At 49.2% G+C, this 61,697-nt stretch overlaps 1 protein-coding gene across 1 annotated transcript; it reads right to left on the reverse strand.

Annotated features, from left to right (window-relative positions):
• Window positions 1-15,520: 15,520 nt before the first annotated feature.
• Window positions 15,521-57,353, reverse strand: LOC117978141 (ATP-binding cassette sub-family C member 6). Its single transcript, XM_055100261.2, has 17 exons — window positions 57,184-57,353; window positions 55,049-55,110; window positions 51,592-51,723; window positions 46,293-46,496; window positions 44,885-45,062; window positions 40,902-41,063; window positions 35,491-35,583; window positions 32,827-33,030; window positions 31,505-31,648; window positions 29,792-29,879; window positions 27,637-27,712; window positions 25,492-25,618; window positions 25,100-25,276; window positions 21,494-21,661; window positions 20,149-20,323; window positions 18,296-18,371; window positions 15,521-15,802 (listed from the first exon to the last, which is right to left on the reverse strand). Exons 3-17 carry the CDS (start codon window positions 51,615-51,617, stop codon window positions 15,592-15,594), a joined length of 2,109 nt encoding a protein of 702 aa, XP_054956236.2. The 5' UTR covers window positions 51,618-51,723; window positions 55,049-55,110; window positions 57,184-57,353; the 3' UTR covers window positions 15,521-15,591.
• Window positions 57,354-61,697: the final 4,344 nt, after the last annotated feature.

Here is a 61,697-nt window from a genome sequence, read left to right on the forward strand (position 1 = left end):
GATCATCAGGCATTGGTGAGATTCTCATAAGGAACGTACAACCTAGATCCCTTGCAGGTGGAGTTGACAATAGGGTTTGTGCTTCTGTGAAAATCTAATGCTGCTTATCTGACAGGAGGCGGAGCTTAGGCAGTGATGGTCACTCACCCACCCTCCCCTCCTGCTGTGTGGCCTGGTTCCTAACAGGCCATTGACTGATACTGCAGCACAAGGGTTGGGGACCCCTGACATAGGAGACTATACATTTATTTTAAGCTGTGGTATGCCAGAATTGTAAAATATAAAACACAGTGGGGCTTTCAGGGCCAGAAATAATCAGTTCTTGCTCGCTTCCAGAAGCATCCTTCACAGGGGCTACCGTAACTCTTACCAACCGAGTTCTCTTGGTTGGGAGGAAAAAATAGTGTTATGCATTCAGAGAACTTCTTTCTGGAGTTACTTGAAACCATTGGTATTCAGATGATTAGGCAGATGTCACAAGGCAATAAGAATGCGACAGGTTCACCATTCACTTTTCTTCCTGTGAAAGTGAAGTAGGGCTTTCTTGGGAACAAGCCCTTGGGAGGTGGGGGGATGTGAATGGTGAGGGGAGGGTAGAAGTGGTGGAGTAGGGTCAGGGGCAAGAAAGGGACTTTCTGCTAAGGATTAATCGGGTGTCCATTTACTCTTAGCAGAAAACTAGGATTAGATTCTGGATTGTACTCCTGACTCCAAATTTTACAAGTGGGGATCCTGCATTTACCTTCCAGGACCTCGGTCATCTTAGCAGGAAAATAGCAGTAGCAGGTGATGCCACCTTACAGAGCGCTTAGGAGACAGTGAGATGGTCTATATAGGAAGCTGTCTGGCCTGATACCTGATGAATACAAGGGGCCCAATAAATACAGTGGCTGTTATGAATAATAGATCTAAACTGCCTTTTTGGTACTACTGGGGACCTGCCAAGCAGGTGCATTTAGAGTGCCCATTCCCTCTCCCTGCGACACATTTGACGCCTCCCGACACCTGGACCAGGCCTTGAGCGAGGGTTTCCACCACAGAGGTCCTTCCAGCTGGCGAATTGTGTTGCAGATCAGGTTGAGAGAACTTCTGTTTTGCCTGTGTGGCATTCATTCATTCGTTTATTTGAAATAGAGATGGGATCTCACTGTGTTGCCCAGGCTAGTCTAGAGCTCCTAATTCAAGCAATCCTCTTGGCTTGGCCTCCCATAGTGCTTGGATTACAGGTGTGAACCACTGTATCCAGCCCTTTATGACATTTAGAATATGAGCAATTTTCCTTTTTTCTTTGTTTTCTTTTTGAGATGGAGTCTCACTCTGTCACCCAGGCTAGAGTGCAGTGGCATGATCTTGGCTCACTGCAACCTCTACCTCCCAGGCTCAAGCGATCTTCCCACCTCAGCCTCCCGAGTAGCTGGGACTACCGGCATGTGCTGCCATGCCTGGCTAATTTTTGTATTTTCTGTAGAGATGGGGTTTCACCATGTTGTGCAGGCTGGTCTCAAACTCCTAAGCTCAAGCGAACTGCCTGCCTTGGCCTCCCAGTGTTGGGATTACAGGCGTGAGCCACAGTGCTGAACCCTGCATGGTATTTAGAATATAAGCAATACTCTAACATCTGGTCTGGGTCACTCTGTATTACTTACCTGATCTCCAAAAACATTTGGGTTTGTGTCTCTGGTCCAAAATCTTTAGCCAATGGCTTGGCAGTAAAATCCTGAGGGAAGCTGTTGACCAGGTGAGGTGATGTGCAAATCCTATACTCTCTGGGCTCTGGGATATTTAATTTACTATGTATTTATTTATTTTCAAGACAGAGTTTTGCTCTTGTCGCCCAGGCTGGAGTGCAGTGATGGGATCTCAGCTCACTGCACCCTCCACCTCCTGGGTTCAAGCGATTCTCCTTCCTCAGCCTCCTGAGTAGCTGGTATTACAGGTGCCCACCACCACACCTGGCTAATTTTTGTATTTTTAGTAGAGACGGGGTTTCACCATGTTGGCCAGGCTGGTCTTGAACTACTGACCTCAGGTTATCCGCCTGCCTCGGCCTCCCGAAGTACTGGGATTACAGGCATCAGCCACCATGCCCGGCCTAATTTACTTTTTATTAATGCTGAAGCAGAGAGGGCAAGATCTTTTGCCCCTGAGTTCTTCTGGGAAAAATGAAACTGATAGCAAAACAAGCAACTAAAGCAACCTGACATTCTCAGTTGGTCCAGTTTCAGCCCTTTGACTGGGAGTCACAGACGGGTCCCATAAAATGGTAGAGCTGGGCCAGCCTACCATTGATTTATTTTCCCTAAATGAAAAATACAAGGCCCAGAGAGGGCAAGTGACTTGTCCAGAGTCACCCAGCAGGTTTGGGGCAAAGCTGAGACTTGTTACTTGACATCCTAAGGTCTTGCAGAGGCTAATGATTAGCTTGTTTGTGCTCAAAAAATGAAGCAGCCTGGGCGTGGTGGCTCATGCTTGTAATCCTAGCACTTTGGGAGGCTGAGGCAGGCAGATCGCTTGAGCTCAGGAGTTCGAGACCAGCCTGGGCCACAAAGTGAGACCCCTGTCTCTACAAAAAAATGCAAGAATTAAAAAATTAGCTGGGTGTTCTGGTGCGTGCCTGTGATCCCAGCTACTTGGGAGGCTGAGGTGGGAGAATGGCTTGAGCCTGGGAGGCAGAGTTTGCAGAAAGCAGAGATCGTGCCACTTCACTCTAGCCTGGGCAACAGAGCCAGACCCTGTCTCAAAAAAAAAAAGAATGAAGCAGTTGTTGGTCAGGACAGGACTGTAAACAGGGCTGACACACTCAGATGTGTCAAACATCGCTAATGCCAAAGGTGACAGAGTCATTTGTTTTCATCCAAACATTCGAGAAAGTTGGACGAGGTGACTCACGCCTGTCATCCTAGAGCTTTGGGAAGCCAAGGCAGGAGGATCATTTGAGATCAGGAGTTTGAGACCAGCCTAGGCAAAATAGCAAGACCCCCATCTCTACAAAAAATAAGCCGGGCATAGTGGCCCACACCTGAGGTGGGAGGATCCCTTGAGCCCATGAGTTTGAGCCTGCAGTAAGCTGTGATTGCACCACTGCACTCCACCCTGGGCATATAGTGAGACCCTTCCCCCAACCAAAAACATTGAGAGCAGCTCTTGATGAGTGAACTGTACTTCGTGGTCAGCATTTCTGGGTAGTAATTTCAGAGCTGTCCTTTCAGCCCTTGGAGCTGATGCAGGACCTTAAACATGAGCGCTGGTGGAGGAGGGAGGGTTGGGAAGGTGCATCAAGGTAGATGAAGAGTGTCCCTGGGGTTGGGCCAACTGGCGGTCCGTCTCTGGTCCAGTGTGTTCACCTTGCCCCCGTCTGACCTTCTGCAGTTGGTATTCCGAGTTGAGTTTGACTAAGTGAGAGCTGCTCTCAGCTTTAACTGCCTTTCCCAAGACAGCCCTTGTTTTTATTCTAAAGCTGTGGTTCTCAACTGGAAGCAGTTTTGCCACCCCAGGGGACATCTAGCAGTGTCTGGAGACATTTTTGATGGTCATGAGTGGAGGAAGGGGTGCTACTGGCATCAGGTGGGCAGAGACCAGGGATGCTGCGGAACATCCCACGATACACAGAAGAGCTCCCCTCACGACACAGAATGACGCAGCCCAAGAGTCACAGTGCAGAGTTTGTGGCCAGCTGCGGTGGCTCACGCCTGTAATCCCAGCACTTTGGGAGGCCAAGGTGGGAGGATCGCTTGAGGCCTGGAGTCCAAGACCAGCCTGGCCAATATGGTGAAACCTCATCTCTACTAAAAATACAAAAATTAGCCAGGCATGGTAGCGCATGCCTGTAGTCCCAGCTACTTGGGAGGCTGAGGCACGAGAATCACTTGAACCCAGAAGGTGGAGGTTGCAGTGAGCTGAGATTGCGTCGCTGCACTCCAGCCTGGGTAACAGAGTGAGACTCTGTGTCAAAAAAAAAAAAAAAAAAAAAAGACTTAGCAACTATTATTACTAGTATTAGTATTATTAATTTGTCAGGCTCACTGAATTTTCTCAAAAATTTGGCAAATTTTTGAGAAAACATTCTCAAAACATTTGGCAAATCTGTGGCCAAATGTTGTTTTGGGGACCCAAGGCTCATAGGAGCAAAAGAGCTTTCAGTTTTCTGGATCTGCCAGAGACTCAAGTGTCCTGTTGTGTGTTTTGTGTCTCAGTGAGGGAAAGGGGAATATGTAGCACCTTCCAAATGGATTTGACCTTGACTGCCCCACTGTTTGAAGAGCTTCTCAACCTCCGCAGCTCCACCCCAGCCCAGATATTTCAGGGAATTAGGGTTCCAAGGGGCGTGCTATGGAAAACACCATTCTAGCATGAGTCAAAGCTTCTCATCCCCCATCTTGCTGTCTTTTGACCAAAGCAGATTTTGCATGTCGTAACTGTCAGAGACATCAAAGCCAGAGGGAATCCAGCCTGCTCCAAGCTCTCCTTTTTTGGACAGAGACTGAATCTTTGCACTTGATCTTGTTTGTGTTTTTAAGTCTGAGGTTAGACAGGGTCCCAGGCAATGGAGGCGTGCGTGTCCTTTTATTTTTCTGTTGTAGCTTTTGCTATTTTTTCTGACTTTTAAGGCAACTTATCCACATGGCAATTAGAAAGAACCCACTTAGGGCTGGGCGCAGCGGCTCATGCCTGCAATCCCAGCACTTTGGGAGACCGAGGCAGGCAGATCACTTGAGGTCAGGAGTTCAAGACCTCAGCCTGGGCAACATGGTGAAACCCCATCTCTACAAAGAATACAGGAAAATAGCTGGGCATGGTGGCAGGTGCCTGTGGTCCCAACTATTTGGGAGGCTGGGGTGGGAGGATCACTTGAGCCTGGGAGGCGGAGGTTGCCGTGAGCTGAGGTCATGCCACTGCACTCCAGCCTGGGCAACAGAGCAAGACCCTGTCTCAGAAAAAAAAAAAAAAAAAAAAAAAAAAAAGAAGTCCACTTTACTTGTCATAGTGCTTAGAACAAATGAAACACTCTCCTAGTCCTCTTGGGATGTAATTGGCTACCATCTGCACAAACTCTTCATTATTGCACAATAATATCAATATACTTAATGCTACTGAACTGTGTTTAAGTGGCCGAGGTGGTGAATGTTAGCTGTATTTTACCACAGTGAAAGATAAGAGGGAAGGAAAATGAAGTGTACTTTACAACCAAAAAAGGACGCACACCATGAGTGTGCAGCTTGATGAATTTTCGAGAGGATATATTTTTTATAGATGGGGGTCTCACTCTGTCACCCAGGCTGCAGTGCAGTGGCATGATCACGGCTCACTGCATCCCTGACCTCCTGAGCTTAAGTGATCCTCCCACCTCAGCCTCCTGAGTAGCTGGGACTGCAGGTGCACACTATCACAACCGGTTAATTTTTGTATTTTTGCTAGAGACAAGGTTTCACCATGTTGACCAGGCCGGTCTCAGCCTCCTGGGCTCAGGTTATCCTCCTACCTCAGTCTTCCACACAGGTAATTAAAAAACATTTTTTCTTAGAGATGGGTCTTGCTGTGTTGGCCAGGCTGGTCTCGAACTCCTGGGCTCAAGTGGTCCTCCCATCTTGGCTTCTCAAAGTGCTGGGATTACAGGCGTGAGCCATGTCACCTGGCCCAACAGTTTGATGAATTTTCAGAAAGTGAACGCTCATAGGACTGGCATTCAGATGAAGATCTAGAGGTCAACCCTCACAAGCCCCCCTCACGTTCTGTCCTTGCAATCATTGCACACCCGAGGCTCATTCATTCCTTATCTGAGTTCTATCACCGTAGATTAATTCTGCCTGGTTTTGGACCTCAGTTCAATAGTCACAGAACCTGTGCCTTTTGTGACCACCTTCTTTTGCTCAAGGATGTGTTGTGAGATGTCCTTTTTTGTGGTGTGGAGCTGTAGTTTACTTCACCTGATTCGAGTCCTATTTTGGGTGTTCGTAATGTGTCAGGTACTGTGCCAGGTGCCTTACAGGATTGATTCCTTTATGGGCATCTGACAAGCCCACCCACCTTATGTGAAAGGCAGAACCAAATAGACTCCAGAATGAGACCCAGGTTTGGGTCCCGGCTCTGACACTTCTTTTTTTTTGAGATGGAGGCTGACTCTGTCGCCAAGGCTGGAGTGTAGTGGTATGATGTCGGCTCACGGCAACCTCCACCTCCCGAGTTCAAGTGATTCTCCTGACTTAGCCTCCCAAGTAGCTGGGGCTACAGGCACGTACCACCAATCCTGGCTAATTTTTAATTTTTGTATTTTTAGTAGAGACAGGGTTTCACAGTGTTGGCCAAGCTGGTCTCAAACTCCTGACCTCAAGTTATCCTCCCACCTCAGCCTCCCAAAGTTCTGGGATTATAGGCCTGAGCCATCACACTCGGCCTACTTGTGATCAATCTTACTTCATCTTCACACCCTCCCATTTCTCTTACGCATCCTCCAGTTTCTCTCTCTCTCTCTCTCTCTTTCTCTCTCTCTCTCTCTCACACACACACGATCTGCTGTGACACCTTAAGAAACAAGAGATTATCAAGGAATTATTGAATATTTTGCCGCATTTCCTATTTTGCTGCCTGTTTAAACTAACCTCGGTTATACTATTAAAAGAAGACGCATCGTATCAAGCCACTTCTGTGACTATGGCTGTCCAGAAATAAACGTAATTAAAACAACCAACAGTAGTAAATGCTATTGGTTAGGAATGAGCAAAGTGGCTTAGAGTCACCGGAAGTGAGAAAGGGTACAGAAACAGAAGGTACTTGGTGTAGATCAGGAGTGTCCTATCTTTTGGCTTCCCTGGGCCACCCCAGAAAAAGAAGAATTGTCTTGGGCCACACGTAAAATACACTAGCACTAATGATAGCTGATGAGCTAAAAAAAAAAAAAAAAAAAAAAAAAATCGCGAAAAAATATCATACTGTTTTAAGAAAGTTTATGAATTTGTATCGGGCCACATTCAAAGCCGTCCTGGGCCCCATGCAGCCTGTGGGCTGCAGGTTAGACAAGCTTGGTGTAGAGAGTTTCATCTAAACTTCATGGCAGCTCTGTAGGGCACCCATTAGGTCCCCAGTATTAATATACAGTAAATCTGAGTCTCAGATCTACGTAAGTCACCCAGAAGCACGCATTCTGCAGTGGCAGAGTCACGTTTGAATTAGCATCTGATTGCAAAGTCTGGGTGTCTTTTCATGGCTGCAGGTTATCTTACCTCTCAAGAGGAGGCAACCAATCAAATGTTGCCAGCACCAATGAACTTGTACTTTATTTAGGCTCAGAAAGATCTTTTAGGCTAATGAAAATGCCCTCTATTTATGAAATGTTCTTGTTCTCTGTGGCTTTCTCTTTTTTGAGACAGGGTCTCACCCTGACACCCAGGCTGGAGTGCAGTGATGTAATCATAGCTCACTGCAGCCTCAAACTCCTGGGCTCAAGCAACCCTCCTGCCTCAGCCTCCTAGTAGCTGGGACTACAAGCACGCATCATCATGCCTGGCTGATATTTTTTTTAAGGGATGGGGTCTTGCTATAATGCCTAGTCTGGTCTCGAACTCCTGGGCTCAAGCAATCCTCCTGCCTTGGCCTCCCAAAATATGGGATTATACATGTGGGCTACTGCCAGCCTCTTTTCTGTCAATTATTTTTTAATCTATAGGTTCCCCTCCTTTTTGTTTGTATTTTATTTGTTAAAGAAAGAGAGTCCTGACTGAGCGTGGTGGCTCACACCTGTAATCTCAGCACTTTGAGAGGCCAAGGCGGGTAGATCACCTGAGGTCAGGAGTTTGAGACCAGCCTGGACAATATGGTGAAAGCCCGTCTCTACTAAAAATACAAAAATTAGCCACGCATGGTGGCATGCACCTGTAATCCCAGCTCCTCGGGAGGCTGAGGCAGGAGAATCCCTTGAACCTAGGAGGTGGAGGTTGCAGTGAGCCAAGATCCTGCCGTTGCACTCTAGCTGGGCGACAGAGCATAGTCTCTCACCTTTGGGATTTTAATGCATTGGTTAGCATGCTCTCCTGTGCCTTGCATTTTCCATAGACAGGCGTCAGATCTGGAGGCTTCATCACCTTCATCCCCCATCTCCATCCCCTTTTCTTTTGAGCAAGAATATGTCATTAGTGGTAACGGCACTTCCTGTAGTGGCCCATCTGCAGGCATGTAATGTTTATAATGTCTAGTCAGCTCTCTCTTTTTGTGATGTTAGGGTTAATTAGTAGATTTAGGTGATGGCAGGCGGACCCATCCCTTAAAAATTCCACAAGAGCTCTTCATCTGATATAGTCAGTCTTGTGGTGGGGACCCTAGACCAGCATCATCATCATCACCTGGAAGCTGGTTAGGAATGCATATTCTTGGGCCCCATCCCAGTCCTACTGACTCAGAAGCTAATGCACCAGGAAATGTGAGCCCCATTGGCCTAATGGTTTTAGCAATTACTGGTAGAACTTGCCAACTTGCCAAGACCCTTTCTTTCTTCCTTTCTTTTTTTTTTTTTGAGACGGAGTCTCACTCTGTCGCCCAGGCTGGAGTGCAGCGGCGCATCTCCACTCACCCACTCACTGCAAGCTCCGCCTCCCAGGTTCACACCACTCTCCTGCCTCAGCCTCCTGAGTAGCTGGGACTACACGCGCCCGCCACCACGCCAGGCTAATTTTTTTTTCTTTTTTTTTCTTTTTTTTTTTTTAGTAGAGACAGGGTTTTGCCGTGTTAGCCAGGATGGTCTCGATCTCTTGACCTCGTGATCTGCCCGCCTCAGCCTCCCAAAGTGCTGGGATTACAGGCGTGAGCCACCGTGCCCAGCCTCTTCCTTCCTTTCTTCTTTCTTTCCTTCCTTCCTTCCTTGGCAAAGTCTTGCTCTGTTGTCCAGGCTGGAGTACAGTGGCATGATCTTGGCTCATTGCAACCTCCACCTTTGGAGTTCAAGTAATTCTCCTGCCTCAGCCTCCTGAGTAGCTGGAATTACAGGCACATGCCACTATGCCCAGCTAATTTTTGTATTTTTTAGTAGAGACAGGGTTTTCCCATGTTGACCAGGCTGGCCTCAAACTCTTGACCTCAGGTGGTCCGCCCGCCTGGGCTTCTCAAAGTGCTGGGATTACAGGTGTGAACCACCGTGCCCAGCTTGAGACCCACTATTTTATTAGCTTTATAAACAGTTACATCCTAGTTTTATTGTTCTGCATGTATTCGCTGGAATTCTTCCATGTAGAAGGGAGTCTTTTTTAAGACAGGGTAACTGGAGTCAGGGGCAGGACACTGTTGGTCTTACTATGAGCTAAGCCAAATTCAATAACAATTTTAAAATGCAGAAAGGAGGATTGTTAAACTTAGGACAATACATGTTGTCTACCAGATCTTTATTTCTCTTTCCGGATATCTGAAGTGATTATTCAGATTTAGATGGGATTTCCTCATTTCTCTGCCTTTTTTTTTTTTTTGGATGAAGTCTTGCTCTGTTGCCTGGGCCGGAGTGCAGTGGCACCATCTCAGCTCACTGCAACCTCTGCTTCCTGGGTTCAAGCGATTCTCGTGCCTCAGCCTCCCGAGTAGCTAGGATTACAGGTGCCTGCCACCAAGCCCAGCTAATATTTTTGTGTTTTTAGTAGAGATCGGGTTTCGCCATGTTGGCCAGCTGGTCTTGAACTCTGGACCTCAAGCAATCCTCCTACCTCAGCCCCAACAAAGTGCTAGGATTACAGGTGTGAGCCACCGCACCTAGCCACCACTTCTTTTTCATCAGCTACGATATCAGGTCTCCCAGCAGAAAATCTCTCAGCAAATCAACTTCCAGGTTTGTTTTTTGTTTTTTTGAGACCGAGTTTCGCTCTTACTGCCCAGGCTGGAGTGCGGTGAGAGGCACAATCTTGGCTCACTGCAACCTCCACCTCCCGGGTTCAAGTGATTCTCCTGCCTCAGCCTCCCGAGTAGCTGGGATTATAGGCGCATGCTACCACGCCCAGCAACTTTTTGTATTTTTAGTAGAGATTGGGTTTCACATGTTGGCCAGGCTGGTCTCGAACTCCTGACCTCAGGTGTTCCATTGGCCTTGGCCTCCCAAAGTGCTGGGATTATAGGCATGAACCACTGCAACCAGCAGCAGGTTCTTAAAATTCGTTTTTAAATTATTATTTTCAGCCCTGAAAGGAAAAAAATAGGTATTGGAATATCTGCCACTCCCATTCTGTCTTGCAAAATCTGCATCACCCAAAAGGTTGGGTTTCAGGAGTTGGCTGCTCAGCTCTAGGGATCCAGGAGTGGGACATGGGTCTTTATTCTGTCGCTGTGGGATCTGGGGCCCAAGCGTGGGGATTATCAGTGAATTCAAAGGAGCTGTGAATTCCCTGCTGAAGGAGGGATGTCAACCACGCATAGATCCTGGTGGCCATATGTCCTCACTTAGCCAGCAACTCAGTTCTTTGGAGCCCAGCAGCAAGAGGTAGAAGGGGCTGTAAGCCAGTGTTTCCAGGACAGCCCCTGCAGCTATGTTCAGAGAGTCAGGAACAGGGGGCCGGACAGGCCTGTAGAGTATGTTGTCTCTGTCCCTCTCCTCATAAACACATGTGGATAACAGGACAGATAACGTGAATCTACCATCCATGGGCTTCCCATGTAGACAGGACATTTAATGACCTAATCTTCCATCAAGAGAGACTTCCCCTTCTTAATTTAGTTACCCTAAGGAACAATTTGTATAGAAAAGGCAGAATCAAGATTTTCACATTTCCACCCCACTTTCTGTACCCATTTAAAAAATAATGCATTTGGGGCTAGGCACAGTGGCTCATGCCTGTAATCCCATCACTTTGAGAGCCCGAGGCTGGTGGATCACTTGAGGTCAGGAGTTTGAGACCAGCCTGGCCAACTTGGCGAAGCCCCGTCTCTACTAAAAATACAAAAATTAGCTGGGTGTGATGGTGCACGCCTGTAATCCTGGTTACTCGGGAAGCTAAGGCAGGAGAATCGCTTGAACCCAGAGTGCAGTGAGCCAAGATTGCACCACTGCACTCCAGCGTAGACAACAGAGCAAGACTCCATCTCAAACAACAACAACAAAAATCATTTTGAACAAATGCATTTAAATATATTTGTCTTTCAACCCTTTTTGGGGTGTTAGGGTGATGGACATATAATTATTTTTCTTATTGATATTCACACTGTCTCGTATTTGACCAGATAGAACCCTAGTATAATATTTTGGCATGCAGTTTTCTAGACTTTTAGAAATGTACACACAAACATATAAAATGAAGACAAATACTTTATGACAAATATTTTAATCAGCTTTATTGAGGTATAATCTATATAAAGTAAAACTCACCGATTTAAAACAAATTCAAGTTTTTTTAAGTGTACAGCTTGAGTGAGTTTTTTCAACTTAAAAAATTTATTTCTTAATTGACAAATAATCATACATGTTCATGGGATCCATAATGATTTTTTTAGTTGTTCGGTTGGTTGGTTTTGAGACAGGGTCTCGCTCTGTGGCCCAGGCTGGAGTGCAGTGGCATGACTACAACTCACTGCAGCCTTGACCTCCTGGGCTCTAGCTGTCTTCCCGTCTTAGCCTCCTGAGTAGCTGGAACCATAGGCATGCACCACCGTGCCAGGCTAATTTTTAATTTTTTTACAGAGACAGGGGCTTCTTATGTTGCCCAGGTTGGTCTTGAACTCCTGGCCTCAAGGGATCCTCCTGTCTCAGCTTCCCACAGTGCTGGGATTACAGGTGTGAGCCACTGAGTCCAGCTCTTAGTAATGTTTTGATATTAATACATATAATGTGTGGGAAGATAAGATCAGGATAATTAGCATATCCATCATCTCAAGCATTTACCTTTACTTTTATTTTGCTACTTCCTATATAATGACATTTATCATCTCTTTGTGTTGGGAACATTCAATGTCCTTCTTCTAGCTCTTGGAAATGATGTAATATTTTATTGTTCACTTTACTCATCCTATAGTGGATAGAACATTCTTAATGAGTTTTGACAAATGTATACAGTCTTGTAAGCACCACCATGACCACAGGGAATACTTTTATCACCCCGAAAGGTGGTGCCTCTTACCTCTTATGTACCTCTTCTGTGCCTCTTACTAATCCATTCCTTTCCTTGCCACTGGCAACTCTTTTTTTTAATTTTTTTGAGACAGCGTCTCACTCTGTCACTCAGGCTGGAGTGCAATCGTGCAGTCTCGGGCCCACGGCACGCAGGTAGGCCAGGTGCACTGTGGCCTTCACCTGTAGCACACATGAGGGAGAGGGAGGCAGAGAGAGCCCCCAGCGGGAGGGGTGAGTTGAGGCAAGGCCAGGCGAGGCTCCCAGAAAACATGCCCATGGCAGATGGAACCACCACGCAGACCTCACCGGTTCTCCCGCCGTGCCTCCCACCAGGAGCACCATTTCCCTGACAGGCCCCAGCCAGCCTTAGAACCCCCATCTCCTATACAATCCCCAGGGAGCTAGTATTAATATTTTTTCTTTTCTTTTTTTTTTTTTTTGAGGACAGGGTCTTGCTTTGTCGCCCATGTCACCCAGGCTGGAGTACACTGGCATGATCATGGCTCACTGCAGCCTTGAACTCCTAGGCTCAAGTAATCCCCCCGCCTCAGCCTCCCGAGTAGTCAGGACTATAGGTTTGTACCACCATGTTTTGTTAATTTTCATAGTTTTAAAGAGATGGAGTCTCGCTATGTTGTCCAGGCTAGTCTCAGACTCCTGGCCTCAAGCGATCCTCCCTCCTCGGCCTTCCAAAGTGCTTGGATTACAGGTGTGAGCCACCACACCCAGCTAGAAGGGTTTTCTTGAACACCCACCATAGGTCAGGCATGTGTCTCTCCTTATAACAACCTCCATTTCACAGATAAGGAAACTGAGGCACAGAGAGGTTCAGCCACTGGCTTAAGGTCCTGCTCCTACAAATCTGAAGTTCTCTGCACAGCTGCAGCCAGACGGGACTGTTGAAAACATTAATCTAATTATATCTTGTCGTTGGCCTGTCTATGGCTATCTCTTGCTCTTAGAAGAAATCCCAGCCAGGAGAGGTGGCTCATACCTGTAAGCACTTTGGGAAGCCAAGGCGTGTGTGTCACCTGAGCTCAGGAGTTTGAGACCAGCCTGGACCAACGTAGTGAAACCCCATCTCTACTAAAAATACAAAAATTAGCCAGGTGTGGTGGCAGGCACCTGTAGTCCCAGCTACTCGAGAGGCTAAGGCAAGAGAATCGTTTGAAGCCAGGAGGTGGAGGTTGCAGTGAGCTGAGATTGCGCCATTACACTCTTCTCTGAGCGACAAGAGCGAAACTCTGTCTCAAAAAAAAAAAAAAAAAAAAAGAAAGAAAGAACGAAAGAAAGAAATTCCAAAGCTTTTTATCTCGCCCCCACTCACTGCCTGCCAGCCTCATGGGACCCCTTTCTCTGGCACCCTAAGCTACTTCCCACCTCGGAGCCATTGCACCTGCTGCTCTCTCTGCCTGGAGCGCTCTTTCTCCTGCCCTTTGTATGATTGGTTCCTTCACACATTCTTTGGGGAAGCTCAAATGTCACTTCTCAGAGCATCCTGTCCATACCAACCATGGTATGGTTTCTCAGTGGTCTCTATTTCATCATTCTTTCTTTTAAGAGGCAGGGTCTCACTCTGTCACCCAGGCTGGATTGCAGTGACGTGATCATAGCTCACTGCAGCCTCGAACTCCTGGCCTCAAGCAATCCTCCTGCCTCAGCCTCTGAAAGTGTTGGGATTACAGGCATGAGCCACTGCGCCTGATCATTCTTATTTGCTTTATAGCACTTATTGTTATTGGACATAGCTTACTTATTAGCATAATTATTTACTCTCCGTCTATCCTCACTAGTGTCTAATCTCTACCAGACTTAGCCTGGCACATACTGGGTATTGTGTACATGTTTGCTGGATGGTCGAGAGGGTAGGTGGGTGAATAAATGAGCGGGTGGGTAGGTAGGTAGGTGTGTGAATGAGTGGATGAATGGATGGAAAGATCAATGAATGGATGAACAGCTGAACAGACAGATGCATAGGTGAGGGAATGGTTGGATGTATTGTTAGGTGGGATAGATGGATGGGTAAGTGAATGGGATGGATAAATGAGTAGGTGGGTGAGTGGACAGGTTGGACAGATAAATGAGTGGGTGGGATGGATGGATAAATGAGTGGGTGGGATGGATAAATGAGTTGGTGGGAGGGATGGATAAATGAGTAGGTGGGATGGATGGATAAATGAATGGGTGGGTGGGTGGGATGGATAAATGAGTGGGTGGGATGGATAAATGGGTGGGTGGGACGGATAAATGAGTGGTGGGGATGGATAAATGAGTGGTTGGGTGGGTGAGATGGATAAATGAGTGGGTGGGATGGATAAATGAGTGGGTGGGTGGGTGGGATGGATGAGTGGGTGGGATGGATAAATGAGTGGGTGGGATGGATAAATGAGTGGGTGGGATGGATAAATGAGTGGGTGGGATGATGAGTGGGTGGGATGCATAAATGAGTGAGTGGGATGGATAAATGGGTGGGTGGGATGGATAAATCAGTGGGTGGGATGGATAAATGAGTGGGTGGGATGCATAAATGGGTGAGTGGGATGGATAAATGGGTGGGTGGGATGGATAAATGGGTGGGTGGGATGCATAAATGAGTGGGTGGGATGGATAAATGAGTGGGTGGGATGGATAAATGAGTGGGTGGGATGCATAAATGAGTGGGTGGGATGCATAAATGAGTGGATGGGATGGATAAATGAGGGGGTGGGATGGATGGATAAATGAGTGGGTGGGATGGATAAATGAGGGGGTGGGATGGATAAATGAGTGGGTAGGATGGATAAATGGGTGGGTGGGATGGATGGATAAATGGGTGGATGGGATGGATAAATCAGTGGGTAGGTGAATGGATGGGATGGATAAATGAGTGGGTGGGATGGATAGGTGGGTGGGTGGATGAGCATCTAGGTGGATGATGGAACGGGTAAGTAGGTGGGTGGAGATACATAGCAGTATAGAAGATGAGAAACAGTGTAAGCTTCAGACTCAGACTGGCCTAGATTTGAGTCCCAGATTTGAGTCCCAGGTTGTGTCCCAGGCTAGCTATGAAAACGCAAACAGGTCTCTTAACTCTTTAAGACTTCGGTTTCTTGGCTGGGCACAGTGGCTCACACCTGTAACCCCAGCACTTTGGGAGGCAGAGGCCAGAGGATCACTTGAGCCCAGGAGTTCCAGACCAACCTGGGCAACATGGCAAAACCCATCTCTACTGAAAATACAAACATTAGCTGGGCATGGTGGCACACGCCTGTAGTCCCAGCTACTTGAGAGACTGAGGTAGGAGGATTGCTTGAGCCCAGGAGGTCGAGGCTGCAGTGAGCTATGATTACATCACTGCGGTCCAGCCTGGGTGAGTGAGCGAGCCACTTTCTCAAAATCAAAATAAAATAAATTTTAAAAGAATTCAGTTTCTTTATGTCTGAAATAGAGCTATCATATCTATGTTTTAGGGTGGTTGTGAGGATTAAGAAAATGAACGTCTAGAATGCTACTGGCACATAGTAGGTGCTCAAGAAAGGTGAGTATCACTGCCAAGTGCTACATTTGGTGGGAGGACTTGGGCCCCTGGAGGTGGCAGCGGTGGGTGGGGAGGGGTGGGTGAAGCTGGTGGTTACCCTGCCGTATTGGATGCTGTCCTTTCCTGCTGGCCATCCTGCCCTGTCAGGGTCATCCAGAGGAAACTCTGTCTGGGCTTCTGAAGTGGTACGGTCCTTCTCAGGGACTGACTCGATGGACCTGTCATTTAGAGGAAATGAAGACAAAGTCAGTATCTCTCCCAATGGTGGGGCGTATGTGCCTAACCCTCAGGCCCACTGACAGCCACTGAGCTCTGGGTACACTCTGTACTCTTTCATTCATTCATTTATCTAACAGAATACTGACCAGATATCACACTTCCCTTCTTCCCATATGGTACCCAGCTAAATGCCATCTATTACCCCAGGGTCAAGCAAGCCCATTCTTCTGATGCCAATTCACAGGATGAACTTAACTTGCCCACCATTGGAACTCTGTTCTCAGAATTTTCTTTTTTTTTTTTTTGAGATGGGGTCTTGCTACATTGCCCAGGTTGGTCTCAAACTCCTGAGCTCAAGCAATCCACCTGCCTCAGCCTCCCAAAGTGCTGGGATTACAGGCATGAGCCACCACGCCCAGCCTGTTCTCAGAATTTTTATTTTGGCTTAAGCTTTCATGCAATTGTTTTGTTCCTACTGTATACCATCAGATTTGTCAGTCCAACTGGCAGAATATAAATTATGCACAATTCAGATGCTAAAGACTCTTTGAATGTTTTATCTGTGGATGAGTGGGCTGACTTAACCTCTGTGCCTCAGTTTCCTCAGCTGTAAAAATAGGAATATTATCTATCTATCCATCCATCCATTTATCCATTCATCTACATACCTGTATATCTACATATACATGTCTACCTACCTCCTATTAAATTAAGGTTAGCCCAAAGCTGCCTCCTTACATATTTTAAGTTTGGCCTAAAGGTTTTCCCCGTACATAGTGAACTGTAACCTAATTGGACTCAAACAGACTGCAACCTACTCCTGTGTCAATCACTGAGTTTCAGCCAATCAAAGGCAACCAACTGTTCAAACCATGTTCCAATAAAGCAAACGCTGAGCTGTAACCAATCCGGCTGTTTCTGTACCTCACTTCTGTTTTCTGTCCTTCACCTTCCTTTTTCTGTCTATTAATCTTTGACCCCATGGCTGTACCAGAGCCTCTCTGGACGTATTCTGGTTCAGGGACTGCCCGATGTGCGGATCATTCTTTGCTTAGTTAACCTCTATTAGCCAGGTGCAGTGGCTCACGTGTGTAATCCCGGCACTTTGGGAGGCTGAGGCAGGTGGAACACCTGAGGTCAGGAGTTTGAGACCATCCTGGACAACATGGCAAAACCCTGTCTCTACTAAAAATACAAAAATTAGCCGGGCCTGGTCACATGTGCCTGTAGTCCCAGCTACTCAAGAGACTGAGGCATGAGAATCGCTTGAACCTGGGAGACAGGGATTGCAGTGAGCCGAGATTGTGCCATTGCACTCCAGCCTGGGCGACAGAGCAAGATTCTGTCTCAAAAAACCCCCCCCAAAAAACAAAAAACCTCAGACACATTAAATTTGCTAGAGGTTAATTTGGCACAATCTCGGCTCACTGCAACCTCCGCCTCCGAGGTTCAAGCGATTCTCGTGCCTCAGCCTCCCGAGTAGCTGGGACTACAGGCACATGCCACCACGCCGGCTTTTTTTTAAAAACTTACTTATTTTTTATTTTTAGTAGAGACGTGTTCACCATGTTGGCCAGGCTGGTCTCGAACTCCTGACCTCTAGCTAGTGATCCACCCGCTTCAGTTTCCCAAAGTGCTGGGATTACAGGTGTGAGCCACTGTGCCCAGCCTTAATGTGTCTACTGGTTTTCTTTTAACATGACTACCTATCCATCTGATCTTACTTCAGATTCTTGTGCGCTGTGAAGGTGGTGGGATTTCTCAGTGTGTGTGTGATTGAGAAGTGCCCTCAGGTTGGCTAGCTGGGATGGGGGTCAGCCCCAATGGTCCCCGGGGACTGAGGCCCCTCAAGATCGCTGCCGCCCACCACCCCTGTATAGCAGGCACTTAAGCTCAGGCCATCCGGTATCAGTGGCCTGTTGTTCTGCTTCCCAAGACCCCTCTCATTAAGAGGGGAGAGTATCAGGCAGCAGGTCCTTCTGCTGCAGACAGCTCCACAGTGAGCCCAGCTGTGTCCTGGCTGGCTGGAGGGAGCTGAGAAAAGAGGGGACCGGAGGCCTCCTCCTGGCCCCTTGCCCAGCGTCAAGTGATGCTGTGCATACAGACCCAAGCCCTGTGCATAGCCAGCCTGTCAAAGCATAAGTGGCCGGGCCTGGCATGGTGGTTTACAGCTATGGGGAGGAACCAGTCCTGCCCTACTGCAGCATTCAGACAACTCCAGCAAGCTGGCCTCGGCCCACTTGAAGACATCCATCAATTGGAAGGCATATTGTTCATTCCATGAACTGGCCTTATGGGGGCCTAATCATCTTGGCTAACTGGACCAATTTTGGTAAATTATCCCTCAGCAGGGCACCATGGGGGGACTTCAGCAGGTTCTCTATCCATAATGGTTTTGGTTGCCCGCCTAAGTGCCCGAGATGCGGGTGGTCCCTTCAGCCACTTCAGCTTCAGCCTGTGCCCTTCTGAGTGTGGCGCCATGGTGGCCTCACCTCTCGCGTCTAAGCTCGGGCCTCCTGCCTGCAGAGGTGCCTCTGGGGTCCTTGGTGCTGGTCCCAGGTTCTGTTTCTGCAAGGTCAAGAGAGTCCTGTCACACAACACGGCCCAGATACCCACTTTGACACCCACTGACTATGTGGTCTTAACTGCTCTGACCATCCATTTCCCCTGATCTGGCTCCTGCCACGTCTCCAGCAACCTCTCTCAACACCCCACTCTGAGTTCTTCCAGGAACATCCTTCAGGCATTCACTCACTCATTCATTTCTTCAATCAGTGATAACTGAGCACCTACTATGAACTTGAGGTTGGAAAAACAGCATTTAACACTGTACAAAGTCAAGTTACCTCTGTTTCCCCCAACAGCCTTGCTCAAGCAGTTCCTTGTGTCTGGAATGCTCTTTTCTGGCTAACTCTCACCTACCCTCAGGTACCATCTCCCCTAGGAAGGACACCTCCCCACCACTATCCCCCAGGTGTGGCCAGTAACTGAAAGCAGATCTGTAATAGTTTAACCACAGACCTGTAAGCAACAAATAACTGCTACTGTAAGCTGCTAAGATTTGGGGGCTATTTTGTTACACAGCATCATCACAGCAAAAGCTGACCAATACAAACAGGCAAGTTCTATCTTCAAGCTTCAGGACTGTGACATTGTAAATCAACACTTAAGGTTTTAACCAGGGTGGGCCAGTGCTAAGCAGATGTTCTCAGAAGAAGCAAAGCCTGAGATTGAGAGAGACCTGGATGTGAATGCTTGCTTTGTCATGAAGGGATAGTATAGATGGTAGCGATTAAAAAACACATTCTCTGGAATCAAGTTGCTAGGGTTCAAATCTCAGTGCTGCCACTTACAAGCCATGTAACCTGGGACTAGTTCCTTAACTTCTGGGCCTCAGTTTCCTCATCTGTGAAATGGAAATGATTCTAGTACCAGCCTCACAGGGGCATTATGTTGATTAAATGAGCTAACCTCTGTGATGTGCTGTTAGTTGCTACTTTTCAGTCATTGTGGGTGAGCTTGGCTTGGCAACTTTACTTCCAGAATCTTGCCATGTATCCAGCACACTGTTTTTTTGGATTATTAGAAACCCTAGCTAGCATGGTGTAGCTTTCTAGGCATCAAAGTCCTTCTTGGGCTGTCTCCATAGCAACTCCAAGCATAGACTCTGGAGCTGGACATACTCAAGTTCTAATCTTGTGACCTTGGGCAAGTGATTTAACTCTCTTTGCCTCAGTTTGCTCATCTGTAAAATGACAGCAATAACTTCACATGCCGCTGGGGGTACTGTGAGAATCAAATGAAATAGTGTATTTTTTACAGAAGCACTTAGCACAGCCCCTGGCTCATAGATGGTGTTATTGGCTATTCTTGGAGAAAGGTGACCTATTTTTTTTTTTTTTTTTTGAGACAGAGTCTCGCTCTGTCGCCCAGGCTGGAGTGCAGTGGCGCGATCTCGGCTCACTGCAAGCTCCGCCTCCCGGGTTCACGCCATTCTCCTGCCTCAGCCTCCCGAGTAGCTGGGACTACAGGCGCCTGCTACCACGCCTGGCTAATTTTTTTGTATTTTTAGTAGAGACGGGGTTTCACCGTGTTAGCCAGGATGGTCTCGATCTCCTGACCTCGTGATCCGCCCGCCTCGGCCTCCCAAAGTGCTGGGATTACAGGCGTGAGCCACCGCGCCGGCCGAAAGGTGACCTATTAAGAGAGCTGTCTGCTTCCAGGCCTAGGCCTGCAGACAGGGTGTGACCAGAGCACTCCATTCATGCCAGTAGGACCCTTTGAGCCTTTTCCCCCAAGGGTGGCAGGAGCCAGGCATGGAGAATCAGCAAAGCCCACCTAGTACCTCCTTCTCCTGTATCTCCTGGCTGTCTGGCTTGATCCAGAAGACACATGAGGGCCCCCTTCCTCTGCAGAAGCTCCTGGTAGGAACCCATCTCTGTGATGGCCCCATTTGCCAGCACTATGATCCAATCAGCCTGGGGCAGGATGTGGAGTGCATGCGTCACGAGAATCCGTGTCTGGGCAGGGAAGGGGTAGAAGTTACACACATGTGGCCGGGTGCAGTGGCTCATGCCTGTAATCCCAACACTTTGGGAAGCCAAAGCATGTGGATCACTTGAGGCCAGAAGTTCGAGACCAGCCTGGCTGACACGGCTAAGCCCTGTCTCTACTAAAAATACAAAAATTAGCTAGGTAAGATGGCGCACACCTGTAGTCTCAGCTACTTTTGAGGCTAAGGCAAGAGAATCACTTGAACCTGGGAGGTGGAGCTTGCAGTGAGGCGAGATTGGACCACAGCACTCTATCCTGGGTGACAGAGCAAGACTCTGTCAAGAAAGGAAAGAAAGAAAAGAAAAGAAAGAAGAAAAGAAAAGAAACAAAGGAAGGAAGGAAAGAGAGAGAGAGAGAAAGAAAGAAAAAAAAATGTACGGCCGGGCGCAGTGGCTCATGCCTATAATCCCAGCACTTTGGGAGGCCGAGGCGGGTGGATCACCTGAGGTCAGGAGTTCGAGACCAGCCTGGCCAACATGGTGAAACCCTGTCTCTACTAAAAATACAAAAAATTAGCCGGGCGTGGTGGCGGGCACCTGTAGTCCCAGCTACTTGGGAGGCTGAGGCAGGAGAATGGCGTGAACCCGGGAGCCGGAGCTTCCAGTGAGCGGAGATCGCACCACTGCCCTCCAGACTGAAAGACAGAGCGAGACTCCATCTCAAAAAAAAAAAAAAAAAAAAGAAAAAAGTTACACACATGTGCTTGGCCAGCCTCCTGAGCTGGGGGTTGGGGTGGGGGTATTGTCCCTGGACTCAGAGTGGGGACAGCTCCCCTTCTTGTGCTCCTGCCACCTTTCTTGTAAACAGCATATCCAAATAGAGAAACAGAGGGGACTCCCTTAGCCTGTGTCTCAAAACAAGAAGACAAGGAGTACATCTGACCCTGGCCAATCATCCACGGCAAAGCTGTAGTAGTTAAATCACAGATCCATAAGGAAGAAACACCTGCTGTTGTAAGCTGCTGGGATCTGGGGGTTGTTTGTTACATAGCATTGTCACAGCAAAAGCTGACCAATACAAAGAGGAAATTGGACTCAAGTGGAAGGGGGAGGTGAGATAAACTTGGGTTAGGACTGGATGCTAAGTGCTTCCTCTGCCTTTGCCCTGTACTGTCTGACACATGTTCCCAAACTTACTGTTCCCTGGAGTAGCCCACCAGGCCCAATGACCTGGTTGAAGACATGCTGGCCAACGTGGGCATCCAGGGCCGCCAGGGGGTCATCCAGCAGGTACACAGCTGCCTTTCTGTATACAGCCCGGGCCAGGCTCAGCCGCTGCTTCTGGCCTCCGGAGAGATTCATGCCCTGTGGCCACAAAAGGAACAGTGGCCTGAGTCAGCATCTACAGGGTGAAACTGGGGTGCCCAGGCTGCAGCAGGTCAGGGCACACCTGCCCATCAGGGTGAGGTACAGCTCAACATGCCTATTCCCTGGGGACAGGCCCAGCTTCCAAGGCACTCGCTCTCGAGCCAACAATGCCTCCATCCTTACCTGACCTCACTTCTCCACTTCCCAAGCACGCTTCCTGGAGGAGTTACCTACACTTCCCAATCCACTCTGTCTCCTCCTGCTCACTCTCTGTATCTCTTTGAGTCCAACTCCTGTTTCCCTTTCTCCACTGAGACCACCATCCATTTCCCTATTCCCTCATCCAGTGGCAGCTTTTCAGTCCTACTTTTTTATTTTAATTTTAATTGTTTTCTTTTAGTTTTTATTGATATGTAATAGTTGTAACTATTTGAGGGGCACAAGTGGTATTTGGATACCTGTAGGGCAGTGGTCCCCAGCCTTTTTGGCACCAGGGACCAGTTTTGTAGAAGACGATTTTTCCATGGACCTGGGGGCAGGGGGATGGTCCGGGGGATGGTTTCAGGATGATTCAAGCACATTACGTTTATTGTGCACTTCTATTATTAATATTACTGTTGTTGTCATTGTTATTATTGAGATGGAGTTTTGCTCTTGTCACCCAGGCTGGAGTGCAATGGCATGATCTTGACTCACTGCAACCTCTGCCTCCTGGGTTCAAGCAATTCTCCTCCCTCAGCCTCCTGAGTAGCTGGAATTACAGGCACCCACTACCACGCCTGGCTAGTTTCTGTATTTTTAGTAGAGATGGGGTTTCACCATGTTGGCCAGGCTGGTCTTGAACTCCTGCCCTCAGGTGATCCACCCACCTTGGCCTCCCAAAGTGCTGGGATTACAGGCATGAGCCACTGTGCCCGGCCTACTTGTATTATTATTACATTGTAATATATAATGACTCACCATCATGCAGTATCAGTGGGAGCCCTGAGCTTGTTTTCCTGAAACTAGATAGTCCCTTCTGGGGATGATGGGAGGCAGTGACAGATCATCAGGCATTAGATTCTCATAAGATCCCTCACATGTGCAGTTTACAGTAGGGTTTGTGCTCCTATGAGAATCTAATGCTGCCACTGATCTGACAGGAGGTGGAGCTCAGGCGATGATGGGAACAATAAGGAATGGCTGTAAATACAGATGAAACCTCAACTCGCCTGCCCTCTGCCCACCTCCTGCTGTGCTGCCTGCCCAGTTCCTAACAGGCCACAGACTGGTGCTGATCCATGGCCCGGGGGTTGGGGACCCCTGCTGTAGACAATATGTAATGATCAAATCAGGGTAACTGAGATAGTCATCACCTCAAATATTTATCTTTTGTATTGGGAACACAACAATCCTTCTCTTCTAGCTATCTTGAAATATACAAGTAAATGATCATTAACTATAATTTCCCTTGTGCACTATTGATTACTTTAACTTATTCCTTCTATCTAGGCCTTCTTGTCTTTCATTCATTCTTTTAAAACTTATTTTTATTTATTTTTGAGATGGAGTTCCACTCTGTCACCCAGGCTGGAGTGCAATGGCTTGATCTCGGCTCACTGCAACCTCTGCCTACTGGGTTCAAGCGATTCTCCTGCCTCAGCCTCCCAAGTAGCTGGGATTACAGGTACGTCACCATGCCTGGCTAATTTTTGTATTTTTAGTAGAGATGGGGCTTCACCATGTTGGCCAGGCTGGTCTCAAACTCCTGACCTCAAGCAACCCTCCCGCCTTGGCTTCCCAAAGTGCTGGGATTACAGGCATGAGCCACCGTACCCAGCCATTCATTCATTCTTCCATTCAGTCATTCCACTAATAACTACTGCCTCGTTATCATAAACCAGGCATGGTTCTAGGCTCTGGGGAAACAGCAATAAGCAAAACAAAGTTGCTGCTCTCTTAATGGATCCATCATTCTCATGAAGGGGACAGAGACAGGCAATCCATAAACAAGTAACGCAGACAGCACATCAGGTGGAAAGTGCTATGAAGAATAAATAGTAAAGCAGGGGGAGCCAGGTGCAGGGGCTCACGCCTGTAATCCCAGCACTTTGGGAGGCGGAGCTGGGTGGATCACTTGAGGTTAGCAGTTTGAGACCAGCCTGGCCAACATGGTGAAACCCCATCTCTACTAAAAGTACAAAAAAAAATTATCCAGTTGTGGTGGCACATGGCTGTAATTCTAGCTACTCATGAGGCTGAGGTGGGAGGATTGCTTGAACTACTCATGAGGCTGAGGTGGGAGGAATGCTTGAACTCAGGAGGTGGAGGTTACAGTGAGCCAAGATTGTGCCACTGCACTCTGGCCTGGGCAACAGAGCGAGACTCCGTCTCAGAAAAAGAAAAAAAAAAAGAGAAAAAGCAGGTGCAGGTGTAGGGTGCACTAACATTAGCAGGGTGGCTGTGGTGGTAGATAAGGTGGTCAGGAAAGGCCTCTCTGTGAAGGTGATAGAAGTGAGGGATGAGCCCTGGGGACTCCTGGGGAGAGCTTTCCAGCAGAGGGAACAGCAGTGCAAAGGCCCTGGGGCCAGAGTGTGCTGTGGGGGATCAGGGAATATCACAGAGACTAAGGTGGCTGCAGTAAAGCTGAGAGATGATGATGGGAGATGGGGCTAATGGATACCAGAGCCAGGTCACAGGGACCTTGCCAGGGATTGTCATGACTTGGGCTTTGTCTCTGAGGTAAATGGGGAGATCACCTGAGGTCCGGAGTTTGAGACCAGCCTGGCCAACATGGTGAAACCCTGCCTCTACTAAAAATATAAAAATTAGCCAGGTGTGGTGGTATGTGCCTGTAATTCCAGCTACTCAGGAGGCTGAGGTATGAGAATTGCTTGAACGTGGGAGGCGGAGGTTGCAGTGAGCCGAGATTGCATCACTGCATGCCAGCCTGTGCAACAGAGCAAGACTCTGTCTCCAAAACAAAACAAAAAACAAAACCACAAGTGGTGGGCTGGATTTGGCTTGGGGTCACAGTTTGCCAACCCCTGCCCAATCCATAGCTCCAGATGCATATATCCTGTTTCTTGGACATCTCTGTCCAGACCCCTTGGTGAGGCCCAGAGAGGGGAAGCAATTACACCAACATTACTCAGCAAGGCAGGGCAGAGTAAGACAGGAGTCTAGGTCTTCTCACTCTCAGTTGTCAGAGAGCTCCTCACTGCCAATCCGTGCCACAACTCTCTGCCTCTCTCTTTGTGTCTATTTCTGCTTATCAATTAGTGATTACGTATTGAGCACCTAGCATGTGCTTGACGCTGAGCTGAGCCCTTTTTCTCCGCTACTTCCCTAACCATTCCTCTCATTTCTCCATCATACTGCCCATGATGAGTCGGGGACCCAAATGACTCCCAACTGCAATGTCTCCCTGTCCCAAAAAGACCCCCAAACTCTCACCTGCTCCCCAATTGAAGTGTGGACTCCCTCAGGGAAGCTGTCCACATCTGGCTGCAGGGCACAGGCTTCTAGAACTCTCTCCAGCCAGGGTGGGTCCAGCTCCTGCCCGAAGCACACATTCTCTACCACAGAGGTGTTCTGCACCCAGGCCTCCTGGGGCACGTAGGCCACAGAACCCTAAAACACAACTTACTTTGGTCACAGGAGGATGATGGGGACAGAGGTGGGATAGGTTTTGAGGAGCAGTGGGAGCTGGGCTCTCAGTGGTGGGTGAGAGGTGGAGAGAATGAGTGAAAGTGAACTTGGCTGGGATGGGGAGGGTGGGAAGGCAGCGAGGAAGTGGGGCTTTCAGGATGGGGACATCCTAGCAGACAGGCTGGGGGTGGCCTCACCTCGATGCTCACAAACCCCTCCACCTTTGACAGCTCCCCAAGGAGGGCGGACAGCAGGGAGGACTTCCCTGCCCCCACTGGACCGACAACAGCCAGCAGACAGCCCTGGGGCACCGTGAGGTTTATTCTGGACACGCAAGAGGGGAGACATGACTTTGGTTAGGGTTCAGCCCGCCTCTGTGAGGAAGGATGAGCCCCAGACGGAGCTGAGCTTTCCTGCTCTGGGAGTCTCCAAGAGGACCTGTGGGGCTGTTCTTTCTCCCAGTCCTTGTCTAGCTATTTGAGGAACTATCCTGTGCACATCTGTGCATGTACACATGCACACAAAGCGTGCACACATGCATGCACATTTGCACACTCATACAAGCATGCTAGCATGCACAGCAACACAATGTGGGCACGCATCCACACACACACAAGTGCATGCACATACCCAATCAATCCATGCTCACACGCATACATGTGTGCACACATGCACACCACGCACACACACACACACAGAGTTGACTATAGCCTGAGGGTTTCACCAGCCTGGCCTCCTGCCTTGGCTCTTGCGATAAATAGGCTCTTTCCTCCCTCCCTCCCCCTACTCTTGGTCCCGCCCCACTCCTGTCCGCGTCCCACAGCCCATCCTCCACCCAGTGACCAGAGGGATCTGTTAAAACCCAAGTCAGATCATGACACTTCCCAGCTAAACCCGCCAGCACTCCCATTTCACTCAGGGTCAGAGCTAAAGTCCTGACCATCAGGAATGACATCTCCCGCCTCCTTCCGCTCTGTGCCTCAGCTGCTCGGCCCTGGCCTTGCTGACCTCCTTGCTGTTTCTTGAACACAAAAGGCCAGTGGTTCTCACCTGGGGGTGACTGCATCCCCCAGGAGTCATTTGGCAAGACCTAGAGATATTTTTGGATGTCACAACCAGTAGGGGGTGCTGCTGGCATCTAGTGGGTAGAGATTGGGTCTGCTAGACATCCCACAATGCACACGACAGCCCCCAACAAAGAAGTTTCAGCCCAAAATATGAACCGTGCTGAGGTTGAGAAACCCAGGTCCAGGCACTCTCCTGCCCCAGGACCTTTGCTGATGCCATTCCCACCGCCTAGAAGGTTCTTCTCCCAGGCCGGGCACGGTGGCTCATGCCTGTAATCCTAGTCCTTTGGGAACTGAGGCAGGTGGATCTCTTGAGGTCAGGAGTTGGAGACCAGCCTGACGAACATGGTAAAACCCATCTCTACTAAAAATACAAAAATTAGCTGGGTGTGGTAGCATGCACCTGTAATCCCAGCTACTCGGGAGGCTGAGGCAGGAGAATTGCTTGAATCCGGAAGGTGGAGGTTGCAGTGAGCCGAGATCATGCCATTGCACTCCAGCCTGCGTGACAGAGCAAGACTCCGTTTCAAAAAAAAAAAAAAAAAGACAGCTCTTCTCCCAGACACTCCTTCCTTATGATCTCGGCTTGAATGCAAAGCCTTCCCTCGCTAGACATGCCATCGTACTCTGTTCCCTTGCTCTGGTTTTCTGTTTGGGCCTCACCTCTATCAGCATGTCACCCCAAGAGAGCAGGGCCCTTGTCTGTTTCCTTCGCCCTATCCCCAATACCTAGAACAGAGCGTGGCCCATACCTAGTGCTCTATCGATGAAGTGAGTGAATGACAACCAATACAAATACTACCTGGGGCATATTCCTTCTCTTCTTAGGGAGTTTCAGGGCTGTCTGAGATTTTTGGCCACAAAGACCAAGCGATAGAGTTGGAGACTATAGATGATCATGACCTCGGACTGATACAGGAGGCACAGAAGTGAGCACAGCTGATAGGGCTGAACCTTAGGGCTCCTCTCAGCCAGCCCTCCCTTGGCATCGTCTTGGCCAGCCTGGGAGCACAGGGGTGTCTCCCCCTAATGGGGGAGGCTCAGATGCCCTGGTCCCCATCTGCAGGAGATACTGGTCTGTGCTGTGCAGGTCCCCACCTTCAGGAGGTAGAGATGTATCCTGAGAACCTCCCCGGCAGAGCCCCAGCCCAGCCTAAACCACCCTCCAGTCCCAGGCTGGAAACCTACACCACCTCTCAGGTGGGAGGCAGCAGGAGCCCCACGCATCTTCTCCCTAAAAACATGAGGCTGGTTACTACGGGTGTCGTTCTGTACCTGTGGAGGCAGGGAGGGCTTTCCTGGGACCAGGCGAAGGTGGCACTGTGTATGGTGATGCAATCCTTCCCGGCAGCTGCAGGGCACAAGAGGCCATTTACAGGAGACCCCTGACCTGGCCGGCCTCTGCATCGGAGAGGCCCCCAGGCACCATCCGCCGCCCCCCCAGGGGCAGAGGCTGCAGAAAGAAATCTCTCCCACTGAACAAATTGCCCTGCTACTCACTGGCTTGTGGGTGACCCCACAGGGTTCTTGTTCTGTCCGTGTCCCATGGCTACATAATCCAGGGGGAGGCAAACTGTGGCCCAGAGACCAAATCCTGCCTGCTGCCTTTTCTTATAAATAAAGTTTTATTGGAACACGGCCACATCCATTCATTTCTATATTTCATGCTTTGAGCAGTTGTGACAGAGACTGTGTGGCCCACAGGCCTAAAATATGCACACTCTGGTCATTTATGGAAAAAGTTAGTGAATTTCTGAAATAAATTATCATCAAATCCCAGCCTTCCCAGAGTGAAGGGGGTGTTATTAATTTCACTGTGGCCGGCACAGTGTCTCATGCCTATAATCCCAGCACTTTAGGAAGCAGAGGTGGTAGGATCACTTGAGGTCAGGAGTTTGAGACCAGCCTGGCCAACATGGCAAAACCCTGCCTCTACCAAAAAATACAAAAATTAGCCAGGCATGGTGGTGGGCGCCTGTAGTCACAGCTACTCGAGAGGCTAAGGCAGGAGAATTGCTTGAACCCAGGAGGCGGAGGTTGCAGTGAACCAAGATTGCACCACTGCACTCCAGCCTGGATGACGGAGTGAGACTGTGTCTCAAAAATAATACTAATTATTATTATTATTATTTCACTGTGATAACAAGTGTAATTAGATTAGTGGTTCTTGATCCTTAAGACGTAGTTAGAATCGCCTGAAAGATTTTCTAAAAATCAAAGCTCTCATGGCTTAGCCCAGATCAACTAAATTCATCCTCACAATTAGCTGCTATAATGATTAACATGCCCATTTTGGAGATGGGAACACGGAGGCTCAGAGAGATGATCTACTTGTCAGGATCACCCAGCTAGTCAGTGCTGGGGCTGGGATTTGGACCTGGGCAGTTGAATGCCACAGGCTCGGCTTCTTACCACTATGTGGGTGTTTTCCAGGTACACAGTTTGCCCAGATTCTTCATTGCAACAAGGGAGAGGGTGTCTTGGCCCGTGGCGTAAAAGAAGGATGGGGTGGAGGGGGAAGCCCAGGTAACTTGAGCTTGGTAAGTCTCATCGTGCAATGGTGCTTGAAATGTTGCTATTTTCCAGCTTGATCAAAATGCTGTCATGCTTATTACCTGGGACTTTCTGCATGAGGACAAGGACCTGGTCTGTTAGAGCAGGAGTCCTCAACCCCCAGGCCACAGACTGGTACCAGTCTGCAGCCTCTTAGGAACTGGGCCATACAGCAGGAGGTGAGCGCAGGGCAGGTGAGCAGAGTGTCATCTGTGTTTACAGCCATTCCCCATCACTCCCATCACCGCCTGAGCTCCACCTCCTGCCAAATCAGCAGCAGCAATAGATTCTCATAGGAGCATGAACACTTGTGAACTGTGCATGTGAGGAATCTGGGTTGCGTGTTCCTTATAAGAATCTAATGCCTGATGATCTCTGTCTCCCATCACCCGCTTTGGGGCCATCTAGTTGATGGAAAGCAAGCTCAGGGCTCCCACTGGTTCTACGTTATGGTGAGTTGTATAATTATTTCATTATATAGTACAATGTAATAATAATAAAGGGCACAATAAATGGAATGTGTTTGAATCATCCCAAAACCACGCGCCTCACCCCGGTCCGTGGGAAAACTGTCTTCCACAAAACCAGTCCCTGGTGCCAAAAAGCTTGGGGACCACTGTGTTAGAGTGTTCCCTGTTGTACACCCAGGATGGTACAAAGTGGGTGCTCAGTGAGTGGTCGCTGAATGGCTAGCAGAAAGAAGAGCAGCACGGTGCCAGTTTCCAAGTGACACGCAGATGCCGTGATCTGCACGTGTCATCCATTGCCCGCAGCCCCCATCTCCCCCTAGTGCTGATGCTGGCTTGCCATTATGGGCCGGGGTGGCCCCCACATCCCCCATCCCTCCCACACCCCTCCTGCCAGACTCAGCACTCACCGCTTCCAGAGGAACTTGAGTCTACGGCACCAGGGTCAACTTCTTCCAGGCAGAGGAAGGTGACCAGACGGTCAAAGGACACCCGGGCCTAGGAAAACCGAAGCCGCAGGTCACCCAGCAAGAAGAGCAAAGAACTCGGGTTTTGGGTGTTGGTGTCTCAAGATGTGTGGCAACAGCTTCCTGTCTACCAAGCTCTGTGCATAGGAGGCATGAGGACAAAGCTTTCTAGTTCATGGGAAACGATGCAACCCGAGTGGTGACCTTGATGGTGGTGATCTCCCACCTCTGCGATCCTACAAATCAGTGACACCGAAGCAAGCCAGCTGCCATTCTGCAGACAAGATCTGGGAAGAGGATGGTGGCTTTTCCAATAAGGTTATCAAGCCATTATGTGGAACAATTTCAAATGTTGTCCTCCTGGGGGTGCTCTCTCCCAGTCACAAACCCATCTTTGGGGTAGAAAGAGACCAGTCGTTAAAATAGAGATTAGGCCAGGTGCAGCGGCTCATGCCTGTAATCCCAGCACTTTGGGAAGCCAAGTGCAGGAGGATCACTTGAGGCCAGGAGTTGGAGACCTGGGGAACATAGCAAGACTCTTTGTTTCTACAAAAAATTAAAAAAATTAGCCGGATGTGGTGGCCCATGCCTGTAGTCCCAGCTACTCAGGAGGCTGGGAGGTAGAAGCATCACTTGAGTCCAGGAGTTTGAGCATGCAGTGAGCTGAGATGGTGCCACTGCACTCCAGCCTGGGTGACAGAGTGAGACACTGTCTCAATAAATAAATAAATAAAATAAATAAATAAATAAATAAATAAATAAATAAATAAGGCAGCCAGGCGCGGTGGCTCATGCCTGTAATCCTAGCACTTTGGGAGGCTGAGGTGGGCTTACTACATGAGGTCGGGAGCTCAAGACCAGCCTGGCCTGGCCAACATGGTGAAACCCTGTCTCTACTAAAAACACAATAAATAAATAAATAAGACTGGGTGCAGTGGCTCATGTCTGTAATCAGCACTTTGGGAGGCCAAGGTGGGCAGATCACCTGAGGTCAGCGGTTTAAGACCTGCCTGGCCAACATGGTGAAATCTCATCTCTACTAAAAATACAAAAAAAAAAAAAAAAAATTAGCTGGGCATGGTTGTGCATGCCTGTGGTCCCAGCTACTTGGCAGGCTGGGGCAGGAGAATCACTTGAATCTGCGAGGTAGATCTTGCAGTGAGCCGAGATTGCACCACTGCACTCCAGCCTGGGTGACAGAGTGAGACTCCATCTCAAATAAATAAATAAATAAAAATAAAAAATAAAAAACATGGAGATGGCTCAGGTATGCCGCCGTTTCTTGTTTTCATCATGCTGAAAGGACTACGGATAGCAAAGGAAGAGAAACAAAATCGCTTTGTATAAAAAAGGGAACTGACATGATTGCTTGTATGTGGAATTGCTGGGCAGATGGACAAGTATGCATGTCCTGAGGGTGTGTGTGGAAAGGTCTGCACATTGCCCTCCAAAGGCTGACCCCTTCCAGATGTATTTGCTGTACTCTCTGCCCGCCTCTGTTCTTGCCCCTACCTGCCTCTTTTCCAGCTCCACACCATCCCTCTCCCCCCCACTCTGTCTTCCCTCTCCTCTGCAAATGGCAGGGGTAGGGAAGCTGGAGCCAGGTGTAGCCCACGCACTCTCCCAGGATGGCTCCAGCCCTTGCACCCACCTCACCTGGACGAGGGAGTGGATGGAGAAGGGCAGGAAAGCCTGGGCCTTGTTGAGGATGTTGAGAACTGTGAGAGTCACAAAGGCTTTCTCTGCATCCATAGCATTCTCGGCCACCAGAGTGTGGACAGCAAACACCACCAGTGCGACCTGGGGGGACACATGGGGCAACAGTGAGACACGCAAGCATGGATAGGGCAGCCTGGGCAAGCTGTGGTGCCTACACGGTCCATGTGGCCCACCCGCCATGTCCGCATGTGCTTCCCTCTGTAGATCCCACTCCCAGTCCTGCTAACACATGTCCTCTCCGCAGTCATAAGCTACATAAGGCTCTCTCTAAAGACACAGCGCATTGCTAATGGTGATGAGTGCGCAGCCCCACGGCTCTAGGCGTCACTAGAACCTAGGGGAGAACCTAATGCCTCTAGGTTCCAGGCATCGGGGGACAGCAGAGTTTTTGATCTTGGTAGCCCTGTTGTTCTAGACGTGGTGGAACTTGTGATTCTAGAGTCCCTTGGAAGATGACTCTAAAGTTGCAGGCAGGAGCAGCACTTGAGGGCTCTAGGTGTTGGTGCCATTTGTGGTGCTTTTTTTTTCTTTGAGACGAAGTCTTGCTCTGTCGCCCAGGCTGGAGTACAGTGGCATGATCTCGGCTCACTGCAACCTCTGCCTCCTGGGTTCAAGTGATTCTCCTGCCTCAGACTCCCAAGTAGCTGGGATTACAGGCGCCCGCCACTGCAACCAGCTAATTTTTGTATTTTTAGTAGAGACAGGGTTTCGCCATGTTGGCCAGGCTGGTCTTGAACTCCTGACCTCAGGTGATCCACCCACCTCGGCCTCCCAAAGTATTGGGACGACAGGCATGAGCCACCACACCCAGCCTATGTATCCAATTTTTTAAAACTGTGGTTTAGGAAGGTGGTTCTGACAGCAATATGAAATAAATTACAGAATGGCAGGACAAGGATCACCTCCAGTGACAGGGTGGCTATGGACATCTGCTGGCCAGGATCAGGGAAGTCACTCTGACCCAGGATTCTACCTCTGCCACCCCCCTGCATCTGTACCCTCCTCCCCACATCGGTAGAAGCCTGGAACTCTCTCTGAGAGTTCAGCAGACTTTATCAGCCACTGCCACCTTTGCTAGAATAATATGATTAATTAGTTCTTGTAGAAGACAGCAGGGACCCAGAGAGAACAGGATCCAGAATGAGTGGGTTTTGATGGACAGGGTGGTAGGATCTGGGGGGCTCCACCTACCTCACCCTGCCCCCACCCCCGCACTCCTTCCTCAGTGCTGCTCAGCATAGAGACTAGAGTGACGTCACCAGAAATGTAGACGCTTGGAAGGACACCAGTGACACAGAGAAGAGGAGGCCGGAGGTCCGCAAGGCGCCCAGCTCCTGGCCTCGGATGCCCAGGACTCTTTCCAGAAAGGCTCCCTCCCAGCCATGGAACTTGATGGTCTTCGAGTTCCTGAGGATAGAGCTGGTGAGCCGTGCCCGTGAGTCCTTCTGCCTCATTTGCTCCTCCTGGGATCGGAGGGAAGAAGAGAGATGAAGACAGGGACAGTTGAGAATTCTTCCCTGCACCCTGACAGCCACCCTTCAGCAAATCCCATTCATCTCACCAAACTGCGTCCCAAACCTGTCTGCCTCTCAGCATCTCTGACCCTCACTCCTGGTCCAACCACCATCATCCTGTACCTGGACTTCTGCAGGAGTGCCCCTGGGACAGTGTGCCCCACGGAGGAAGCCTCTGATGCCTGGAGAACAGAGGCAGCCTGAGCCCACCTGGGTATGGCACCATCAGGAAGGCTACCTGGAGGTAGTTGATGCCTGAGCTACGTCTTTTTTTTTTTTTTTTACCTTTTACATTTTTTGTGGAGTTGGGGTCTCGCTATGTTGCCCAGGTTGGCCTCGAGCTCCTGGGCTCAAGTGATCCTCTGCCCTCAGCCTCCTAAAATGCTGGGATTACAGCCTGAGCTAAATCTTAAATGACCAGGAAGTGCGTGCTGAGCAGGCAGAGGATGGGGGGATGGAGCTGGAGAAGAGGGAGGGGAGGGGCTTGAGATGGGGGTGGGGGGTGGGGGCTGGGGGGTAGGGGGGTGGCGGGGGCAGCTAAAACCCAGGCATAGGGAATAGCATGACTCAGAGGACACTCAGTGTGACCAGAGGAGCATGTGGGCAGGGTCACTTGGCACTTTAAAGTCAGGCAGAGGAATTCAGGGTCTCCTGTGCTTCACCATGGGGCGGGGGGCATCATCAGAGGGGCAGCTGCCTGGAGAAGGTTTTACTTTTTGAGACCGAGTCTTGCTCTGTCGCCCAGGCTGGAGTGCAGTGGTGCGGTCTCGGCTCACTGTAACCTCCGCCTCCTGGGTTCAAGCGATTCTCCTGCCTGAGCCTCCCGAGTAGCTGGGATTGCAGGCGCCCGCCACCATGCCTGGCTAAATTTTGTATTTTTTGTGGAGGCAGGGTTATGCCATGTTGGCCAGGCTGGTTTTGAACTCCTGACCTCAGGTGATCTGCCCGCCTCGGCCTCCCAAAGTGCTGGGATTACAGGTGTCAGCCACTGTGCCCGGCCTAGAATGTTTTAGAGGAGGCCACACAGGAGGCTGGAGAAACAGCCCAGGTGACAGACGGACACTGGGACAGCTGGGCCAAGAGAGGAAATCAGCTACTTCCCTCCATCCCCCATCCCTCCCTCTCTCTTTCCCGCCTTTTCTTTCCTTCCTTCCCTATCTCCTTTCTTCCTCTTTCCTTCGCTTTCTTCCTTCCCTCTTTCCTTTTCTTTCCTTCCCTCCCTCCCCGCTTGCTTTCTTCTCTCCCTCATTCCTTCTCTTCCTCCCTCAATTCTTTCCTTCCCTCCTTCCCTGTCCTTCTTCCCTTTTCCTGTCTTTCCTTCCCTCCCTCCTTTTCTCTCCTTCCCCTCCCTCCTTCCTCTCCTCCTTTCCTTCTTCCCTTCCTCTCTCCTTCCCTTCTTCCCTCCCTCCTTTCTTCCATAGTTCACAAACACTTACTGAGAACCTTCTGCCTGCCAAGCACTAACTAGATGCCGAGTTGGCCACAGTCAGTGGCCTGTGCTGTTGCAAACTTCCAGTTAAGGAGAACAAGGCAATCAACCCCTGTCGGGTGCTTCCTGCAGGGCCCTGTAGGATGTGGGAAGTGCTGTGGGGGAAAAAAGCAAAAACAAACCCAGGGCAGGCAAAGGAGAGGCTGCTGCTGGGAGGAGAGGGATGGACGTGCTGTTTCCTTGCTGGAGGGTGGTGAGGGAAGCCGCCCTGACTACAGGGAGGCGACGGAGGGTCTTCGGGAGTGAGGGTGATCCAGGCGGAGGGAACAGCTAAAGCGAAGGCCTGCGGGGATGTGTGAGATCGGGCAGGTTTGAGGATGGGAGATGTGCGGGGAAAGGCAGGGAAGGAGGGGAGACGGGTAGAAGGTGAGGTTGGAAGCAATGAGGCCAGCTCAGGGCGGGCCTGGTGGGCCACTGTGGGGTCTTTGGCTCAGTCTGAGGAAAATGGGGCCGCTGTGGGTCTGAGTAGAGGAGGGATACAACGTATTTGGTTTGCATAGGTCTCCTCTGGCTGGGAGTGGAGAGAGGCTGAGGGCAGAAGCGGGGAGTGAGCCAGGGGCTTGCTGCTGTGACCTGGGTTACAGATCATGGGGTTTGGAGAGCCTATGCTGGGAAGGGTGACATTTTGGATGCATTTTGAAGGTGATGCCAAGCAAATCTGCTGACAGATGGGATGTGAGAGAAAAAGGCATTGAACTGACCCAGGGCCTGTGGCCTGAACACTGGAGGGACGGAGCCACTGTCCATTGAGACGGTAGGGGGAGGGGGTGCAGGTCTGAGTGATGGGCAGCTCACAGATGACAAGAACAAAGCCAGACCCGTGGGCTCGCACTCAGCTCTCCCCTCCCCATCTCCCACACCAGGACCTGTGGCTTCCTCCCTACTTCCTGCCTGGTCCGTCCCTTTCCCAAAAGCCAAACCTGATGGTGGTTCCTTTTCTTGGTGATGAAGAAATTCAGAGGGAGGAGGCTCAGGAAGACAGCGATGGCAGTGAGGGCGGAGGGCCCCAGGAGCTGGGGACAGAAGGGGCAGGATGTCAGGAGATCCCGAGGAGCCCAGCTCTCAGAGGCACGTGAACCAGAGCAACTCCATCTTGAATAGGGGCTGGGTAAAATGAGGCTGAGACCTACTGGGCTGCATTCCCAGACGGTTAAGGTATCGTAAGTCACAGGATGAGATAGGAGGTCGGCACAAGATACAGGTCACAAAGACCTTCCTGATAAAACAGGTTGCAGTAAAGAAGGCGGCCAAATCCCACCAAAACCAAGATGGCTACGAGAGTGACCTCCCGTCATCCTCACTGCTACACTCCACCAGCGCCATGACAGTTTACAAATGCCATGGCAACATCAGGAAGTTACCCTATATGGTCTAAGAAGGAAAGGCATGAATAATCCACCCCTTGTTTAGCATATCATCAAGAAATAACCATAAAAATGGGCAACCAGCAGCCCTCTGGGTTGCTCTCTCTATGGAGTAGCCATTCTTTTAGATCTTTACTTTACTAAAAAACTTGCTTTTGGCGGGGCACGGTGGATCATGCCTGTAATCCCAGCACTTTGGGAGGCCGGAGGCGGGCGGATCACCTGAGGTCAGGAGTTCGAGACCAGCCTGGCCAACATAGTGAAACACAGTCTCTACTAAAAATATAAAAACTAGCCAGGTGTGGTGGTGGGCACCTGTGATCCCAGCTACTCGAGAGGCTGAGGCAGGAGAATAGCTTGAACCCGGGAGGCGGAGCTTACAGTGAGCCACAATCGCACCACTGCACTCCAGCCTGGGTGGCAGAGTGAGACTCCGTCTCAAAAAACAAACAAACAAACACTTGCTTTCACTTTATGGACTCGCCCTGAATTCTTTCTTGCATGAGATCCAAGAACCCTCTCTTGGGATCTGGATCAGGACCCCTTTTCTGTAACATAGCTGCAGATCCTGAAGGTGGTCAGACTTGGGTCCTAAAATGGGGATGTCAGGGAATCTGATAAGGGCAGCCACCAGGTCCCAGGGATCTGTGCTCATGGGGTCTGCTGTGTCAGGAGATGCCTGCTGAAGGTGGGGTCCTTCAATGTCAGGGAGGGAAACAGCCCTCTTACACGATAGGGAGAGAGTTATATTCAAGACAGATTGTGCACACACACGAGTGGGACTGGGGGGTGTTCCCAGCCACAACAGTAAAGTTGAGACCTATGGAATCAGGGGACCTGGTTCAAATCCTGACCCTGAGAGTTTTGGGTGTGGCCTTGGGTCAAGTCACCTCCCTCAGGTGCAATTCTCTTGTCTGCAAAATGGGAATAGAGTTGTTCTCATTTGGCATTTTCTCTTATTGCGTTTAATTATTTTCCTAATCTTCATTTCATCCCTCGCAAGGGTTGTCAGATTTAGTAAATCATCATACAGAATGCCCAGTTACATTTGAAGATAAAGAGTGAATAAGGTTTTAGTCTAAGTCTCGTGAAATATTTGGGACATACACTGAGAAATTCTTCCGTTTGTCTGAAACTCACACTTCACTGAATGTCCTGTGTTTCTCTGGCAACCCTGCTCCCCCACCAACGTGGTGATTTTGGGATAGTTATCTTCCCCCTCTCAGCTTTGGTTTCTATATCTGGAAAATGTGGAAGTGGGGGGTAGAATAAATGATTTTTAAGTTGCTGTGACTTTCTGAGATTTCTGCACAGGTTATTTGGACCCATTCTCTTGACAAGCCCCACCCCAACTCCAGTCTGTGTGCCTCAGTTTCCCGTCTCAGTCCTTAGGAACACTATGTTTATTTATTTATTTATGTATTTATTTTGAGATGGATTCTTGTTCTGTGACCCAGGCTGGAGTGGAGTCTCATGATCTTGGCTCACTGCAACCTCTGCTTCCCAAGCGATTCTCCTGTCTCAGCCTCCTGAGTAGCTGGATTACAGGCGTGTGTCACTCGGCTAATTTTTGTATTTTTAGTAGAGATGGGGTTTCACCACGTTGCCCAGGCTGGTCTCGAACTCCTGGCCTCAAGTGATCCACCCACCTCAGCCTCCCAAAGTGCTGATATTACAGGTTTGAGCCACCCCACCTGGCCTGGGAACACTATTTTCTAACCTTGGGCCAGTTTGTTTCATTTATGCGGCAATGGCGCTACCTAGTGGCTCAATGGAGAAGTGCGCAGAGGGTAAACACCAGCCCACAGCAGGGCTTGGAAAAACACTCAAGGAATGTGAGCAGAAGATGAACATCTCTGTCTGGGGGAAAAATGGTATCATTAAACTGTAGCAACCTCAGTGTCCACTCCTCCTTCACCAAGGCCTCACGGTGATGTTAGGAACTGTCTACCAAGAGGCAGGAAAAGTACACAAGCGAAGTAACATGGTGCATTATCTATGGATACCTTGTTGGTCTCATCTAATTTTTTTTTTTTTTTTTTAGAAGGAGTCTCACTCTGTCGTCCAGGCTGCAGTGCAGTGATGTGATCTCAGCTCACTGCAACCTCCACCTCCCGGGTTCAAGTGATTCTCCTGCCTCAGCCTCTCTAGTAGCTGGGATTACAAGCACATGCCACCATGCCCGGCTAATTTTTATATTTTCAGTAGAGACAGGGTTTTGCCATGTTGGCCAGGCTGGTCTTGAACTCCTGACCTCAAGTGTTCTGCCGGCCTTGACCTCCCAAAGTGCTGGGATTACAGGCGTGAGCCACCGTGCCCCGCCTGGTCTCATCTGATTTTTAGCAACGGTGGGGTCAACCTGATCAATTGCCCTGAATTTTCCCATGTTCTTCCTCTCTCCCTCTCTTTCTTCCTAATGATGACATTTATGTACTGCACATCAAGCTCTGTCTGAGTGCCTTATGTTGTAATTGCTAAGCACCTGCCTATTGTTTGCAAGGCCCTGGAATACAAGGTGAAGACACTGGAAAAAGTCCTGGCCCCTAGCCCTAGCAAAAACAATCATATGCATGAGCATTCGAGTTTTTTTTGGAATATTCAGCAATTACAATCAAAATGCCATTAACAGTTTTTACAAGGCCAGGCACAGTGGCTCATGCCCGTAATCCCAGCACTTTGGGAGGCTGAGGTGGGCAGATCACCTGAGGTCAGGAGTTCAGGACCAGCCCAGCCAACATGGTGAAACCCCATCTCTACTAAAAATACAAAAATCAGCCAGATGTCGTGGTGCACGCCTGTAATCCCAGCTACTCAGGAGGCTGAGGCTGGAGAATTGCTTGAACCTGGGAGGTGGAGGTTGCAGTGAGCCGAAGTTGTGCCATTGCACCAAAGCCTGGGCAACACAGTGAGACTCTGTCTCAAAAAAAAAAAAAAAATCAAAAGGATACTATTTCATGATATATGAAAATGATATGCACTTCAAATGTCAGCATCCATAAATAGAGTTTTATTGGAGGAATGCCATGCCTGTTTGCTTAGTATGGTCTACAGCCACTTCTGCACTCCAAGGGCAGAGATGAATATCTGCAGGAGAGATGGTGTGGCCTCCAGTGTAAAAAGCATCTACTGTCTTATCCTTTATGGAAAAGTAACTAATGATAATATTACAAATACCTACAGGGTGCAGTTGTGTGCCCGGCACCCTTTTAAGTGCTTTCTACATATGGGCTGGTTTAATGCCTCAGCCCCTCTGGGGCAGGAGTGCTACTGTTAATTATGATCCTCACGTTGGAGACAAGAACAGGAGGCACAGAGAGAGTAGGTTCCTTGCACACGGATTCACAACTGGTAAGTGGTCAGAAGCAGGATTTGAGCCTAGGCAGTTCCCGATACAGAGTCTAATTTTATTTTTATTTTTATTTATTTGTTGGAGACAGAGTCTCACTCTGTCACCCAGGCTGGAGTGCAGTGGCAATATCTCAGCTCACTGCAACTTCCACCTCCAAGGCTCAAGCGATTCTCCTGCCTCACCCTCCTGAGTGGATGGGGTTATAGGCACCCACCACTATGCCCGGCTAATTTTTGTATCTTTCAGCAGAGATGGGGTTGGCCAGGCTGGTCTGGAACTCCTGGCCTCAAGTGATCCACCCATCTCAGCCCCCCAAATTGCTGAGATTATAGGCATGAGCCACTGTGCCTGGCCCAGAGTCTGATTTTAATTTAAAAAAAGAAAATCCTATACCACAACGTTAAAGGAATGAAGTTGGAAAGTAAATGTTTTGTTTGTTTTGTTTGGTTGTTTCCTGATGGCTACTTTGTGTTTTTTGAACACTAAGTAGCAATTTTTTCCCCCTAAAAGTTCTCCTCTTGTGTTTTGTGGACAGTGGCTATGGTGGTGCCCCAGGGTTACTGGTAACTTCAAAACATGGTTAACTTGCCTACTGGGTACCCTAATAGCACATGGGGAAGTATCAACGTCATCGTCATCATCATCATCATCTTTCTACAGAGGAAACTGAGGCCCAGAGAGGGTGAACTTCCTGCCCAAGGTCAAGTGAAGGTCATCCTTATTGAGGACTTTTCCCATCATGTCAGACAATAGTAGGCAAATTGAGACAGGATTGGAGGAGGAGGAGAAGGAGGAGATGGGGGTGGAAGGGGAGGAGAAAAAGGAGGAGAGGAAGAAGAAAGGGAAGAGAAGGAGAGGGAAGAGGAGAGGGAAGAGAGGGAAGAGGAGAGGAAGAGGAGAGGGAAGAGGAGAGGGAAGAGGAGAGGGAAGAGGAGAGGGAAGAGAGGGAAGAGGAGAGGGAAGAGGAGAGGGAAGAGGAGAGGGAAGAGGAGAGGGAAGAGAGGGAAGAGGAGAGGGAAGAGGAGAGGGAAGAGAGGGAAGAGGAGAGGGAAGAGGAGAGGGAAGAGGAGAGGGAAGAGGAGAGGGAAGAGGAGAGGGAAGAGAGGGAGGACGGTAGAGGAGAAGAGGGGAGAAGGGAAGAAGTGGGAGGGAAGATGACAGGGAGCAGAAAGGAAGAAGAAGGTGGAACAGGAGAGAGGAAGAGGAGGAGGAGGGGGAAGGAGGAAAAGGAAGGGGTGCAGGAAGAGGAGGGGGTGCGTGGGCAGAAGGTGGGAGAGATGCAGGAGGAGGGAGGGTGCAGGGAGGGGTGCAAGAGGAGGGGGGCCGGAGGAGGAGGCTGGGGCAGGGGGAGAGGGGAGGAAGCCTTATAAGCTTCTACACCGGGAATGGAATCCAGGGTGATGAGGGCAGAACAAGGGTAAAACCTTTCATGTGCCTCTCTGACACCAACCCGGTTCTCCCACAGCCTCAGACTTGCCCTAACCCTGGGGTCACAGTGGTCCTCTTCCAGCCTCTTGAATGCTAAGTCAGGAGGGGGAAGGGTGGGAGAGGGGAGGAGGAGGGGGAGAAGGAGGGGTGGGGGACTCCATTCAAATCCCGTCTTCCTCCTGTCGCATACCTGCCAGAGATAGACGAAGCAGACCACGATCCAGACGAGAGGCAGCCACAGCCCGTTGAGGTAGAGGACGCTCTCGGTCAGCCGCTGCACATCCACGGACACCAGGTTGACCACATCACCCACCGCACTGGCCTTTCTGGAGCCACTGGACAGAGCCAGGACCTGGCGGGTGGGCAGAAGGAGAGAAGTAAAGTGGGGAGGCCGGGGCAGAGGGATGCCCCAGGTGGCTTCTCCACCCAGTGAGCCCCACTTCACGCGTCTGCGAGGTGGGTGAGTAAAGTCTCTTAGGCCAACCTCTCAGGGCTCTTTGAGGATCCACAGAGATGACAAAAATGAAAATCCTCCAAGATCCCTAAAGCACGGGAGGCATAATAATGAATAACATGCACGAAAACACCAGATTAACACAGATAACGGTGGTCATCTGCCCAGTGCTCACCATGTCGCAGGCACTGTGCTAAATGAACAGCCTTATCCTTCCCCGGGGTGCTCACAGCCATGAATGGTACCAAGCAGGCACTACCATATTCATTCCCTCTAATGCCAGGCCAGGTGCAGTGGCCTCTGCCTGTAATCCCACCACTCTGGGAGGCTGAGGTGGGAGGATTGCTTGATCCCAGGAGTTTGAAACCAGCCCGGGCGACATAGTAATACCCAAGCTCTACAAAATACTTTTAAAAATTAGCCAGGGGGCCGGGTGCGGTGCCTCATGCCTGTAATCCCAGCACTTTGGGAGGCCGAGGTGGACAGATCACCTGAGGTCAGGAGGTGGAGACCAGCCTGGCCAACATGGTGAAACCCTGTCTCTACCAAAAATACAAAAATTAGCCGGGCATGGTGGCAGGCACCTGTAATCCCAGCTACTTGGGAGGCTGAGGCAAGAGAATCGCTTAAACCCAGGAGGCAGAGGTTGCAGTGAGCCCAGATCAAGCCATTGCATTCCAGTCTGGGCAACAAGAGCAAAATCCATTTCGGGGGAAAAAAAAAGAAAAAATTAGCCAGGCATGGTTGTGGTGTGCCTGTGGTCCTAGCTAGCTACTGGGGAGGCTGAGGAGGGAGGATTAATTGAGTACAGGAGGTTGAGGCTGCAGTGAGCCATGTTGGTGCCACTGCACTCTAGCCCGGGCAACAGAGCAAGACCCTGTCTTTAAAAAAAATTCTATGGATAAATTGCTCTCTATTATTCTCTCACCAAGGAAAATACCACTTCCAGTTAAATTAAGACATGTAAGAGACATCTCGATTTGGGAAGTATTAGAGTGAAAAAAAAATGTGAGACTAGAATCAATGAAATGAACATTTACTAACCCCATCCTATGGCTAAAGAAACCGAGGCAGAGAGAAGTTGAGCAACTTGCCCAAAGTCACAGGCCTTGTAAGCACCTACACAAGGAATGGAATCCAGGGTAACGAAGGCATGACAAGGGTGAGACCTTTCACGTGCTTCTGTGACACCAACCTGGTTCTCTGGCAGCCTCACATCTGCCTTAACCCTGGGGTCACAGTGGACCTCTTCCAGCCTGTTGAATGCTAAATTCCACATGCAGCCCTCCCTTTGTGACTGCGTGAGGGAGTGAAGAAGTGATCCAGGAATGACTGGACATAGAAATTCTCCACTTAGGAAGTCTTTGAAGAGTGCCCACTGTGTGACTCACACTGAGCTGGGAACTGAAAATACAGCTGTGAACAACAGAGATGAGGCTTGCTCCCCCGGGACTGGAGTTTGAGGTGGGGAACAAGGCTCTATAATAAAGATTTATATAACTGGCCAGGCACAGTGGCTCACACCTGTAATCCCAGCACTTTGGGAGGCTGAGGCGGGTGGATTGCTTGAGGCCGGGAGTTCGAGATCAGCCTGGCCAATATGGCAAAACCCCATCTCTAGTAAAAATACAAAAATTAACTGGGCATGCTGGTGGGCGCCTGTAATCCCAGCTACTTGGGAGGGTGAGGCAGGACAATTGCTTGAACCCAGGAGGCAGAGGTTGCAGTGAGCCAAGATTGCACCACTGCACTACAGCCTGGGTGACAGAGTGAGACTCTGTCTCAAAAAAATAAGACAAAACAAAAATATTTCTATAACTCATGCTTTAATGGCAGTTATGATGAGTAACATAAAAAAGTAGCCCAGGCTGAGCGTGTTGGCTCATGTCTGTAATCCCAGCACTTTGGGAGGCTGAGGTGGGTGGATCACCTGAGGTCAGGAGTTCGATACCAGCTTGGCCAACATGGTGAAACCCTGTCTACTAAAAATACAAAATTAGCCGGGCATGGTGGCGCACACCTGTAATCCCAGCTACTCAGGAAGCTGAGACAGGAGAATCACTTGAACCCAGGGGGCGGAGGTTGTAGTGAGCCGAGACTGTGCCACTGCACTCCAGCCTGGGCAACAAGAGCGAAACTCTGTCAGAAAAAAAAAAAAAAAAAAAAAGCCCAGAGGTTAGAGAGGAGGGATCTGATCTCATCAGGAGATCAAAGAAGGCCTCCTGGCGGGTGGGTGGGGAATAGGAAGATCAATGCCTGCTCACCAGGCGGCCTTCCTCTTAGGCTCAAGGAAATGTGGACTCTTAAGACAGGATAGGGCACACCCAGCTCTGGCAGGCTCAGGGGAACAGGAGCCTGGGACGCAGCACTCTGGCAGGACAGCATCAAGAGCTGCCCTCTTGGCCACCTAGGAGCTGTCCCCTCTGTCCCCTCCTCCCCTAGGTGACAGCTCAGGTGTCAGGGAATGACACTTACATGGGACGGGACCTGCCCTGGCTCAGATGCTCCATACCCCACAGGAGCCAATAGCTCTTGGGGCAGCAGTCCAGGGACTTAGCTTCCAGAGTCCTGGGAAGGGACAAGAGCCACTGCACAGAGAGAAGTCTAAAGCTATGGCCTCCAACCAGGTATTCACAGTCAATGGACAGAACTTCCAGCCCAGATGCAATTTGGGTTTTTTTGTTTTGTTTTGTTTTTCTTCTGAGACGAGGTCTCGCTCTGTTACCCAGGCTGCGCTGCAGTGGCATGATCTCAGTTCACTGCAACCTCCACCTCCCGGGTTCAAGCGATTCTCCTGTCTCAGCTTCCCGAGTAGCTGGAATTACAGGCACGCGCCACCATGCCTGGCTAATTTTTGTATTTTTAGTAGAGATGGGGTTTCGCCATGTTGGCCAGGCTGGTCTTGAACTCCTGACCTCCAGTGATCCTCCTGTCTCAGCCTCCCAAATTGCTGGAATTACAGGCGTGCACCACTGTGCCCAGCCTAGGGGTCATTTTTACCTCAAGCAGTATTGTCTGGGAACACAGCTGACAGGCCACCTTATCAGAAGGTTAATCCTTTATCCTCAAGGGGGAATGAGTGGAAGTTAAAATTAGGCTCAAAAATTAAAATTAGATTAGAGGGAGTGGAAACGGTGTCTAGGCAGTGAGAATAACTGCAAAGGCCCCAGGGTGGGTGGGTGCCTGGAGTGTTTGCGGAACTGAAAGGAGACCTGTGTGGCTGGAGGAGAGTGAGCATGGGAGGAGGTGATGGGATGAGGTCAGAGACACCCTAGGGACAGATCACACAAGACCTTACAGGAATAACTAAGGAGCTGAGGCAGATCACTTGAGGCTAGGAGTTCGAGACCAGCCTGACCAACATGGCAAAACCTTGTCTCTACCAAAAATATAAAAATTAGCTGGGTGTGGTGACACGTATCTATAGTCCCAGTTACTCAGGAGGCTGAGGCAGGAGAATCACTTGAACCCGGGAGGCGGAGGTTGCAGTGAGCCAAGATTGCACCACTGCACTCCAGCCTGGGTGACAGAGCAAGACTCCGTCTCAAAAAAATAAATACATATAATACAGAGAAATAACTAAGGAAGTGAGAATGTATGGTGAGTGACTCTAATAAGCAAGGACTGAATGCGTTCTCAGCTGCTGATAACATTACTGCCTGCTCAGTGATACTGCTTTTCCTGGCTGGGAAGACCTGCCCTTGTCCCCCAGGGCTCACCTTTCTGTACACCAGGCCAGTGATGGCCGACCGCAGCCTCATCTGCAGCACCTTGAGCCTGTACATGTTCTGCTGCTCAAACAGCGTTTGCAGGCAGGCCGAGAGGAACATCAGCACGGCGAGGAGGTAGCCCTTCCAGGCTGGAGGCTTGGGATCACCAATAAACTCCAGGAAAAGGCTTGCAGGGGAAGGAGGGAGAAGGTACAGCTGGTGAGAGGAGGTGCCTAAGGATGTTGCCTTTGCCCAAACCAGTCCAGATGTGGAGGATCAGTCGGCCCAAACTAGTCCAGGTGTGGAGGATCAGTCAGTGTGTTTTTTTTTGCAATAATGGTCTCCATTATTTCCCCCACTGTCCATACTCCTTTTCAATCTGACTGCAGCTCCTCAAGATCAAGAGGTGGAGTTTTTGTTCCCACTTGTTATAGGCTAAATTGTGTCCTCACAAACTTTATATGTTGAAGCCCCGACCCCCCAGTACCTCTGAATGTGACTGTATTTGGAAATAGGGTCTTTAAAGAGGCAATGAAGTTAAAAATGAGGTCATTAGGCTGGGCCCTAATCCAATCTGACTGGGGTCCTTTTAAGAAGAGGAAATGTAGACACACAAGGAGACACCAGGGGGCGCAAACAGAGGAAAGACCATATGGGGACACAGGGAGGAGGTGGCCAACTGCAAACCAAGGACAGAGGCCTCAGATGGAACCACCTTGCAGATACTAATCTCGAACTTCCAGCTTCGAGAATCATGATAAAATACATTTCTGTTGTTCAAGCCACTCAGTCTCAGTCTGTGAAGCTTTGTTATGTCAGCTGAGCAGACACCACTTGAATCTGGGCTGGCTACAAAACCGGCTTTGGCCAACAGAGTACAGTGGAGGTAAAGCCATGCTGGCTCTGAGCCTAGGCCTCAAGAGAAAATGTGGTTTTTGGTCTATTTCTTAGAACCCTCCCAAGCACCCACATGAACAAGTCTGAGCTAGCCTTTTGGAGGATGGGGACCCACATGGAGCAGAGACAGCCATCCCAGTCTCAGATACACAACTGCAGGCACATGAGAAAACCCAGCCAAGAAAAGAACCACCCAGCTGAGCCCAGCCCACATTACTGACCCACATTACCATGAACTAAATAAAAGAATGTTTGTCATTTTAAGCCACTCACTTTTGGGGCATTTTACAGCAAAAACTAATTGATGCAGTCAAATAAGAGCTTGCTTATTTGCCCTTCTGGGGGTCAGTCACTTTCTCATTAATCCATTTCCCTTCCTCAGTATCCTTCTCACCCACCATCCAGTGTCCCGAGCACCAGATGTATAGGCAGAGGCAGGAGAGCTGAAGCCCCCTGGCCCTGGAAGGATGCCACTAAGAGACCACCCACCTTAGCAGGGCACTTGAGGTCTGGGACTCACCTGAGCAGCTTGGGGACAGTGAACCTGAAGACATCACTGATGATGAGGCTGAGGGTCCCCAGGAGGAAGGTAGAATGGAACACCTGCCAGATGGCCTTCAGCAGTGGGCGCCACTGGCTCCCTTCTTGCCGTAGGAAGGGCTCGGTCTCTGGAGCCTCCATGCCACTGCCGCCTTTCCTTTTAAATGCTATTGCCTTGTTGTGCCTGAGGGGAAGGGAGAAATTAGCTCTGGGTCCCATTTTATACTCTCAGCCGCCAGCGGCAGGGCCAGGCATTAAAGGGTTGTTTTCCCAACAGTGGAGATGGGTGGGTGTGGATCTAGCCTGGCTCCCTCACCTGTTCCTCCTTATCACCCTGAGTACCCACTTAAGAGACAATCATGGGAGTTGGGGGGCAGGGCAGGAGGGCACTCTGAGGCCTCTTAGATGGCCATGGGAAAGCACACCTGTTGAGCACCTACTATGTGCCAGGCACTCCCCAGTCATCCTAAGACCGCCTGAGAAGCCAGGTGTTGTTCCCATTTCACAGATGAGAAAACTGGGGCTCAGAGAAGCGAACTTGCCCAAGGGCACACAGCTGAGAAGTAAAAGAACTGGAATTTGATTCCAGCTCTCTGTCTCCAGAGCCCATGCACTTTTCTTTTATCTTTTTTTTTTTTTTTTTTTTTTGAGACGAAGTCTTGCTCTGTCGCCCAGGCTGGAGTGCAGTGGTGTGATCTCGGCTCACTGCAACCTCCACCTCCCAGTTCAAGTGATTCTCCCACCTCAGCCTCTCGAGTAGCTGGGATTACAGGCAAGTGGCACCATACCCAGCTAATTTTTGTATTTTCAGTAGAGAAGGGGTTATGCCATGTTGGCCAGGTTGGTTTTGAACTCCTGACCTGAGGTGATCTGCTCACCTCGGCCTCCCAAAGTGCTGGGATTACAGATGTGAGCCACCACACCTGGACTCTCATGTACTTTTCAACCTATCGTGTTGTCAACCTGGAGGAAGAACAGCACCCCGTCCCCAACACACACAATCAGCCAGCCCTTAGGTGGTTTTGAACTGGTGGAGAATCACGGCTGATGGGCATGGGGCCTGGTGCTCTAGCTCTGGGTGAAAGTGCAGACAGAAGCTCAGGCTGCCTCAAACTAATAAGATCCCCAGCCTTTGGCTATAACCAGGGACCACAGAGAAAAGCTAAGGTGAGGGAGGGAGAGGAGGAGATGGGGGAGGCCCGAGGGCCCCTGTGAGGCAGGTCAGAAGCCCTGGGACAAAAAGGAGAGGCTGGGGCGATGCAGCTGCTGACAGTCCGGTTGCTGTGTGGTCCTGGGCGGGGACACTGCTCCTCTCTCTCTGTGTGAGAGGATGGGTGTGGTCCCCCGCTGAGTCCCCTGTGGCTCTGACAACCTATAAGGTTATCAGTAATTTCTTTTTCTTTTTTTTTTTTTTTTTTGAGACGGAGTTTTGCTCTTGTCGCCCAGGCTGGAGTGCAGTGTAGCAATCTCGGCTCACCGCAACCTCCGCCTCCTGGGTTCAAGCAATTCTCCTGCCTCAGCCTCCCAAGTAGCTGGGATTATAGGCACACACCACCATGCCTGGCTAATTTTTGTATTTTTGGTAGAGACAGGGTTTCACAGCGTTAGCCAGGCTGGTCTTAAACTCCTGACCTCAGGTGATCCACCTGCCTCGGTCTCCCAAAGTGCTGGGATTACAGGTGTGAGCCACAATGCCTGGCCACTTATCAGTAATTTCAATCCCCATTACAGATCTGTGACCCGGGGCCACGTGCTGGGATCAGCTCTTTACACGAAGGAGCTCACTGACTCCCCTGGATCCCCTTGCCAGGTGAGCATTATTAGGTTCTCCATTTTACAGAAGGGGAAGCTGAGGCTCTGAGAGATGGCGACAGCCACCCGAGGTCACACAGCAAGGGCAGAGCAGGGATTTGAGCCTAGATCTTGATTTATGGTTCGTAGAGGGTTTCTTGTGCACTAAGGACCCCCAACCTCACCATAATAAAATAATAATAAAAAAAGAAGCATAAGAAAAAACCTCTGGTGAGCTCAGGTGGCCAGACCCTTCAAGGCCAAGGTCTCTGTCCCACATTATTGGTCTGATCTGGTGTTTGGTTTGGCATCTATGGAGGGTTGTGGTTCAGCTCTGTTACTGAGTGGGTGTGGCCTGCTGCTCACAAATATTTTGGCATTTGGATCTCAAAGCCAAGAAGATGCCCCTTCCATACAGAGAGCATCCCTGCCCACCCTTTCCTGTTTGATCCTGCCATTTAATTCATTGCCTTCGCAGCCATGCCCATGGCTCCAACCCTCTCTTTGTCTCGTTAGAACCCCAGGTGGGTAGACTTTGCCTGTGTTTTCCACCGAGATGTCCCTAGTATAGAGTCCAGCTCCTGCACACAGTGGGAGCTCAATAAACACTTGTCAAATGAATGGGAAAAACAGATTGAGTGATGTGTGCAAAGGGCCTAATAAGAGTGCCCCCCGCACATACTGTTATAAAAATTTATAGAAGGAAGGAAGGAGCTTGGCTGGGTGGACAGAACTTGGCTTTGGAGCCAGGAGACTGTGGTTCCAATGCCTGCTCTGTCTCCTCTCCTCTGAGCCTTAGTGTTTCCATCTGCAAAATGGGGTCGGGGAAGAGTTGACTGGCAAGTTTTCTTTCTGGCTGAGGTTTTGCTCAGTTCTATTTGAGCTGTTTGCCCCAGAGAGTCAGTGTGTTCCGCCTGCAGGCTCCATAGCAAGTGTTTTCCTCTCCTGCAGGTCTCACCTCCCATCAAGGAAGATGTCCAGATTGCTGTCTGACGTCTGGTCTCTGGACTGAAGGCCATTTAGTGCAGATTTCACAAATGATGGTGGGGCAAGGCAGGGGGTATGCATGAGTGGCATGGGCAAGGTGTGAGTTGGGGGATACAAAAGGGAGTGGTGGAGGCCGGGCACGGTGGCTCACACCTGTAATCCCAGCACTTTGGGAGGCCAAGGCGGGCGGATCACCTGAGGTCAGGAGTTCAGGGCCAGTCTGATAGCCTGAGCAACATGGAGAAACCCCGCCTCTAATAAAAAATACAAAAATTAGTGAAGCCGACTTGACCAGCAGGTGGCTGTTGTGTGGCCTCTCAGGAGGACGCCCTCTCCCTTCCCCCAGTGGTTGCAAAATACTTCAGAAAGAAAACCAAAGTTCTCTGTGGGTGCAGTCGGTTGTTTCAGAAGCTGACGGAGCCTGGTCTTTGTATAACCCCATCTTTCCCCTTTCTTTCTGTCAACTGTTTATGGGAGGATTCTCAAACTGTTCTGGAGAATGTTTCTACCCTTTAGTTCTAGTGTTGGGTGACCTGTAATTTTCATGTTGGCTGGGGATGCCAGGAGTTGGCAGAGGCTCCTTCCAGAGCCCCTGTGGACAGGATTCTGCCACTTCCGTAAAATCATTTAAAAGTAGAGGGTGAGTCAGGTGCAGTAGCTCACATCTGTAATCCCAGCACCTTGAGAGGCCAAGGCAGGCAGATCCCCTGAGGTCAGGAGTTCAAGATCACCCTGGCCAACATGGTGAGACCCTGTCTCTAATAAAAAAATTTAAAAGTCAGCTAGATGTGGTGGCACACGCCTGTGGTCCCAGCTACTCAGAAGGCTGAGGCAGGAGAATTGCTTGAACCCAGGAGGTGGAGGTTGCAGTGAGCTGAGATCATACCACAACCCAGTGAAGGGGGTCCAGCAAGCCACGCCTGGGGTGAGAGAGAACTGATGTTTTGGTTCTCTCACACTACTTATTCTGTTTGGAAAAACACATGCTCTTCCTTTGTGGGAACAGCCCCTACCCACTTCTGTGGCTCTGAAGGGACCACCAGTCATGGCACCAGCCCCCTGGGCATGGGATTGGCCCCTGACAGGCACATGACTTGAGCCAGGCCAATTAGAGGCCTTCCTTGGGATTTACTATATGGATGTTAGGAGAGAGATGCTCTCTTATTCTGCTGGAGTTTGCTGAACTTGCATGGGAAGGGATAGGCCTTATGGAGAGACCAACACATAGATAATAGTTGGGATGGGAGATGAAAGGAGAGAATCCTGACATCATTTGAGTCCCCTGATCCAGCAACACCTGAGGCTAGATCCTCTTAGCTGTGTGAGCCTATAGTATCAGTCTCTCTCTCCTCTGTCTCTCTTAATGTGTGGGATTCAGCCATCTGCAACAACTACCACAAAATCCCAGAGTATGCAGGGAACTTCCCACAGAGCTAACTTCCTTTTTTGTTCTGTCTCCTGAAACACCAAGGTCCAGTGAGGTTAAGCAACGTGCCCAAGGTCATCACTATTTGAAGGCAGGGCAGCATTTAACCCAATTTTATCTAATCCTATGCAAGCTCATTTATCTAGACCAGAGTTTCTCAAATGAGGTATCCCAGGCTCTAAGGGCTGCAGAGAAGTTCCCAGAGATGCCACTGAGGGCAGGAGTGGACAGAGTGGATAACTCCAAAGATCTTAACACCCTCTGGATGACTAACAGTGCTTGAGCACTTCCCATTTGCAAGACATTTGCAAATTCTTTTCCATAAATCATCTTTTTTTTTCATCCCCATAAGCTATGAGCTGGGGCTAATGACATCCCCCACTGAATAGATGAGAAAACTGAGGCCCGGGAAAGGAATTGCTCAGGTTATATAGTAAGTGAGCAGCTGCTTGTGTGTTGAGTCACCTCCCAACCCTCCACCCCGGCCTTAAAATACCTCTTCTGTTTGCTGCCTGTCATTCTGCCATTTCCCCATTTGTAGGAATCTGTTCCCAGTTTGTAGGAACCTGTGATGCGTTCTGGGAGGAACCATATCTTAAGCCTGATACTACTTAGTGGGATCAGCTGGAAGGCAAGGTGGGGAGGCGGCAGTGCAGCAAGAGTAGCGTTGGGGGCTGGACTGGGGGTCAAATGATGAGGTTTTTTTGTTTTTGTTTTTGTCTTGTTTGTTTTTTTTTTGATACGGAGTCTGGCCCTGTCACTCAGGCTGGAGTGCAATGGTTACATCTCCACTCACTGCAACCTCTGCCTCCTGGGTTCAAATGATTCTCCTGCCTCAAGCCTCCTGAGTAGCTGGGATTATAGGTGCCTACCACCATGCCCAGCTAATTTTTGTATTTTTAGCAGAGATGGGGTTTCACTATGTTGGCCAGATTGGTCTTGAACTCCTGACCTTGTGATCTGCCTGCCTCGGCCTCCCACAATGCCGGGATTACAGGCGTGAGCCACCACACCCGGCCAATGACGAGCTTTTCTGAAGGAGCATCAGGTGAGTTCTTGACCTCCACCCACTTACCTCCGGGCTGCACTGCGGTTCCTCATCCACTCCTTTTCAAGCCGGGAAACAAGTTCTTCTGAGGAATTTTCTCTCCCAAGCGACCAGAGGTCTTTTGGTCTCAGTGGCCTCCTGTATCCCCTCCAGACCAGGCTGCAAAAGAGGGGCACCAGGGAAAGCTTTTCCTGCCATTCACCCCTGCAGGATCCTGGCCAGGTGAGTAGCTGTGTGACCCTGGGTAAGTCACTTAACCTCTCTGTACCTCTACTGGCCCCTGGATAAAAAGAAAGCAATTCACTAACCCCACCTAATGTCTGCAGGGCATTTCTCGTTTCACAAAGATTGTCTCATTAATTCTTACATGAACCCATAAGGTAGGTTATTATTGTTTGTTTGAGATGGAGTCTTGTTCTGTCTCCCAGGCTGGAGTGCAGTGGTGCAATCTCGGCTCACTGCAACCTCCACCTCCCAGGTTCAAGCGATTCTCCCACCTCAGCCTCCTGAGTAGCTGGGATTACAGGCACCCACCACCATACCCGGCTAATTTTTGTATTTTTTGTAGAGATGGAGTTTCACCATGTTGGCCAGGCTGGTCTCGAACTCCTGACCTCAGGCGATCCACCTGCCTCAGCCTCCCAAAGTGCTGGGATTACAGGCATGAGCCACCACACCCAGCCTGTAAATTGATAGTTTATAATTGTATAAATGTATGAGTATATTATTATAGATCTATTTTACAGATGGGGAAGGAAATAGAAGTGCAGAGAGATTCAGTGGCTAAACCAAGGGATAGCCCTTGGCAAGGGAAACAGACATTTCCCTGGAAATCAGAAGTCCGTTGACCAAAACTATCATTGTAGAAGAAGCTTGAACTCCTCCCTCAGCTTTTTTTTTAAAATTATTATTATTTTTTTTGAGACGGAGTCTCACTCTGTTGCCTAGGCTGGAGTGCACTGACGTGATCTGGGCTCACTGCAACCTCCGCCTCCCTGGCTCAAGCGATTCTCACGCCTCAGCCTTCTGAGTAGTTGAAATTACAAGCCACCATCACACCTGGCTAATTTTTGTGTTTTTAGATGGTGTATCACCATGCTGGCCAGGCTGGTCTCGACCTACTGGCCTCAAGCAATCCTCCCACCTCAGCCTCCCAAAGTGCTAGGACTACAGGCGTAAGCCACCACCCCTGGCTAATTTTTTTGTTTATAGTAGAGATGGGATTTCGCCATGTTGGCCAGGCTGGTCTCGAACTCCCAGCCTCAAGTGATCTGTCAGGGTTGGCCTTCCAAAGTGTTGGGATTATGGGTGTGAGCCACTGCGCCTGGCCTCAGGTCTCTTTAATCTTTCTGATGACACCAGCCAGAAGGTCTTGCCTGGTTCTGGTCTCTGACTCTTCTCTAAGCCTTACCAAGTTCCCTTTTCTTTTTTATTTTTATTCTTTTAATTTTTTTGCGATGGAATCTCACTCTGTTGCTCAGGCTGGAGTGCACTGGTGTGATCTCGGCTCACCGCAACCTCCACCTCCTGGGTTCAAGTGATTCTCCTGCCTCAGCCTCCTGAGTGTCTGGGATTGCAGGCTCCCACCACCACACCTGGCTAATTTTTATATTTTTAGTAGAGATGGGGTTTCACCATGTTGGTCAGGCTGGTCTCGAACTCCTGACCTCACGTGATCCACCTGCCTCAGCCTCCCAAGGTGTTGGGATTATAGGCGTGAGCCACTGCGCCAGGCCACCAAGTTCCCTTTTCTAATGCAGAGCCAACTTGGGGAAGCAACCGTTCTGACATAGAAATTATTAACGTGGCTTGATTTTCCCTGAAATTATTTTTGGAGTTCTCCTATATGGCAAGTGATGCTATAGATTTTTCCTATTTTAGCAGTGATAGAGAGTTTCTTTTTAAAAACAGTTTATTCGAGTAAAAAAAGTGACTCAATTTAGTTTTTGCCCCAATAGGACAAAAAAGCATCAAGAGTGGTCCATAAATGCTTAAGTTTGGGAAGCAGGGGCTGGACCCCCCAGTAGAGCTGTTTAGAAAACCTCTAAGCTCTTTCTACCAGTTCCACACATTCAAAGCCTGATATTTTTCATTTATTTAATAGCCATTTAGGCCGGGTGCGGTGGCTTATGCCTGTAATCCCAGCACTTTGGAAGGTCGAGGGGGGTAGATCACTTTAGGTCAGGAGTTTGAGACCAGCCTGGCCAACATGGTGAAACCCGGTCTCTACAAAAAACTACAAAAATTAGCTGGGCATGATGGCAGGCGCCTGTAATCCCAGCTACTCGGGAGGCTGAGGCAGGAGAATTGCTTGAACCTGGGAGGTGGAGGTTGCAGTGAGCTGAGATTGTGCCATTGCACTGCAGCCTGGGCAACAAGAGTGAAACTCTGTCTCAAAAAAAAAAGAGAGAAAATGAATAGCCCAGGCACAGTGGGTCACACCTGTAATCCCAGCACTTTGGGAAGCCGAGGCGGGCAGATCACCTGAGGTCGGGAGTTTGAGATCAGCCTGACCAACATGGAGAAACACTGTCTCTACTAAAAATACAAAATTAGCCGAGCATAGTGGTGCATGCCTGTAATCTCAGCTACTCGGGAGGCTGAGGCAGGAGAATCGCTTTAACCCAGGAGGCGGAGGTTGCAGTGAGCCAAGATAGTGCCATTGTACTCCAGCCTGGGCAACAAGAGTGGAACTCCATCTCAAAAGAAAAAAAAATAATTACCACTTAAACTCATTATTTGCCAGGCCCTGTTCTAAGTGCTTTACAGATCTGATCTTATTTAAGCTTCACAACCCTGTGAGCTAAGTGCTACTATCAATCCCATTTTGAAGGAGTGGAGACTGAGGCACAGAGAGGTTAAGTAACTGTCCAAAGCAACACAGCTAGGAAGTGGTAGGGCCAGGATTCAAATCCATATGTCAGGTGCTACTGAGGTCTGAATGCCATGTGGTTAGGAGAGAGCACATGCTCAAGTGTCTTGTGAGCTGGCCCTGGAGAAGCAGCTGTTTTCTCAGTCTGCCTGGAACCCTCTAGAAAGTAGACACTTGCTCCTTTATCTCCTCACCCCTGGGGCTTAGCACATAGTAGGTGCCTATTAAATGTTGGTGGAGTGACTGAAATCAAGTATTGGAGACAATTCTATTACTATTAAGCACCTGCTGTGTGCAAGCACTAAGCACTTTCCGTCTCATGCAGGTTGAGTCATTCCCATTTTACAGAGGGAAAACTGAGACTCTGGAGGTTTGCGACATGGCCTGCTAACAGGCAGAGCCGGGATTCAAATCAAGATCTCACTCCAGTGAGTGAATGGGAACAGGATGCAGATGGTAGACACTGAACACGAAGAAGAAAGCACTGAGGCTGGGATGGAGAAAGACTTGCTGGCCTTTGGAAGCACAGGGGAAGGGCCATGGCTGGGAATCAGAGCAGCAAATGCAGGCGGGTGAGGCACCACCCCAACCCTTCCGTTCGACTTTACTTACCCAGAAACCCACCAGAACGTGGCTTTGGAGGGGAAGGCTGCCCCAGTCTCTGGACAGGGGTTCTGCAACAGACAAAAATGGAGAAGGGAAGTATGTGGCAAGGGTAGGAAGACAGGACGAACTGTGTATTTTTTTTTTTCCAGACAGGGTTTCGCTCTGTTGCCCAGGCCAGAGTACAGTGGTGTGATCTTGGCTCACTACTACCTCTGCCTCCTGGGTTCAAGCGATTCTCCTGCCTCAGCCTTCCAAAGAGCTGGGATGACAGGTGTGCGCCACTACACACAGCTAATTTTTTGTGTTTTTAGTAGAGACAGGGTTTCACCATGTTGGCCAGGCTGGTCTCAAACTCCTAACCTCAAGTGATCTGCCTATCTTGGTCTCCCAAAGTGCTGGGATTACAGGCGTGAGCCACTACACCCAGCCCTGACGGTGTATTTAGTACTGAAAGTAAACATCGAGGTGCCCTGTCTCCTTGCCAGGGGTATACACCAGTGAGCTTGGTGCTTCCCAGCAGGCAGCGTAAAAAGAGGTTGGGCCACAGGCCTGACAATGTCCACAAGGTAAGAAATAACAGTGGCTCAGAAGAACAACTATGATTATACTGAAACCAAAACCTTGCTTTGCTTCTCAAAAGGAAGGACACTGCATAACGAAGAAATTAGATCCTTGACAATGTCCCTCGGCAAATGTTGTGAAGACAGACCTGTCGTGCGATTTTTGTCAGGTGCTCCAGGAAGATTACAACAGTCTGTACTCTTTACCAATAAGGCGTGAAGGTGCCCATTTCACCACGTTTTTGCCATCACAGCTTATTAATTTTTAAATTTTGTTGCTACTCTGGTAGGTACAAAAAAGATTCCTATGATAGTTTTAACTATTCTCAAGCCTTCGAGCAATTTTTTTTTTTTTATTGAATACAGGGTCTTGCTCTGTCACCCAGGCTGGAGTGCAATGGTGCAATCATAGCTCACTGCAGCCTTTATCTCTTGGATTCAAGCAATCCTCCTGCTTTAGTCTCCACAGAGCTACTCTGTAGTGGGACTACAGGCATGCACCACCACACTAGGCTATTTTTAAAAACCTTTTTGTAGAGATGGGGTCTCACTACATTGCCTAGTCTGATCTAGAACACCTGGGCACAAACAATCCTCCTTCCTCGGTCTCCCAAAGTGTTGAGATTACAGGCATGATCCACTGCATCTGGCCCCATTTGAACATCTGTTTATATGATGTCAGATCAGTCTCTTCCACAAAAGAATTGTTTCTTGATTTCACAGACTGCTTCACTGTTACCTATTATAAATCTCTCAATCTCTCATGAGCATCTTCTATGGAGCACTTACCCCAAGGGTAATTTTCTTTTTCCTTCTTTTTTTTTTTTTTTTTTTTTGGTGGAGTTCCGCTCTTGTTGCCCAGGCTGGAGTGCAAATGCACAGTCTCGGCTCCCTGCAACCTCCACATCCCAGATTCAAGCAATTCTCCTGCCTCAGCCTCCCGAGTAGCTGGGATTACAGGCGTGCACCACCATGCCTGGCTAATTTTTGTAATTTTAGAAGAGATGAGGCTTTACCATGTTGGCCAGGCTGGCTTTGAACTCTCGACCTCAAGCGATCCACCTGCCTTGGCCTCCCAAAGTGTTGGGATTACAGGCATGAGCCACTGTGACCATCCAATTTTCAACATATTTGTTTAATTTTGTGACCAGTGTCTGGTTCCCCTGCTTGACCAGTAGCTACGTGAGAACAGAAACTCTATCTGCTTGTTCACCATAGATCCTTATGCCCTTGCTAGGGCATAGCGGGGGGTTGGCAAACTATGACCAAATCTGGTCCACTGCCTGTTTCTGCAAATAGTGTTATTGCAACACAGCCATGCAATTTGTTGACATATTCTGCTTTTGCGTTCAATGGCAGAGTTGAGTAATTGCCACTGAGATCACTGTATGGCTCACAGAGTCCAAAATATTTTCTCTTGGCCCATATAGAAAAAGTCTGCCAACTGTGGCATCGAGTAGAAATGCGATACACTTTTTGCTGAATGGCTAAATGAATAAAAAAATTAAAGACTTTTGGTCACCTGGGGGAGACTGAGACCTCAAAGTGGAACAGGAATGAGGTTGGAACTTGGTGACTTACAGACTGCTGGGGGTCTTCAGGGAAGAAGGGGGGTTGATCCGCCAGGCAGGACAGCACAAACTGTGCCACCACCAGAGACAGGCATAGGTAGGTGGACAGGTGGCGGACAGGGTCACTCTGGAAGCCCTGTGGGAGGGAAAGCAGAAGATAAGGAATGGAGACAGAGGAGGGTGCTCAGAGGAGAGAAAAGGTTTCTGATCTTGGGTCAGTGCCCACTCTGGGGACCAGGGCAAGAGTATTTGAAAGCCAGAGCCCTGGCTTTCCTAGCGGTTCTAATTTTCTTCTTCTTTTTTTTTTTTAAAGACAAAGTCTCACTTGGTCGCCCAGGCTGAAGTGCAGTGGCATGATCTCGGCTCCCTGCAACCTCTGCCTCCTGGGTTCAAGTGATTCTCCTGCTTCTGCCTCCTTAGTAGTTGGGATTACAGGTGCCCACCACCATGCCTGGCTAATTTTTTAAAAATATTTTTAGTAGAGATGGGGTTTTGCCATGTTGGCCAGGCTGACCTCAAACTGCTGACCTAAAGTGATCTGCCTGCCTTGGCCTCCCAAAGTGTTGGGATTACAGGCATGAGCCACCACGCCCAGCAGGTCCTAATTTTCAAATACCCAATTTATAATATTCTGTCTATACTCTATACAAATGGTGGGCCAGGGCTGTGTCTGGGTTTTGTCCTTAGCCACGTGATGATTGGCCACAGCTGCTGGGACAATGAGATGAAGAAACAATTTACCTTCTTCTTTGTGCCACAAAAGAAATCCTTTCTCCATTCCACCCTCTACCCCAATCTTCAACCCTGCTCCCCCTTGGCCAGGGTTCTCTGGTTTGCAGAGATGAGAGCTGGTTTTATTGAGCACTGACCCTGCCCTGGGCACATGTGGCATTCTTGCCATACACAGTCTCATCAGCTGGAGTTTACTTGCTTCCTTTGACTCATGGGGAAACCAAGGCTCAGAGAAGTGACAGCACCTTGTTCAAGGACACGCAGATGATCTAGTCCAAATTGTGATGCTCCTGCTGCCACACCATAATGATTTTTGCACCTTCTGCCCTGTCATCTGGTCAGAAACACCCTAATTTTCTTTCTTTTTTTAATTTAAAACATTTTTTATTTTTTAATTTTAGGTATATGTGTGTGTGTGTGTGTGTGTGTGTGTGTGTGTATGTATACTTTTTTTTTTTTGAGACGGAGTCTTGCTTTGTCACCCAGGCTGATGTGCAGTGGCATGATCTTAGCTCACTGCACCCTCTGCCTCCTGGGTTCAAGCGATTCTCCTGCCTCAGTCTCCTGAGTAGCTGGGATTACAGGCATGTGCCACGACCCCTGGCTAATTTTTGTATTTTTAGTAGAGATGGAGTTTTACCACGTAGGCCAGGCTGGTCTTGAACTCCTGACCTCAGATGATCCGCCTGCCTTGGCCTCCCAAAGTGCTGGGATTACAGGCATGAGCCACCGCGCCCGGCCTGATATATATATTTCTGGATGACGTGAGATATTTTGATACAGGCATGCAATGCATAATAATCACATCAAGGTAAATGAGGTCTCCATCCCCGCAATCATTTATCCTTTCTGTTACAAATGATCCATTCTACTCTTGTAGTTATTTTATTTTTTAGTTTATTATTGAGTTGGAGTCTCACTCTGTTGCCCAGGCTGGAGTGCAGTGGCTTGATTTTGGCTCACTGCAACCTCCGTCTCCTGGACTCAAGTGATTCTCCTGCCTTAGCCTCCTGAGTATCTGAGATTACAGATGTGTGCCAGCACGCCTGGCTACTTTTTTTGTATTTTTAGTAGAGACAGGGTTTCACCATGTTGCCCACGCTGGTCTTGAACTCCTGACCTCAGATGATCCTCCTGCCTTGGCCTCCCAAAGTGCTGGAATTACAGGTGTGAGCCACTGTGTCCAGCCCCTTTTAGTTATTTTAAAATGTACAATTAAATTATTATTGACTATAGTCACCCTGTTGTGCTATCAAATAGATATTATTCTTTCTGTTTTTTTTGTACCCATTAACCATCCCCATTTCCCCCACCCACTGTCCTTCCTAGCCTCTAGTAACCTTCCATCTACTCTATATGTTCATGAGTTACATTGTTTTAATTTTTAGCTTTCACAAATAAGTGAGAATATGTAAAGTTTGTCTTTCTGTGCCTAGCTTATTTCACTTAACATCCATGTTGTTGAAAATGACAGTACCTCATTCTTTTTTATGGCTGCATAGTACTTCATTGTGTATATATACCACATTTTCTTTATCAATTCATCTCTTGATGGACACTTAGGTTGCTTCCAAATCTTGTTTATTGTGAACAGTGCTGTAATAATCATGGGAGTGCAGAGATCTCTTCCATGTACTGATTTTCTTTCTTCCTAAATTTTTTGCTTGTGTTCAGGCGTGTGATTTGTGCAGAACTGACTCTACTCCGAGGCTGGGTGGGTGAACGAGGCCTGGCCAACGAATATGTTCTGGTCTTTTGGCTACCATGGCAGGGTTAGGAATGCACATAGCACCCCATGCTGGGTACTTGAGAGCTGGAACCATCGAGAGATTCTGCTGGCTTTGCTACATGCTAGAATGTAAGTGTGAAGGTATTGGTGGCTCTTCTTGCCACTCCATTGGAGAATCAAGCTAACATGGCAGAGCCAAGAGGCAGAAGTGGAGATCTGGTGATGGTACCTGGTCCCAGGCCTGGATCAGTCATGCCTCGGAGATCCCGTGGGTGTGAGCTAATAAATGCATGAGCTAATGAACCCCCTTGACTTACCCTTTTCATTAAGCTAGTGTGAACTGAGGTTTTATGGCTTTAAACCAGAGCCCTAGTTTTAAATCATGATTCCTCTACTGGATTTTATACTCTTCTAGTTTTGGGGCTTTTTTTGTTTGTTTGTTTTTTGGCAGATAGCAGACAATTGGATATTCCAATGACAATATGGCCCATCTTCCCTAAACTCCCACTGTTTTCCCCACTGTTTCTCTCAGAAAGTTTGTTCTGAATTTGCCTGAGATGAACTCGGGCTCTGCACTCCCAAGCTTTGTGGCCCTGAGGCCGTCATTCCCTTCTCCTAGCCTTAGTCTCCCTCATCTTTAAAATGGGACGGCTAGAATTCATCATTGGCTGGGGCACATTGGCTCAAGCCTGTAATCCCAGCACTTTGGGAGGCTGAGGCGGGTGAGTCACTTGAGGTCAGGCATTTGAGATGAGCCTGGCCAACATATTGAAACCTTGTCTCTACTAAAAATACAAAAATTGGCTGGGCATGGTGGCACATGCCTGTAATCCCAGCTACTTGGGAGGCTGAGGTATGGGAATCGATTAAACCCGGGAGGTGGAGGTTGTAGTGAGCCAAGATCGTGCCACTGCACTCCAGCCTGGGCAATAGAGCAAGACTCTGTCTCAGAATGAACAAACAAAAAATAAAAACTCTGTCCTTAAGGACAGGGTGATGCTTCTCTACCTTCTCCTTTAGGGGCAGGATGGAGTAACCACTGGACTGAAGAAATGATCTGTGAGTCCAGACGTGGTGGCTCATGCCTCTAATCCCAGCATTTTAGGAGGCTGAGGTCAGAGAATTGCTCGAGCCCAGGAGTTCAAGATCAGCCTGGGCAACAAAGCATGATGTTGTCTCCACAAAAATAAAATAATGAAGTAAAATATCTGAAACCTGCTGCAGCCTGTTCATTGGTGTTAAGATAACTCCCTCTCCCAGAAGCCTTGGCTAAGCACACTGTCGAGGCCAGTCCTTCTCAATAGGTGGGGGACTTTGTCCTCCTCACCCCCAGGGACACTTGGTAATATCTGGAGACATTTTGGGTTACTGCAATTGGATGGTATGCTACTGGCACCTATGGGCAGAAGCCAGGGATGCTGTTTCACACCCTGCAGCAAACAAGACAGCCCTGTCCACCCAACAAAGAATTGTCTGGCCACAACGTTACTAAAGCCGAGGCTGAGGGAAGCTGGTCTAGGCTACATGTTTTTCTCTTTACAGAGAAAATGACCCATCATGTCTCCTAATAGAGAAACGCTGCTTCCGGCCGAATGACAAGAGCTCATGCCTGTAATCCCGACACTTTGGGAGGCCAAGGCGGGTGGATCACTTGAGGCCAGGAGCTTGAGACCAGCCTGGCCAACATGGTGAAACCTCGTCTCTACTAAAAATACAAAAATTTTTAGTAGAAGTTTAGAAGAAATTTTTAGTAGAAATTTAGTAGAAATTTAGAATAAGCCAGGTGTAGTGGCACACACCTGTAATCCCAGCTACACAGGAAGCAGAGGCAGGAGAATTGCTTGAACCCGAGAGGCAGAAATTGCAGTGAGCTGAGATCATGCCACTTCAGTCCAGTCTGGGCGACAGAGCAAGCCTCTCAAAAAAAAAAAAAAAAAAAAAAAAGCTACTTCCCAGATTGGGCAACAGAAATACGAGTGGTGTGCAGAATGAGTGTGTAAATATAGGTGCATAGGAACATGGGGAGGGTGAATCCATGACATGAGGGGAGGTGTGCACGGAGG

Source organism: Pan paniscus, chromosome 18 (genome assembly GCF_029289425.2).
Source record: "Pan paniscus chromosome 18, NHGRI_mPanPan1-v2.0_pri, whole genome shotgun sequence".
Classification (NCBI taxonomy): Eukaryota; Metazoa; Chordata; class Mammalia; order Primates; family Hominidae; genus Pan; species Pan paniscus.

Coding starts and splice junctions, on each gene's coding strand:
- LOC117978141 (XM_055100261.2), bottom strand. CDS start 51,617: ATGAGGAACCGCAGTGCAGCCCGGAG. Junction 35,584..40,901: donor GCTTCGTCTATCTCTGGCAG/GTATGCGACAGG, acceptor TTCTGTCCCCAG/CTCCTGGGGCCCTCCGCCCT. Junction 33,031..35,490: donor AGAAAAGGAACCACCATCAG/GTTTGGCTTTTG, acceptor CTCCGATCCCAG/GAGGAGCAAATGAGGCAGAA.